The sequence below is a fragment of the Mustela nivalis genome (genome assembly GCF_964662115.1).
Source record: "Mustela nivalis genome assembly, chromosome: 6".
Lineage (NCBI taxonomy): Eukaryota > Metazoa > Chordata > Mammalia > Carnivora > Mustelidae > Mustela > Mustela nivalis.
Genome location: NC_139025.1, coordinates 139,893,705 through 139,965,793, shown reverse-complemented (window position 1 = coordinate 139,965,793; position 72,089 = coordinate 139,893,705). Strand labels below are relative to the sequence as shown.

Below are 72,089 nucleotides of genomic sequence, written 5' to 3'. Positions count from 1 at the left end.
AACAGCTAAAATGAAAGGGATAAAAACTGGTAATGGTGAATATTTAGAGCAGCTGAGCAGCTGGAACTTTCACACCCTGTTAGCAGAGCAAAAATTATAAATCAGTACCACCACTTTAGAAAACTATTGTTATTAAAGCTATCACAGGTATCTTCTCTGACTTAGCAACTGTACCCCTCGGCATATACCCAAGCATTCATAGGTACCAAAGACACACACGGGAGTATTCAAAATAGCACTCTTTATAATAGTCTCAAAGTAGAAAACAACCCAAAATTCTATTTACAGTAGAAAAAATAAGTGTACACATTGTGTTCTATCCACTCAATGGGATATCATACATCAATGAAAACATATATGAATATGTAGATTTATAAAATACATCTACATATATACCCACATGCAACACTAACATTAATTTCACAAACATAATGTTGCACAAACGAACACATGCTGTTCATATAAATTCAAAACCAGGGGTAATTAACCTATGTGTTAGAAAGTTCAGTTAATGATTTTCCTTCCCTGGGGCAGGGAGATAATGCCTGGGAGACAAGACAGAGAGTTTCAGGGGTGGTGCACTGGGATATACTGGTTACGTGGCCATGTACTTTTTGCAATAACTCTCTTAGCCACACTTAGGATTTGTGTGCTTTTCTTTTATGTTATACTTTAATACAAAATTTACTTTCTTTTTTTGTTTCCTAACATTTAACATTTTATTTATAGTTTAACTTTTTTTATATAATTTTTTATTTTTTATAAACATATATTTTTATCCCCAGGGTTACAGGTCTGTGAATCACCAGGTTGGAGACAAAATTTACTTTTTAAATAGAAACACATTATGCCAAGAAGGACCAACACAAGGTTTCACTAGAAGCTCCCAAATGGAAGTCAAGTGAAAGCTTCCAAGTAGAATTGAAGTGAGGTGAAGCAGCTCTTAAGTGCATGGTAGTGTCAACCCCAAGAGTTTTAACTCACTCTTCTAATGACTTGAAGTGTGATTTTTATCTTAGTAGCTCCAAAAATCCATCATTAAAAACTCTATTCGCTATTACCTCCTTCAGTACTGCTCGCTAAACAACCCCAGAGGTTGGTAGTTCCTTCCATAAACCCTCCCAGCACCTAAGCTTAGCATCTATCTGCCACATAGTTAAATTTCTTCTGTAGGCTATATGTTTTGAATGAGTCTCCAGTGCTTCACAGTCTCTCTCTGATATGGTAAATATTCAAATTTGGATGAACAAGTGACACATATTCTCTTCAGCACAGAAATCTTTTTCCCCCATTTTAATGCAAGAATAATGAAACTTTTAACTCAAAATCCACAAGTTAAAAATGACAAATTACGTCTGTGCCTAATCAAACCTGAAAACTAAATCATCTAACTACCTCCACAGTATGGTTTCTGCATTCTTTGCCAAAATCTCCTGAGAAGAAACTCAGACACCCTTACCCTTGCCCCATCTGGCAGCTTAGTAAGAAAATGACTTAGGTAAACTCAACATATTAATTATTAATTCAGGCTAATTCTAGTTGCTGTGTATAGTGGCAAGCTTCATCTTTTAATAATAACATTTCCTTAGCTTAAAAAGCTCCATTACACAGTCACTTACATATGCCTAGCTCCTTTTTCTCTCTAAAGATGGGACGTCTTTTTCATTGGTAGATCCAGTGTATCTATGCTGAATTTAAACATGACTCTCTATGGGATAATGAGAGTTCAGGGAATGTTACGTCCTTTGCCAGTTCTCTGCTTTTATGTTATTCCCCGAATAAACCCTATTTTACATTAATATTGCATGTGTTCATGAAGCAGGTCCCCCATGTTCCCTCTATGTGACATAGTCCTCAGATTTATGAAGGGACATTTACTTGCAAGCTTGCTTAGAATCATGATGGAATAGTTATTTTATCACTCTCCCGTTTTATCAACCTTCATAAAGAATCATACTGTGTAAGCCCTACATTTTATCAGAAGAATTTTCATGAGATGAAACAGGAGTTCTCTTCATTTAGGTCCAGTGACAACTCTAATCACTTCCACTAACTTCTCTATCAGCTATTCAGCTGAGTTTTGTCTCCAATTATATCCATATTACCAGATGAATTACTACTCAGACTCGGCAGATTTTATCTTTAGTGCTGTTCTGTTCCTGGTAAGCTTCCAGAAACCAGCTTTTCTGGAAACTTCTCCTGAGAGGTAAACTTTCCAGAGCAGAATCTACCCCTCCTGCATATGCTGTGAATACTAGATTATTTACAATATTCTATGAAACTATTTTTCCTTCTTTCCTGTAAACCAAGAGCATGGCAAACTTCTTAAAAGGCCAGGAGTAAAGATTTTAGGCCTATGGGCAACTACTCAATTATGCTGTTACAATGTGAAATCAGGCACAGACAATATGTAAACAAATGCACATGGCAGTTTTCTAACAATGATTTGTTTCTAAAATGAGCCAGCTTGCCCATGAACCACAGTTTGCCAATACCTGCTCTAAACTCTTACAATTTCTGTCTTCATATATCAGTACTATAATTATCTTGAACTTATAAGGGTTTATTGACATTGGTGCTAAAAATTAAGTTCAATATATTTTATCAATTAAAACTGAGATCAATATAATAACTGTTCTGGGAATATTTGTGATAATATGAGTCATAAAAAAATTCTCTTTATTTGTTGGTTAACCAGAAAATTTAAGTGACTAAAGCACATTCACTGATAACCATAGTTAACTTAGGTATTCCCTAATTATGAAAATAGAGGTGAGAATTTATAATAATAATTAACCTATTAAAAACAAACATAATCAAATGAACAAAAGACTAAGTATATTACAATAAATCTACACAATGGACAGTAACGGTGGGACTACAGTGATCTCTTCTTTTCCTCTATATTTTCCAGAACCAACATCCATGATTTTTGTAATAAGAAAAAGTTTCTTTAAAGCAAATGATGACAAGCTAAAAGTGTATAAATTTTTTATTTAGTTTGAAAACAAAAATACTTGCAATTAAATTTAAGAAAAACTCAACCATTCTATCCTATGCTCCTCTTTAAAAAAAATATATTTACCTGTATACTACTTACCCCTGCCTGTGAGCAACACCATTATTGAGCCCAAAGGGATCCTTCTTAGCCCATTCTTTGGTACACCCAAGTAGCCCTATGGTCTCGCAAGCTTGCCCAACAGAAAAGGAAAGCCCACATGACGCACACAGCCTCAAAGTAACTCACATCCCCAACCACTGTCCCCTCACACTGCTGCCCTGCTATTCCTGAATCACACCAGGCACTCCTCTGCCTTCCTGGAGCCTGGACACTTACTCTTCTCTCCTCTAGAGAAGCTCTTTCTCCAGGCACCGACAAACCTGAATTCCTTGCCTCCTCTAGGTCTTTGGGTAAATGCAACCAGGCCAGAAGAGGTCTTTTGGGACTTCTCTGTTCAAGCACTCCCAATCACCTTCTCTGCTTTGTTTTTCTCTATTACACCTGGCCCTCTCTGAACATATCTGTAGCCTGCCCCCATTGGGACCAGGATGAGATCTCCACGAGATAGTGGGTGTTTGTTCAGTTGACAGTTGTGTTCCTGGTGTCTACAGCAGCATCTGCACATAGTAGGCACTCAACAGAGGAGAAAGGAGGGAGGAAAGAAGAAGAAAGAGGCCAACCCCACAGAAGATCCTGGAACACGGCTGACGTGCCCGTCTCGTGGACACGGTGATGGTGAGGAATGATTCTGGAGATAAATCACTAACAGTACAGAACACATAACTGAAAGGTAGAGAAATTAATGTACCTGTTCAGTTGTGCCAGGTGTAAGCTAGTTCCTCTGTACTGCTTTGTCACTGTGCTTCCCTGTGGTCATGAAACTGAAGCTCTGTGGTTGGCTGGTAGTTTTTCTGGAAACCTCCCAATAAGGTAAGGTACTTCTCTAAACCACTAAACTCATCTGCATAAGCTAGCACCGACACTAGTTATTTAAAACCTCAACTGCCAAATGAAATGTCAGAAAATCCCCAGTGGGTGACTACATGGACATGTGGTGGTAGGAGGCAATAATCCTCTCATTCAGGATTATTAGTCGCTGAGCACAACAAGGCCATTCAACCACTATAATTATCCTCACCTTTAAAAGGGCACAGTGGACACACAAAAATAACTACCTTCCTTCGAGGGGCACCTGCGTGGCTCAGTCGACTGAGTGCCCACGCGGCTCTCAATTTTGGCTCAAGACATGATCTCAGGGTGCTGGAATCAAACCCCCCATTGGGGGTTCCGCACTCAGCATGGAGTCTCCTGGAGCTTCTCTTTCTCTCTCTCCATCTTCCCTTCCCCCTGCTTGTGTGAGCTCTCTCTCTAAAATAAATAAATCTTAAAAAAGAAAACTCTCCCTTTGACTACCAACTTTTTTAGATCAGCGGCTCTGAGTCATCTCATTTCCAAACTCCTGATGTACATAGAGTTTTGCACTTGGATTCAGACAGTCCTGGATTTAGCTCCTGGCTCTAACACCAGCTTGATGATGTTAGGTAAGTCATTAAACCTTCCGGGCCCTCATTTCATTCTGGGAAATGTAATGGTAGAAACCACTATAATAACTAATAAATACAAAGGTAATATGCAAACCATGTCAGGTGCTTGTGCCCTCAAGCTATTTGAGCTAAAAGCCTTTCATTTTTTTTGGCCTTAAAATTTTGCATGAAACTCAGCAACTTGGCTTATTCCCTGCCTGAGTTGGAGTGGATATGCCCTCCCTCTTCAGGCCCTTTCCTGACCACCTGCTACATGACTCCTCCCCATTCACCTTGCCCAGTGATCCAGCACGAATCAGGGGCCCGGACCACCTCAGATCTTCGTCATTGTCTTTGTGAAATCTGGGCCTATGCTCAACTCCACCACCATCAACACCAAGGAGGGGAACCAGTGGCAACTTTCTGTATTTTCTAAATACCTGACTTTATAAAGCAGAAGAGAGTATCTTATAAAATGAGTACCAGGGAAGGAAGTGAGAAGAACAAAGGCAAGGGGGGAAAAAAGGAAGAAAAAAGAAGCTACTCTACCCCTGGGTCTCCTTAACTGTATTTAACCTGACACTTAGGAATTCCTTTAGAGCCCACCCTCCTTCCCCCAGGCCTCCATGTATCACCACCTTCCCCAACCCAGCGGAAATTCATGCAGCCCCACAGTACCTAGCATGGCCTGTGGCTTGAAAATCAGCTGTGGAGAAACATGAGTCAATATATTTCACGTAAGGGCCTGTGGGTGGCTCAGTTCATTGAGTGTCCAGCTCTTGGTTTTAGCTCAGGTCATGATCTCAGAGTCCTGACACTGAACCCCACGCAGGGCTCCACGCTCAACATGCAGAATTGGCTTGAGATTCTTGCTCTCCCTCTCCTTCTTCCCACCACTTAAATGATTATTTTAAAATGTGTGTGTGTGTGTGTGTATATATATATATTTTTTTTCCACATAAATGAGATGTGCAGAAAGCTGGAATGGAAAGAAAAAAAGGTGTCTGTCCCTCAGGAGCTCCCAGTCTAATAAGAGATGCCAACTTCAAGGGGCGCCTGGGTGGCTCTGTGGGTTAAAGCTTCTGCCTTTGGCTCAGGTCATGATCCTAGGGTCCTGGGATCGAGTCCCACATCAGGCTCTCTGCTCAGCAAAGCCTACTTCCTCCTCTCTCTCTGCCTGCCTCTTTGCCTACTTGTGATCTCTGTATGTCAAATAAATTTTTAAAAAATCTTAAAAAAAAAAAGAAAGAGAGAGAGAGATGCCAACTTCTAAACAACCAATGAAACTGGTGGATGGGATTGGCAATAAAAAAGGTGCCCTTTGCCACCTCCTATCCCCAAGTTTTGGTGATGACAGCAAGCAGGATAAAACTGTAAGACCACCTTTCATCCATCAGAAGCCAGACATACAAAGTCATGTAAAGGAGAAAATCTGGTTGCCGGGCAACCATGTGAGGTTCTCATCCTGACTGAAAGTGATAATTACACAGCTAATCAAATAGTGTGTCAATCCAAAAGAGGACAAGGTCATGCAAGAAGACCTGGATAAAAGTTTGTACTTACTCCTGAACCCTATGGAGGGAAGAGAGAACCCAGCCCACAGGAGTCTAAGAACCTTGGCCTCATGGCCTAGGCAGGTTGGCATGTGGGCATCATGTCATTGGCCCAAGCCAACAAAATGTGAGTATGTCAAGTCCTCATTCGGAATTCAATCGCTATTGGGAGATGGATGGCTATCTACACCATTCTCTTCTCAGGCATTTGAGTCCACAAAACAGTCTCCTGATTCTATGTGACTTGTAAGGCAGGCTGACTTCAGGGAGCCAATACACCCAACAGGCTCTCCAAAGTATTTCTAGGCCCTGATATAATTATTGCTCACTCCACTTTAATGAAGTTGATGCTCATTATGATTTGACTTCCCAAATAACTTGACAATAATGACACAGTGAGCTGTTTATATCAAAATAAATAGGAGAGTCTACATAGTATTTCATTCTCATTGCATATGAGTCACCATTTGTAATTTCTAGCTCAGTCTCATGGGTTATCATGAGGTGGTACTCTGAGCCAGATGGCCAGTGGACAGTTAATACAGGTCTTGGAAGCTAATGATCTTCTCAGGGTCTTACTCAGTGACACCTTTGCCGACTACCCATTTGCCTTCCCTTCCCTACTCCCTCTATTTGCTCCAAACCCTTTCTCCCTCTACAGATTTCTAGAGAAAGCAGAATGAGGTTAGTGTTCCATGACAGCAAAAGTGACATGCTGTGTAAACAAAGGTAGGGGGAAGATACAGATTATATAGTCAGGAAACCCAGACAAGGAAAAGAAATTTTCAGCTGGGCTTTGAAGGATTGAGAGAATTTATGGGAGAGGAGAAGACAGATGTGAGATGGGTCTCTGAAGATTACAGAGACCATGAGAAGCAAGGAAAGGGGAACAGTCTAACATCATTTCATGTCATTTCACAGGTGCCACCTGGTGCATAATGGTGATGTTGCCAAGAAACAAATGTTTGTATCTGTGAGAGCACTTCAGAGAGACTGAATTCTGCCAGAACCAGTTGTGATCAGGTTTCTGTGGACTATCCAGTGTGGTATGAATCTGGGACCCAGGAGAAAAGTATGGAGACTCCTCTTCCAGCAAATGCATCCTTTATTCTAAAATGACTTTCTTCCACTTTGATCTTAGGGATGACTGAGCATGACAGTGAGACTGTTCCATACTTGACTATTTCAGACTTCCATGTGACGTCTCTACATTCTCACATTCATTTTTCCTCTTCCCTCTTAATTTTTTCCTTTGCTTTCTCATTCCATTTCCCCTAAATGTAAGCCCGCGCCTCACTTCATTGCTGACCCTGACAGGAGTGGGGAAAAAACTGGAAGACACTCAGCCAACATCATTATCTGGGGTGTTATCCCACTGCTGCAGGTTCAGCCTTGAAGTTGCCCTTGGACATAAAACATGGGAGACAAACATCAATGGATACTTGAACCACAGATGCTCCTTGCTTTACCCCTCCCCGCTCTGGAAAGCTACAAATAATATCAGCCACACCACAAATACTCAGCAAACATCTTATTGTCTTTGTGGTACCCCAATATGGTGGAAGGAGATAAAAGGGGGATAGGCAGAGCAATGCACTTGACCACATGTGATCCCATAGGCCTGACTATCTACAGCCCAGTCCACGCCAATCCTTTCTTCCCTCCTCATTGCTTCTCCCATTCCATGAGAGTGATAGTAACCTGTCCACTATTCATCAGGAAGAAAAGAGATGACCTGTATCCTAGATACAGATTCACCAACCCCCAAACTCACATGACATGGATTCACCAGAACTTCCATCTTCATTGAAAAAAAGACAGAGACAAACACATTTAGATTTAAGGCTAGTATCAGACTTGGGCTGAAAAGTCTACACCTGTCTAAATCTCTCTGTTTTCAGTGAAATCATATAGATAGAAATTTCATTTACAGTATGTTTCTTTCCAAAAAATCCTAAACAAATAAAGAAATTCTGACTTTAATGAAATTATAAACTGAAGAGAACTTACAACAAAGACACTGATAAAAACTGTATGAACCTGAATGGATTCATTACTATCGTTGATTTCCTCATATGTAAATAGTGATTGAGCACATGCTCTGTGTCAGGCACACAGCAAGGCCCCAAGAAAACAAAGACAAATTAGACATGACTCCTTTAGACCTACCCACAGACCAAATTACACAGCCTAGTGGGGAAGATAAGCAAGGGAGTGGTAACTTATATACCATCTAATAAATTTTAGATCCTCAGGTAGTGGGAGAAGCCCACTCAATATGGTGGAAGGGAGCTCAAAAGGGGGATAGACAGAGCAATGCACTTGACCACATGTGATCCCATAGGCCTGATTAGCTATAGCCCAGTCCCGCCATCCTCTGCAAACCAAGCAGATATGTAGCACTCAAGTGACCATGGGAGGATCAGTCTCAGTTTCTACTTTGCACGTCCTAGGACAGGAAAATAGAAGCAGAAGATTTGTATTCAAAAAAGAGGTTTAGAGAGACCTGGCTGACTCAGCTGATGAAGCACGTAACTCTTAATCTGAGGGTTGTGGGTTTGAACCTCAGATTCAGGGCACAGATGACTTCAAAATAAAATATTAAAAAAAGTTTGCTTTCTCTTCATGGGTGAGTTAAAAAGGAAAATTATTTAAAATAATTTTTTAAATTATTCCAAGAGTTTTGCATTTAGCCCAGAAAAGAGAAAGTAACCACTACCAACCATCCATTTACCATCCATAAACAGCCCCTCAACAAAGACGACCCTTCCTAGCACATATCACACCAGAAAGTTCCTCAAACACCTATGTCAGGGGCAGCAAAATGCTCACCACCTCCTAACCACCCCACTCACACTTCAGGTTGTGTCCACCATATTTCCTCACCTATCAAATCTACACAAACTTGCGCAAGCCCTCATGTCCTGTCACAATGCCTGTCTGTCCCAACACACTGATATCCTCCAACCACCAGGCTGCCAAGAGGCAAGGCTTAGATGTTTTGCACAGACAGTTCCAATATCTTCTTGCCTCTTATGCTTTCTTTAGAGCTACACAAAGCTGTCTCTTAATATCTCGTAACTTAAAGGCAGGGTCACTTTCCTATCCATCTCTATTTCTAGTCACGACCTTTATGGTGCCTGAGTTAAGAGTAGGTACTCGAATATTTATAGTCAGCCAAACAACTTCACGGCATTAACCTAAAAAAAATATAATTATTCTGGGGCCACCTGGGTGGCTCCGTTAAGTGTCTGTTTCTTGGTTTCTGCTCAGGGCCTGATCTCAGGGTTCTAGGATTGATCCCCCCGTCAGACTCCCCACTCAGCGGGAGTCTGCTAGTCCCTCTCCCCCCCCTCCTCCCTCCATGCTCCTGCTTTCTTTCTCTCTCGCCCATAAATAAAAATAAAATCTTTTTTAAAAAAGTAATCAGGGGCACCTGGGTGGCTCAGTGGGTTAAAGCCTCTGCCTTTGGCTCAGGTCATGATCTCAGGGTCCTGGGATCAAGCCCCGCATCAGCCTCTCTGCTCAGCAGGGAGCCTGCTTCCCCCTCTCTCTCTCTACCTGCCTCTCTGCCTACTTGTGATCTTTGTCTGTCAAATAAATAAATAAAATCTTTAAAAAAAAATAAACTTAAAAGAAGAATTCTAATCCGAGAGTGTTAGCCTATCAAGCCCAAAAAACCCACACATTTTCTTCTGATCGGTTAATAATGTAACAAGAAGATAAACTTCAGTATCCAATTCTACATTGGATATAATTACCTCCTTCACACCAAACTATGAATTATGAATTATGTTTAATAATTCACCTGATTTATATCTTGATTACTGGAAAAACATATTTCAAGTTTATAAACAATGGTAACAACTGTAACACAGTTACAAAAAGAATTTCATAAAACTAAGTGGTAAGGAAAAACATAGTTAAGTCACTGAATGGTTAATCGTGACTTATCATCAAGTTTCCAAAGGAATCTGGTCGCAATGTACTTACTCCAGATATCCAAGATCCATTTCATAATGACACCCAAATATATGACACAATTAAATATAAATATATGACACCCCAAAATATGACAGTCTTTGGTTAAATAAAAAAATTTGCTTGAATAACAAAAATCCCAGTTGAAGATCCAGGTTTGTATGCAATTATAACAGAAACCTAGAGTCTCCACACAAAAAAATTCACTTCTTCCCTCAAAGCTGCAACCTACTTTAGTAAAAATTGATGGGGAACTAAAAAAAAACAAAAAACAAACAAACAAAAAAAAAAAACTGATTAAACCAGTCACCATGATTTACTAATCTGGGGACTGAATTTATATTAAATGTGTTCTAGATATACAAGATTTTCTCATAATTGTATTTGGCTATTTTATCTCATCAAAATACTAAAGCATTAAAAAATCAATGAAACCATAAGAATTTGAATACTTCAGTTTTTTTTTTTTTTAAATGCAAGTGAAGCTGTCCACAGGCAAACATGCACACGTGTTCACAAGCACACACAAATGCACACACATACAAGTGAGACTGGAGCAAGTTCAAACCCTCTGACAGTCAAACGGAGACACACATTCATACATTTCTTAGGAAGATGAATATGCAGGGGTCCCTGGGTGGCTCAGTCAGTTAAGCGACTGCCTTCGTCTCAGGTCGTGATCCCAGGGTCCTGGGATCAGGTCCCATGTCAAGTTCCCTGCCCAGCAGGCGAGTCTGCTTCTCCCCCTCTCTCTGCTCATTCTCTCTCTATTTCAAATAAATAAATAAAATCTTTTTTTTTTAAACAAATCAGTTTATTCTCTGATAGTTTTTGAAGGCAGAAATCTGAAATAGGTCTCCATGAGCTAAAATCACTGTCTGCACAGAAGAGTTCATTCTGGAAGTCTGAGGAGACTATGTTTTCTTTTCTATCCTAGCCTTAGAGCCACCTGTACAAGATGGTTCATGTGTCCTTCATTTACCTTCAAAACCAGCAAGAGGACATCCAAAAATTGTACTTTGACTCCACGTCTTCAACCTCCCTCTTCCACATTTGGGGAACACTTTTCATCTATTTTATTTTTTTTTTTAAATTTTTATTTTTTTTTAATTTTTAAAATTTCTTTTCAGTGTTCCAGAATTCATTGTTTATGCACCACACCCAGTGCTCCATGCAATACGTGAACTTCATAATACCCACCACCAGGCTCACCTAACCTCCCGCCCCTCCAAGACCCTCAGATTGTTTTTCAGAGTCCACAGTCTTTCATGGTTCATCTTTTTTTTAAAGGAATATTAACATGCATTTTTGTCTACCATAACACTGAGCAGTGGTGGAGACACACACACACACACACACACACAAAGCAAAAAGTTCAAGGAAAATTTATGCTCTTAATTTCTTTGCCAGGAAAATGGGAAAAGGAAAACTCATCCAATAGGGCTTTTAATGCCTTAAAGTATCCCCGAGAGGTTATTTGTAATAGTTTTAAAATACATAGAGGTCAACCCTAAAACGAATGGGAACAGTGGGTGCAATCAATATTACCTGAATTTAAATTCTTATAAATGACATTCTCTCCATCCAAGCGAACCACAAAATTAACTCCAAACCAAATATTCCAAGGGCAAGGAGTACACATAGAAAGGAGAAAAACAGAAGAAGGAGCAGGAAAGTGCCCAGCCCTGGTCTCACCTCTGGCTCTTCCAGGGCCTCGTCTCCAGCCGGCATCTTCGGCAGCAGATCCAGGATGCCATTGCTAGAAGGCCTCCTGTCCTCGGCGGGAGAGGCATAGGCCTCCTCGGAGTCCGTTTCCACCACAGGGAGGTAGCCGGCTTCTTCCTGGCTCCAGTCCAATTCCTCCTCACACTGTTTCAAGGAGCTACTGCTGCTCTTGGGCAAGATCCCCGCCGTTGACAGGCTGCTGGGCACTGAGGTGTACGATGACTGGGGCCCAGAGTTAAGGCCTGCCCTCTGGGGCCAAGGCCTCAGCCTCCAAGAGGTCAGACAGAGAGGCTGAGGCGGCGGTCCAGGGAACGCCTTGCCCGTAGGTCTATGGGCTTGTTCGGGTTCTTTTTCACCCTCCTCTTGCTCAGGTTGATTAACAAAGGCCTGCTCCACTGTTTCAAAGAGCCCCAGGCAGACGGTTTATCCTCCATGGCTGCCTGAAGACCCAGGAAGTCACTCCATGAGAGAGCTCCTCTGTGTGGGAAACAACCGCAGCGGCTCCTAGAAAACACCATGTGAGGAGAGAGAACACAAATGAGCCTTCTCGGTAGTATCTAAGCACATCGAAGTGTAAGATGTGACTGGAAAATCTCACACGTTCCACTAAGGGACTGAGATGGAAACATTTGGTTGGTAATGTTTACAAATATTTTTAAAGCATTTTTTTAAAAGATTTTATTTATTTATTTGACAGAGAGAAATCACAAGTAGGCAAAGAGGCAGGCAGAGAGAAAGAGAGGAGGAAGCAGGCTCCCTGCTGAGCAGAGAGCCTGATGTGGGGCTTGATCCCAGGACCCTGAGATCATGACCTGAGCCGAAGGCAGCAGCTTAACCACTGAGCCAGCCAGGCGCCCCCCCTCAAAGCATTTTTAAGACATTGAATTTTTAACATTTTTGTCAGAGGAGCCATAGAAAAATTCTAGTCATGAATGGAACTGTGAGGTTGATGTGAAAAGAATGTTTCATAAGAAGACTGCTTTCTCTGACTTAGTTCACTGCATTTAATGTCCTCCCTCCCGGTTCAGCCATGTTGTTGAAAGTGACAGGATTTCCTTCTCTCCAGATGCCTAACTCATATCTCAATGTGTCTCACATTTTTTTATCCATTCACCCCTCAATAACCACTTAGATTGTTTTCCTCATCTTGGCAACTGTGAATAATGCTAAGGTGAACAAGGGAGTTAGGAAATGCTGATTTTAGTTTGGGAGGATATATATACCCAGAGTCATATAATACTTCTAGTTTCAGTTTATTGAGGAACCTCCATATTGTTCTCCATGTGTCTGTATCAGTTTACCTTCCGACAGCAGTGCACAAGAGCTCTCTGTCTTCCACATCCTCACCAAAACTTGTGATCTCATATCGTTTTTTTTTTAATAATGCCATGTAGAATTGAAGTTTGCTAAGAGAATACATCTTCTGTGATCTCACCACACATACACAAAAGTTCTAAATATGTGAGGTGAAATTTACAAATTAACAAGTTAATATGTTAATTAACTTGATTGTGGTACTCATTTCACAATACATGTAATTAACTCATGTTGTCTACCCTAAACACACACACACACACATAATTTCTACACATAAAATATTTGTTTCATAACTAAAAGACTACTTTCTTATGTTGCCCCAGGGGAAAGCAGAGCCAAAATTTGCCACCACAATAACAGCATCTTTAATCAATATTATCAAATAACCAGTACCTTTTAGTGTTTGAACCAGGGTAGACAAAGATTCTCTGTATGAAATCAGTCAGTAAATATTTAAGACTTTATAGGACACATGGTGTATCACGATTACTCAGTTCTGCTGTTTGGCACCCAAGGAGACATGGACAACACCTAAATGAGTGTGGCTGCGTTCCAATAAAACTTTATTGACGTAAATTCAGCAGAGTGTAGTTGGCCAATCCCTGCTTTAAAGTTACCATCTTCCCTTCCACCAAGATAGGTGCATTTTGAAGTATACACACATACTCATGTTGACAAAAATTCCACCTGATAATCTTAAAACTTTATAGTAAAAATAAGGTTGACTAAAGAGAAAAGCATTTATAGAAGTAAGAGGCCTGTTCTTGTTCCAATGTACCAAGTCAGAAAAATTGACAAAACTATAAGGGAAATCTCAAGAAATGCAAGCTTCAGAGCTTTAGCTTCAGAATATATGATTGAAAGGATTTCCCACAAAAAGTTAGGTGTGAATTACAGGAATGCTTCACAAATAACATGTAATTATACAGAGTGGTAAATACTATGCAGGAAAAGGGGTGACTTGACATATTACAGGTTGGATTCATTAGGGATCAAGTCAAAGTCAAATCTTGATGAAAAAGAATGAAATTGACCACTTTCTTCACCATCCACAAAAATAAGCTCAAAATGGATTAAAGACCTGAATGTGAGACCTGAAACCATAAAAACCCTGAAGAGAACACAGGCAGTAATCTTTTTGACATTGGACATAGCATCATTTTTCTAGCTATATCACCTGAGGCAAGGGAAGTAAAACAAAAAATAACCTATTGGTACTATGTCAAAATAAAAATCTTCTGCACAGTGAAGGAAACAATCAACAAAATGAAAAGGCAACCTGCTCAATGGGGGAAGATATTTGAAAATGACATATCTGATAAAGGGTTAGAATCCAAAATATATAAAGAATTTATATAAATCATCACCCAGAAAACATATAATCCAATTAAAAATGGGCAGAAGACGTAAACAGCCACTTCTCCAAAGATACCCAGATGGCCAACAGACACATGAAAAGATGCTCAATACCACTTATCAGCAGAGAAATGCAAATCAAAACCACAAGGATATATTACCTCACACCTGTCAGAATGGCTAAAATCAAAAACACAAGAAAATACAAATATTCGCAAAGATGTGGAGAAAAAAAAGAACCCTCATGTACTATTGGTAGGGATGCAAATTGATGCAGCCACTTTGGAAAATAGCATGAAAGCTTCTAAAAAATTAAAATAGTTCTACCCTTTGATCCAGGAATTGCACTACTGTGTATTTACCTCAAGAATAAAAAAATACTAACTCAAAAGTATTACATGCACCCCATGTTTATTGCAGCATTATTTATAATAGCCAAACTCTATGGAAGCAGCCTAAACATTCATCAAGAGATGAATGGATAAAGATACACACACACACACACACACACACACACAAATTAACTACTCAGCCATAAAGAGGGAAATCTTGCCATTTGCAACAACATGGGTAGAGTTAAAAAGAAAAATGCTAATTGAAATATGTCAGAAAAAGACAAATACCATATGACCTCATTCATATGTGCAATTTGAGAAATAAATGATCAAAGGAACGAGAGGGAGATAGAAACCAAGAGAACAAACTGATAGTTATTGGGGGTTGCAGATGGGGTAAATAGGGGATAGGGATTAAAGAGTACATTTATCATAATGAAAACTAATAAATTAAAAAAAGAGAAAATTATCTGAAGGTCTTAGAAGTTTAATCCAAAAAAAAATCAACTTTGGAGAAATAAACCTTATTCTATGTGTCAAGTAGCTCATAATAAATCCTTTCAGTATGAAAAAGAACAGCAGAGTCAGGTAATTCTGATCTGGCCTGTATTTACATTGCCATGTTTGGCTGAGGATAAAATAGGCCAAGAGCCACAAGAAAATACATTTTCGAATATCAAAGACAAGTGTTTGTACCCAGCCCTATCTTACTCTAGGCAGGATAGTTAGTCATTGGGAAGTCACTGCCTTTGGAAGAGCAGGACTATGAGAATCTATAGCTTTTGCTGGATCACTGGATGACCACCAGGACAGGCAACAGCTTCTTCCAGGATGAAATGGGCATCTTCAGAAGGTAATGCAGGGATAAAGAACTTGGGTTCCAGAGACAAACTCCAAGATTTGGAATTTTGCTGTGTCACATTTTACTTAGATGTACCATTAGCGGCAAGTCATCATAGTGTGCAAACCAGTTGAGACAAGGTTTAAGGCCCAGTGTCAAATGCAGAAAAAGTATTTAGTCAAGAAAAGCTTTTTAAATTACTGATACTGTTGTTATAATTTCCAATTTTGACATCTTAATTTATTAAAGAGCTCTCTTTCTCATTGTTATTTGTATACGTAACTACCTCGATGGCCTCTTGTGAGGACTGAATGAATTCGTCTATATAAAGAGAAGAACGGTGCTTGGCACAGAGTAAATACTTAAGATAATGTTAGCTAGTTTTTAAATTATTATATCACTTATTTCACGCTGAGCCACTCTAGCTTTGAAAATATTTCACCACTTCTTCCTGCTTTGTAAAATGCTGTTCTAAACATAAACTTGTAGTTCACATTAGCAAGACACAACTACATTATTTAATTCACCTCTCATAGCTTAACTTGCAAATATGCTAAAAAGAATTTCTTCTATATTCATTTAGAAATATTTTAGTCAATTAGCGTTTAGTGGAGAGTTATATAAATGTTTATTAGATCTAGTTTGTGAATGGTTCAATTATTCTATACTCTTGGTGATTTTCTTTCTACTAGTATTACCTAGAGAGGAATGCTGAGTCTCTCAATCATAAGTGTGAATTTGTATATTTCTCCTTTAGTTCTGTCAGGTTTTACTTCTGTATTTTGAAGTTTTGTTATTTGTATACATGTTTACAACTGTTAATATCATCTTGCTGTTTAAATCCATTTTGAAAGACTCTTATTTGGTTTGTATAGACCATTTAAATTTAACATAATAATTTATATGTTTGTATTATATGAAGGTTTCCCAATGTAACTGTTTCCACTGTTTTTTATTCTTCTGTTTCCGTTTCCTGTTTTTCCTTCCTTCATTTTTTTTAGTGTTCATTTTAATTCACCAATTGTGATTTTGACTTTATAAAATTCCTGTCAGACAAGGTTTTACTTTGATTTCATTCACAAACCATATTTTAACTAATTCAGGAAGAGATCAGCTTATTATATTTACTATTTCCGCCACTCTTAATATTCCAAATTTCTCATATCAATTCCCATAGCCTAAGACATTTCTTTAACCTGCTATTTTACAGCAGGTCTGTTGACTCCAAATTCTCTCGATTTTACCTGAAATGAGAAGATCCTCATTTCACATTCAAGGATATTTTCACTGAATTCTGGGCTCTGCACTTTTATTTATTTCAGCACTTTAAAAATGGTAAGACATTTCCTCTGGGCTCCATGATTTCTGCTGAGAAATTTTTCATTTGAATCTCTGTCTTCTATAGATAAGGTGTCACTTTTTCTCTGATTGCTTTCAAGATTTTGTCCTCAGTTTTAAGCAGTTATGATATGCCTGGGTATGTATTTCTTTGGGTTTATCTTGTTTGGGGTAGCTTAGCTTCTTGAATCTGTAAAGTTATAACTTTTGTCAAACTTGGAAAGTTTCCAGCCCTTATTTCTTGGAATACTTATTACTCACATTCTTTTTCCTTTCCTTCTGGGGCTCCAATAATATAAACAAAATGCCTTCTGTAATCGCCCAACAGTCCAAGGGTCTCTGTTCAGTATTTTTCAATCATTCTCCTCTCCTTTGCTCAATGAGGGATTTCTCCCTTCTCTCTGTACTTTAGGGCTTCTCTTTTCTATTCCTTGGGCCAGAACTAGAGGGTGTCTCTTGGTTCTTTCTCAGTCTGCTTCCAATACGAACTCCTATATTTTGTTTTCGTAGTTCATGGTATAATATTCTGTTGTGAGAAGATGCTATAATTTAATTATTAATTTTCCTGCAGCTGGATTCTGAAGGTACTCCATTTCACTACTAAAAACAGAGGTAAGCAGACTTTATAAAAACTATTCTTCGACTTTCTTCTGGTGCTAATGTTAGTTTTTCCCTAGAGTTTTTTTCCATCATCTCTGGACTGTCCCACTAAAAGTGGTTAGAAACATGCAAGGAATGGTTGTTTTAATGACCAAAGCTGGGGGCATAACTTATACACAGTGGGAGCAAATCAGAGTTACGAAAGGTATCTTACAAGAGACACGTGTCCTGCCCAAATTAACAATAAGACCTCATTGAGAAACACCCTATCTCGGAGTTGAATTGTTGACTTGTAAGTTACGTGTGTCCTAAACTTGACTAGCTAGGTATTGCCAAACTGTTTTCCAAAATAGATATATTAATTAATATATTTAACATCAGCCAATAAGTTCTGTTGTGCAATCTCTTTGCCTGTAACTACTATTGCAAGATTTTTTTTTTTTTAATATTTGCCAATCTGAAATTGTGAAAGTGGACCCATTTTTCTATTGGTTGATCACTTTGTTTTCTCTTATCTGAAATAGTACTTTCAAAATTTTGATAATGCTTCCTTGGTACTTTCAGCTGAAAAACTCTCCACCCTATGTATAGCTTTTTTAAAAAATTAGGTGTCAAGATCCACATCTGAAAAAATTTGATGACTTCAATTTACCAGTATTTTTTTTTCTTTGCATGTTATGTTCGTGTGTGTGGCATGTATATGGTGGGTACAATTTAAAAATCCTCAGGATCACTAATATATTTTCATTTATTTTCTTGGTAAAGCTCTGAAGTTTTGCATTTCACAGTTATTTGTTCTATCCTAAATTGTTTATGTGTGGTTTTGTGGGGGCGGGGTGAGATTTTGGTTTTCCATCTGTGTACATAATTGAATTTCAAATAAAACCTACCCTACCTCCCAGTGATATATTAGGCCATCTTAACTAGATATATAATTTCCATATATAAGGTCCATACCTAGTTATTGATACTTGTGCCAATATCACATAGTTAATCACTACAGGTTTGATATCCAGCTGCCTAAGGTCCCATCTTCTTGTGGTTCTTCTGATTGGTTTCCTTTTTCTCTGCTCTTCCATATAAATTTTAGATCTGTGTATATTTGTCTAATACTGCCACCCCAAATAAAAGTAGTAAATATTTTAGTTGGCAGTTGCTTTACAAATTAATCTGAGGACAGCTTCAAGATACTGTTATCTTCCTAGCCATGAATATGGTTATTTTCTATGTCTTTTTTTGGTAATAGACTTTTTTATTTTTAGAGCAATATTAGATATATACAATAATTGCACAAAAGTAACTATGTTCCCATATATCTCTTCTTCTGCCCAAAAACATTTCTCCAATGATTGCCATCTGTCATTAATGGGATATATTTGTTAGAACTGATGAAGTATTACTGATATATTATAATTAACTGAAGTTCATAATGTACCTGAGGGTTCGCTCTTTGTAGTATACGTTTCTGAGTTTGGACATGTGTATAATGTCATGAATCCACCGTTACAGTATCATACAGAATAGTTTCTACTCCCTTAAAAATTTCCTCTGCTTGACCTATACATTCCTCCTCCCCTCCCCCAACCCCTGGCAACCACTGATCTTTTTACTATCTCTATAGTTTTTGCTTTTTCCAGAATGTCATATAGTTGGAAACACACATTACACAGACTTTTCACACTGGCTTCCTGCACTTAATAATATTTATTTACATTTCCTTCATACTTTTTTGTGGCCTGATAGATAGCTCACGTATTTTTGTTGCTGAATAATATTCCATTGTATGGATTTGCCACAGTTTGTTTATCCATTCAGCTGTTGAAGGATATTTTGGTTGCTTCAATAAATTTGAATGGTAATTATGAATAAAGTTGTTATAAATTTTTGTGCACAAATTTTTGTGGAAACATAAGTTTTCAGCTGATTTGGGTAAAGATCAAGTAGCACGATCACTAAATTATATGGTATATAACTCTTAACAGTCTTTAAATGATCATCAGTTACATATGTATACATTTTCATAATAGGCAACTTGCACATATTTTGTCAAATTAATTTCTAGGTACTTCATGGTTTTACAGTTATTGATATTTGTATTATATTTTCATTTTCAGTAGCTACTACAGAGGAAAACAATTGACTTTTATACATGGATTCTAATTCCTAACATCTTGTTGAGGTCATTTATTAATTCTAATAATTTCTCTGTAAATTATAACTTTACTTTTCAATGTAGACCACTAAATTATTTTCAAATGATAACAATTTTGTTTCATCTTTTCTAAAATACCTATGCTTTTTCCTTTCTGCACTGAATGGGGCTTCCAATTCAATAAGTAACAGAATATTGGTAATATTTTCTATATTGTTTTTCCTGATCAGGCTCTCAAAGGCTTTATTAGTTTATTAACTTTTCTAAAGCTAACTTTCCTTTGTTGATTTTATGTATTGATTCCTGATGTGGGGTTTGATCCCATGACCTAAGCCAAAACAAAGAGTTGGACACTCAAATGACTAAGCCACACAGGTGTCCCCATCATTCCAATTTTTAATATGTTTTAAAATTAGTTTTGGTAGACACAAGCCATGAGTGTGTGTGAATGTGGACTCTAGAATTTCTACATGGGGAAGGACTGAAGGCTGTAATTCACCTGGAAGTGGTATCTTAGGGGAAGAATCTTAAAGTTGTACTTGCCTAGAAAACTACTGGTGTGTAGATTGTATATTTATTTGGTGTGGTTCTGGGTAATAGAAACTGATCAAGATGAGGGGAAACATATATTACACAGACTTTTCAAACTGGCTTCTTGCACTTGGTAATATTTATTTACATTTCCTTCATACCTTTTTGTGGCTTGATAGTACATTAATTTTTGTTGCTGAGTAATATTCCAAACAGCTTTCTGAAGACAAGCTGCCACTGTGAGTGTAAGTTTACAAATCTACATTCATGGTAATAAAGGGATTGGACAGAAAAAAAAAAAAAAACTCATTCATTCTTTCTGTACCCTTTGTGTTTGATTTGCCATTTTTTGTTGCCTTTTTTTTTAATTCTTAAAATAGAAAATTAGATACTGATTTTTGGACTCTACTAGTCTCTTATTTATCCATTTAATGCTACAAATTTCCCTCTAAGCACTACATGAGCTGCATCAAACAAGTTTTGGCGTGTCATGTTTTCATTACCACATAACTCAAAATATGTCCTAATTTCCATTTTAAGTTCTTCTATAGGAGAGTTTTTGTTGGTGGTGGTTTTGTTTGTTTGATTTTTTTAGAGGTATAGTGCTTAAATCTAAAACAAAAATGGGATTACCCAGTTATCTTCATGTTATTGACTTCTAGCTTAATTCCTAAGAATTGAGTCAGAATGGAAAATCCATATGTTTTCATTCCTCTGCAAATGGAGGCTTTCTTTATGATCCACCTTATGGCCTATCTGCAATTCTTGGGTTCTATGTATGTCAACTATTTGAAGCCAATTGTGTTGCTTAGACCTATGTTCTTCTGATTCTGCTCTTTTATTGTTTAATCAGTAAAGAAGGGAGGTACTGAACAACAGTAATGATATTGCGTTAACAGGACTCAATAAAAGGAATGAGAAAGAGGAGGATGTCAGGATTGAGCTGAGCCCAATTAAAAAATACTAGAGCTATTCACTCACTGATTGTGGGATCAGTCTTGGTTTCTCTGTATTTCAGAAGTTCAGCTGAAGAAGCCATTTGGGTAGCTGAGTACATGACTATAGAGCTGACAGATCAGGTCTAGAAAAAAGAGTTTGGAGAGATTGGCGTTCAGATTACGGTCACTGTAGGCATAATAATGGATGACCTTGCCAAGAAGAGTATGAAATGGAAAGATGGCATGAGCCTCAAGGACCTCCAGCACTGAGCAGTCTGTTAGAGCAGGATAAATTTGCAAAAGACATTAAGATGATATAGCCAGAGGATGAAAAAAAGTGTGGTGTCACCTTATGACAACTAGAAACCAAAACAGAGATAACAAGGGAAGGGCACTGTATAGAGGAAGTGGTCAAGAGCTTCAAGACCTGCTTGTAGATAACACCAGTCCTGAGAGCTCCCACTGGTGCAATGGAGCTTCTTGGTAATCTGCGTATGACTTGTTGTGGGGGCAGAAACAGGAAAAAAAAAACCTGACTGGGGTAAATTTTGAAGGGTGTGGGAAAGGAAAAACTGAAGACAAAAGATAAAATTAGGCTGAATGGGAAGGATGTAGGTCAAGCTGAGAACACTTGATCATGGTAAGAGGTAGACAGACGTAATATCTTGCTAAAGGTATATGTTTTTCTGGCTACAGTGTTCAATGAATGATTATCTCTTGACAAAATTGCTCCCCACCACTTGCAGTGCATATATGCATGTGCACAGACACACACGTACGCGCGCGCACACACACACACACACACACACCCATAAACACACAGACACTCAATTTTCTTGATTCCTTATTGGAATATTTCTTATCTGTCATGGAACTACAGACCTAAATTTTGAAAATCAAGCACTGTCCAATAAACAAATGCACACCCCTAACAATACATATCAAGTGTAATAGAAAGTAATTTACTTCTTCGCACACTTGAGTTTAATGGCCTCCTATTAAACCACACACACTGACCTCTAAACCAGTGTCTACATTGCAGAACAACTGCCAAACCTCAAATGTCCTGCTGAACATGATTATCACATTTAAAGACACTTCTTCTAGGAAACTACCTGCAGAAGCAGAACACTTGAAGTATGTTTAGAACCTTACTGGCAGAGGGATGGAATTAGGGAAAGATGATAATTTCCACTAAAAATCGTATCCCTCTTGAGTAAATGGCATGTTATAGAAGCCATCTTAGGATATAAAAGTGTGACTAAAAGGTAAGCCCAAAGACAGACATTAATTTAGAACAAAAGAATCCTTAGACACATCTTCCTACGCCCTTTCTGGTGTGAAACAGAACGATTTAAACAAACTGTGCATACCCATCAGTTACCAAATCAATATAAGTATTTCAGAATACAAAGCAAAATCTTTCAGAAATATGGCTCTGCCTATCAAAAACAAAAAGAAACTTTTACACACAAATACCTACCTTTCAAATAAGCATCACACATAGTTTATCATTGCCCTACTTTCAAAACCCCAAGCCAGTGGTTTCTTTTACAACAGAATCTTCCAAAGCACTCCCCAAGCCCAAGTGAAGCCTATGTCAACGAAAGCAGCAAACACTAATTGTCTCTCTGAAGAATGATTATGCTTCCTCAAAGAAGACAGGACAACTCAATAATTCTAATATGCTATGAACAATTTCATTGATGACTTCTCCACATTTGCAACCAATTTAAAAACATATACTCAAAGAAAATCACATCTTCCTACCCATAAGGCCATCTGACATAAAAATAATATTTTCATGCTTTCCTCAATTAAAAGTGATGGAGGAGTCATTTCACTCAGCATAATCTCCTCCAGCCCCATCCATGTTGATATAAAACTTGGGTATTCCTCCTTTCTGATGGAGGCATAATATTCATTGCATATATGGACCATATCTTCTTTATCCATTCATCTGTTGAAGGGCATCTTGGCTCTTCCCACAGTTTGGTGACTGTGGCCATTGCTGCTATGAACACTGGGGTACAGATGGCCCTTCTTTTCACTACATCTGTATCTTTGGGGTAAATACCCAGTAGTGCAATGGCAGGGTCATAGGGAAGTTCTATTTTTAATTTCTTAAGGAATCTCCACACTGTTTTCCAAAACGGCTGCACCAACTTGCATTCCCACCAACAGTCTAAGAGGGTCCCATCTCCACATCCTCTCCAACACTTGTTGTTTCCTGTCTCATTAATTTTGGCCATTCTAACTGGTGTAAGGTGATAGATATCCCAGTATGGTTTTGATTTGAATCTCCCTGATGGCTAGTGATGAAGAACATTTTTTCATGTGTCTGTTAGCCATTTGTATGTCTTCTTTGGAGAAGTCTGTTCATGTCTTCTGCCCATTTTTTGACGTGATTATCTGTTTTGTGTATGTTGAGTTTGAGGAGTTCCTTGTAGATCTTGGGTATCAGCCCGTTGTAGTGTCATTTGCGAATATCTTCTCCCATTCCATGTGTTGCCTCTTTGTTTTGCTGTTTCCTTCGCTGTGCAGAAGCTTTTGATCTTGATGAAGTCCCAAAAATTCATTTTCACTTTTGTTTCCTTTGTTTTTGGCGACATGTCTTGAAAGAAGTTGCTGGAGATTATGCTGAGTCAAATAAGTCAAGCAGAGAGAGTTGATTATCACATGGTTTCATTTACTTGTGGAGCACAAGGAGTAACACGGAGGACATTGGGAGCTGGAGAGGACAAGTTGAGTTGGGGGAAATCAAGGGGGAGATGAACATGAGAGACTGTGGACTCTGAGAAACTAACTGAGGGTTTTGGAGGATAGAAACAATGAGGGTTGGGTAAGTCTGCTGATGGGTATTATGGAGGACATGTATTACATAAAGCACTAGGTGTGGTGCATAAACAATGAATTATGGAACACTGAAAAAAAAAAGTGATGGAGGAGAACAGAGAAATCCAATTCTTAGACAACCAGGCAGGCACTCTCTCTTGGAACATCTGTCAAAATTGTTTAGATAGGGAGATTCTAGTAAACAATTCCATCATCTGGTGTAAAAATGACAGAACTAGCAGAAAGTATAACTTTATGATATACACAAACAGCCTCTGTTTACACCGAACATTGTCAACCACAACACAACCTTTTCCTTTGCTGTTTTTAGTCATTCATTGATTCAATAAATATTTGCTGGTATCTAGGCTCTATGGCATTACAGCCACTGGGGATACATCAGTGAACAACACAGAGTCCTTCCTTTCATCCAACTTATGTTCTACTTGGAAGAGATAGACAACAAGCAAACATACATTGACTATGTTGGTCACGTGATGGCAAAAGGAGTGAGAGCTGAGGGGAAGGGGTGGCTGCAGGCAGACAGCCAGGCAGCCATCTTTACATCATGAGTCAGGAAAGCCCCCTCAGATAAGATGAGCAGAGAACGAAAGCAGTGAGGGAGACAGCCAAGTGGATGCTTGAAAGGGAAGCACCTCCCACACAGAAAACAGACAAGGAAGTGCGCAGGTCCAGAGCAGGGCAGAGCTATCTGGAAGACTGACAAACAGGAAGGAGGCCGGGCCTGGAGCAGAGCCAGGGGAGGAACTGGGAGAAAGTGTGTTCAGAGGGGAGCAGGGATCAGATCAGGCAGGTCCTTGTGTGCCAGTGTGAGGACGCTGTGTTTTACTTGACTGGGTTGAGAAGCCACTGGAGGGTGAAAAATGATGCCAATGATTCTTTACTAGTTCCTACTACATATCTGGTCCTGTGTTCACTGTCAGCAATGCTCAGAATGATCTTTTAAGTACATATTTTCACTCAAAATTCACCGATGAGGAAAATGCAACTTTTTCAGGTTTATAGCTGGAAATTGAAACCCAGGCTTATCTCAGAATTGCTCAACAGGAACCACTACTGGCATTTAGAATAGGATCATTCTTTGTTGTATGGGACTGTCTTACACACTATAGGAGGAGAGTCACCAACCCCAACCTCAATCTCCCATACACTAGCAATGCCCCTTGTCACCGCCACCCTCAAAAACATACACATTTTCAAAGGTAACCCCAGAGGGACACTACTTCCACTAGCTAGACCCGCTGTGCCATCCCTGCCCACTCCACCACCCTGCTCTCTCTCCTGTGTTTTATCCTGCTAGCTGAAAATGGGCGATTGAAACAAAATTCATAAGATGGGTGGGTGCATTAACATTTTTTTAAAAAAGAAAGACAGATGGATGGATGGATGGATGGATGGATGGATGAGTGAAACGCTCTTTAAAGTTGACTATTTTCTCCACAGAAACCATTTGTTGTAGACCTCCTCCCTTGTTTCAAGTTCTAAAACAGTATCACTGTCAAATATCACCGTTGGAACACAGCCAGGCCAGAGAACATAATATTCTTCAGGTTCAGAGTTGAGCCTTGAGAGACCTTGGAGTAATAAAACAATGGCTTGTAGACCTGAGGATATAATGGGCTCGGAGCAAAATACTCAGGTGAGAAGATTTTCTTTGGAATGCTAGGTCTATTAAAATGTGCTTGAGGAAAAACTGACAAGAACTACTAGGAAAAAGCTGTCCACAGTGATGTATAATCATATGCATGTGAGTCTGATCCATTCTGTCCTTCCAAACTATTATATCCCATGAGACTGCTTATATAAACACTGAAAATTAATACTGAGACATCAGTTTTTAATACGCCTTTATAAGGCAGTCATTGACAAAGATATGACTCAATATTCTCAGTGTTGTAAGCATCAATCTGTATTATTATCTGCCTAAGATATCAATTATGCCTGCAAATGAATTTGATCAGAGCTTGAAAATTAGCAGAATTGGAAACCAAGCCTAAATCCTCATAATGCAATCTGTGAAAAGATGTGACTCAAGATAACCAAAGTTTCAGGGACAAATCTATATTATTATGTGTCTAAAACATTAATTATGCTTACAGCTGAAAAACAGAGCTTCAAAATTGGCAGAATTTGAACCCAAGCCCAACCAAGCCTAATTGCTGCAATAAAAGACATTTCAATGGGTGCTTTACAAATAGCACTTGATTCTACGTGAAGAAGACAGAGTAATGTAGCTAGAATAATTAAAAAGTCCTTATATTATTAGCTTAAACAATAATGTTAATGACAGTGTTCCACCATTTGATCCTCAATTCAGGACTGGAAACCTGGCAAACATGCTTTTCTTAAGTCCTAAAAAATCTACCAATAACATCTTAAAACAAAAGGTATAAAAATAAGAGGTTTGGTTTTTGTTTTTGTTTTTAATAATGGTTTTTTCAGGGGTGCCTGAGTAGCTCAGTGTGTTAAAGCCTCTGTCTTCGGCTCAGGTCATGATCCTGGGGTCCTGGGATCGAGCCTCACATCTCTGCTCGACGGGGAGCCTACTTCTCCCTCTGTCTCTGCCTGCCTCTCTGCCTACTTGTTCTCTCTCTTTGTCAAATAAATAAATAAATAATCTTAAAAAAAATAGTTGTATTTTCTGGGTTGATTCTATGTATTCTTACCCCCAGAAAATCAATATAGAAGGGCTTCATGAGGAGTGCCTGGGTGGCTCTGTCAGTTAAGTGTCTGCCTTCAGTTCAGGTGATGATCTCAGGGTCCTGGGATCCAGCGCTGTGTCGGGCTCCCTGCTCAGCAGTCTGCTTCCCTCTCCCTCTGCCCCTACCTCTCCTCTCATAAATTGCTGGCAGGAATGCAAAGTGGCACAGACACTCGGGAAAACCATTCGATGGCTTTCATACAATTACAATTGCAATGACCACACAGCTCAGAAATCCCACTTAGCAGTATTTACTCAAGAGAAATTCAAACGGATTTGCATATGAAGACCTGCACATATATGTTTATGGAAACTTTGTTCAAAATCATCAAAACGTAAATCATCCCACTTCCCACTAACTATTAAGGAATGGATTTGAAAGACATGGCACATGTGCATACAATGGCATACCGCTCGGAAATAAAAAGGAATGAAATAATATATGAAATTTCATGGAAGAATATAAACAGTATGTTCCTGCAAGAAGTCAAAAGCAGAAAGCTAAATACTGTAATAACATTTTGGAGAAGGGAAAACTAGAAGGACAGAAATAAGATCAATGGTTGTTAGGGACAGCCAATGGGATACAGAAAGGACAGGAGAACTTCAGAGGAGTGACAGAAACCTTTTATATCATGATAATGGTCCCATATCTCTGTCTCAAGTTTGGACAACTATTTCCTAAACAAGGAAACTCTAGTATGTAAATTGTATCTCAGGAAATCAGATCTTGGGGAAAAAAAAAAACTGGATTTCAATCAAGTTACAAAGCAGTTCCACAAAACAAACTGAAAAGATACAATTCACCCGAGTACTTCCTGGTTCTTGCCAGTCCTGCCAATGTGGAAAAGTCCTGTGTCACAATGTCACCCTTCGAATTTTACAAATCCCTCAAACATCACCAGCAGCTGCCTTTTGCACAGTCTTTCCAAAATCCCTTACACTGTTTTGGAAAGGTATTACATTTACCTGTTCTGTTTTCTGATTAGATTCTTTCTGTCCTTTCCGTTTGTAAGGGGAGCGTGGTAAGGTGGGTCTGTCCCACAGATCAGATGCTCAAAGAGGGAATCTGGTCTCTCCATGAAACACATGCTCTGTCACCTTGCCTCCATACTCTCCAACTCCCTCTACACCGTTCACATTCCGCTCACTGACAGGCAGTGGTCTCCAGAGTGAATACCTCTGTGTAGGCAGGAACTTAATAATAGAACTTCTACATATATTGACCTTCACCTCAAAACTGAGTAAAAATCAGTGTCGCTAAAATTTAGGACACAGATTGATTTGCTTGTTGGACAGTATTTATCGAGCCAAGAATTTGTGCCAAGAATCAGTCAATGCTCTGGGCCCACTGGGAGCTGCTCTGGGGGGAAAATGCAGGTTTCACGGTACAGAGAAGCTGCCAGGATCCTCCTGTGTGAGGCATCTGGATAGACTCTAATGTGTGTGTGTGTGTGTGTGTGTGTGTGTGCACGCGTGCAACAATGACCACCTGCACACCTGACCAAAGAGATTGACAGAGACTACCTAGTCACTGAGAAAGCTTCTTGCTGAGAAACAGTGAGCTGAAGAAAATGCTAATAACATAGCACAGGCAAGGGGCACCTGGTTGTATCAGTGGGTTAAGCCTCTGCCTTCGGTTCAGGTCATGATCTCAGGGTCCTGGGATCGAGCCCCACCATTGGGCTCTCTGCTCAGCGGGGAGCCTGCTTCCCCCTCCCCCTCTGCCTGCCTCTCTGCCTACTTGGGATCTCTCCCTCTATCAAATAAATAAATAAAATCTTAAAGATAAAACATAGCACAGGCAAAAGTATTAAAGAGCAGTAACTATACTCCGAGAATGAGCTTTTCGTAAAAATCAAATTAAGTGATTAAAAGTATTAAGCTTGGCATGTCTGATCCTAAAATGTGGATCTGTTAATACATTGGGTGAGAGCAATAGCTTTTTCATACTTATGAAAGGTTCTACATGTTTACACCCTTCTAATTTCAACTTGGTGTCATCCTTTCTTTTAAGTTACTTCAAAGGCATAATTTATATACAATAAAATTTACCTGTTTTATCTGTGTTACTCAGTAATATTTAGTCACCCTCCTGAGTTAGGCAGCTATCACCACCATCTACTTTTAGGACAATCATCCTTCCTTTTCAATATCTCCTTAAATGCAAATTACAATGTACGTGTTACAGTAGTTCCAAACTAAGTATGTAGAATCTACAGGTAAATAAATGCATACACGTGACCTATGTATCTCAGACTATTTGCTAAAAGACAGGCATGGTCCAAAAGCATGGAGACTGTGGCTTTAGGGTCCCCATCACAATGTCCCCCAAGTCCATATAACCATTAAACCCCTTTGCACAAGCCACACTGCACTTGGTTCCTTTATCAGACTCTCCAATGCCTTTGCTATGTTGACACAACACTCAGTACCTTTCTCCACACTTAGTTGTGTCTCTGGGATCCATGATAACATTGGAAGAAGAACAAACAAGTGTTCTGGCCATCATTTTACAAGGGGGTAATCCTTAGCAGAATCAGTGTCTGGACCCTAGGCCTGAAGGCCTCAAGTTCGATGAGTTAACATTCAAACTCCAAGACTCCAGGGTGAAAGAGAGACACGTACACACACACACATACACATACACACACACATAAGTGACAAATCAGTATAACAGACATCTGAATAGCAAGGTGCTCCAAGAAGAACCAAGAGAAAAACTGCTCCCTTCTAAAATTAGCTGTGTATTTCCTAAACAATTGCTCTTATCCAAAACCCGGTTAGACTTGTCTTTCTTTTTTGAAACTGGTCAGAACACAAGGCCAATGTGAGAGTTTCTCTCTCCCTAATAGCTTTTTCTAAATCATCTCTGCTTCATCTTTTCATACTTGAGTATCTTTCACCTTAATTCTTTTCCTTAATTTTTATTTTATTTACTTAGGTTGAGAGAGAAAGAGAGTATGTGTGAGCAAGGAGAGAGGCAGAGGGAGAAGGACAGGGAATCCCAAGCAGACTCCACACTGACTGTGGAGCCCTATGTGGGGCTCAATCCCACAACCATGACATCATGAGATCATGACGCCAGCCAAAATCCGGAGTCCAACATTTAACCTACTGAGCCACCAAGATGCCCTTCTTTTCCTCAATTTTATTTTTGGTTTTGGTTTTGTTGGTGATGCATAATCAAATCCTTAAGAAAAACAGAAAGGAACATTGAGATGGATAACTGAGTAGATTAAGAGCTCATATTTGAGGGCTAACGTGCTACCTGTCTTAAACGTCTGCCATACCTGAAATGCGTATTTTCTCATCAGTCACTAACACGACACAACAGGCAATGTTGTGACAGCCTTTGGATAGATGAGAAAGCAATGTACAGGCGTTTGAACAGCATGCCCAAGGGCAGGCAGCTACTAAGCAGCAGAGGCAAGATTTGAACCCAGGCCAACTGAACCCACAGGCTGCTTTCTTGTAATGTCTCCCGACTCAGAGTATGGGACAGGCTAGCAAAGCTAACTGGAGGGTCACAGAGAGGTGGCCTAAGTGACATCCTTATGCAAGCAGAAGGAGGGACAGTGACCTAAAAGAGGTCTCAAGTGTTAGCACGAGGGAAGAGGACTGCACCTTTCTAGGTAGGAGATCTGCGACCTACCAGTCACTTCTCCCGGCTTCAGCTCTTGGAAAGGAATAGTGTAACTGGTCCGCTGGTAACGCGAGGCATACATGGCCTCAGAATCACTTTCTTCTAAGTGTAGCCAATCCTCCTTGTTCACATAACCCACGTGTGTGAATCTGCCTATTCAAAAATGTATGATGTACATTTGTACATATGTATGATGTACATTTGTACATATGTATGTACATACAAAAGTGTATGTATGTATGCAACCCCAGCAGCACTTTCCCAGTCATTCACAAACACGTGCGAAGTGGCAACAAATCTGAGTGGCCCTGCAGACACCGTCCTAACGTCGGCTGAGGAGAGCAAGGCTCAGCTTCCTTGTTTCAGCGCTTACACTGTAACCAAGCGTCCTTCTGGAGATCTAATGCCACTTGCTTGCAGTTTCTTTGCTATTTCTCATGAATTTTGCTGTTTATAATGGCCCACACACACAGCGCTAAAGTGCTATCTGGTGTTCTAGATACAAGAAGGCTGTGACGTGTGTTATGAAGAAAATATGCATGTTCAATCAACTTTGCTCAGGTGTGAGTTACGGTGCTGTTGGTTGTGAGTTCCATGTTAATGAACCAGCTATATACATGAAATAAAGGTGACTTTAAACAGAAATGCACATAAAACAAGGTTATTTATTAATAGGGTGACAAAAAGATGACCAGAGTTTCACAAGAACCTAACTCTGTATTTCCTTTAGAAGTACTCATTCAAAGTTCCTGGTGACTTTGGGAATCATAACTACTGTGAATAACAACAGGCAATTCTGTATTTCTTTGGATAGACATTTTGTCTGGTCAGAATTCAGCCAGAAATCCAAGGGCATCATAGGTCCTTTCCTGCTTAAGAAACAGGTTTATGACCTCACACCAATCAGAATGGCTAAAATTAACAAGTCAGGAAATGACAGATGCTGGCCAGGATGCGGAGAAAGGGGAACCCTCCTACACTGTCAGTGGGAATGCAAGCTGGTGCAGCCACTCTGGAAAACAGCATGGAGGTTGCTCAGAAAGTTGAAAATAGAGCTACCCGATGACCCAGTAATTGCACTACTGGGTTTTTACCCTAAAGATACAAATATAGTGATCCGAAGGGGCACGTACACCCGAATGTTTACAGCAACGATATCCACAATAGCCAAATTATGGAAAGAACCTAGCTGTCTATCAACAGATGAATGGATAAAGATGTGGTGTGTGTGTATATATATATATACACACACACACACATATACATACAATGGAATACTATGCAGCCATAAAAAGAAATGAAATCTTGCCATTTGCAATGACGTGGATGGAAATAGAGGGTATTATGCTTAGCGAGATAAGTCAGTCGAAGAAAAGACAACTATCATATGATCTCCCTGATATGAAGAAGTGGAGATGCAATGTGGGGGGTTTTGGGGGTAGGAAAAGAATAAATGGAATAAGATGGGATCGGGAGGGAGACAAACCATAACAGACTCTTAATCTCACAGAACAAACTGAGGGTTGCTGGGGGGAGGGGGGAAGGAAGAGGGTGGTGGGGTTATGGACATTGGGGAGGGTATGTGCTACGGTGAGTGCTGTGAAGTGTGTAAACCTGGCAATTCACAAACCTGTACCCCTGGGGCTAATAATACATTATATGTTTATAAAAATTTTTTAAAAATTAAAAAAGTAATAAAATGATTAAAAAAAACCAGTGGTCACAAAGATTTATGTCAAGAGTCTATTTTGCACTATAAAGATGAAATAACAACCTAGAAATTGTTTTTCATAATGTAAATTTATGCCCAATTCATTTTACAACTAAAATAATAATATGTGGAACACCTGGGTGGTTCAGTTGGTTAAGCATCTGACTCCGGATTTTGGCTCAGGTCAAGATCTCAGGGTGCTGAGATCCAGCTCCCCACTGGACTCCACGCTCGATAGGGAGTCTGCTTGAGAATCCCTCTCCCTCTCCACCTCCCGCTTGTGAGTATGCACACTCTCTCTCAAATAAATAAATAAAATCTTTAAAAATAAATAAAATAATAATGTGCTTTGAGGAACAATAAACATTTTAAATGCATGCTAAACTGAGTACATAAACACTGCAGCTATGACTCCCATAAATCTTGCAGTCATTCCCATTCACAAGTAAAGTCCAAATAAAGAGTAAGTTTAGAGGCCATTGATCTTAATAAGTGACGCTAGGCCAATATGTTTCCATCAGTTTCCTAGGGATCACGCAAAAGAACAGTTCATGTTACTAGGAGTGGAAAGACAGATTAGGAAACACACACACATGCACACACACACAAAAGTCACGCTAATTAAAACTACGTCATTCCAACAATTCTTTTCAAATGAGCCTCACTTAATATATATATATGAAAAGGTACACTGCAGTAACATATTTAATGATAATTGTACAATACAAATATTACAATTTCATTTCCTTACCTTATTTAGGTGATGGCAACTAAAAACCTTTTAAGCATAGTTTATTTTTTAACTTTTAAAATAAGCAACATTACCTGAATAAAAGAATACAGTGGATTATATTATTGGAATAAAATGCATAATGACAATAATTAGAGGGGAAGGAAACAAAGCATTGACTTAGAAGTTTCCCAAAAGTAATTAAGTTGCTGCCTTATTAGATTCACTGCTATATACAGGAAATGTATATAACATAACATCATTATAATGTTTTTCGAAAGTCCTGAAATAAAAATAGTCTCTAATAAACACAATCTCACATTGACCACACTGATTTAACTAGAATGTTCCATCCAAAGTTGCATATAATGGGAAACAAACTTAACACTAGTTTTACACCATGGCACGAATTCATTCTGGAAGGACAGAAACACTAGTCACGCAGGGATTTTAGCCTCGAATACCGTTAGGAAAACTTTTTCTTTTATTAACACAATCCACCCAAAATGATCTACCTCCCTTAACAGAGGCACTATTTGCAATACTGTCAGAATCGCCTTCATACACCTTGGGTGTCACAAAGCCGGACCTCAGCACAAATATCTCATGGCAGGGGTGATAGAAAACAGTGAATAAAATTCACTGAGCATGTACTATGTCCCTCATACTGAGTTACAGGTCAGAAATTTGATTTATATAATACTCTTAAAGTCCTGCAGGGATGATGACATTAAAAAAAAAAAATCTCTACAGATGAAGGAACTAAGTGAACTTAGCCTTAGGTCACCAGCTTGGTTTTGGTAGCAGAGCTGTCATGAAAAGTCACAGTTGTCTAGCTGAGGACCTTTGAGCTTTCCACTCTGCCAGACTCTCTGCTCCACTATTCAAATGGTAACATCGTCAATCAAATTACCATTTAGAAACTGGAATGAGATATTAATTCCAAGGGCAGCTGAGAGCTGACTCCTTGAAGCCTTTTGAATCTCCTCTCAACCTTCTCCCCTGGCAATCTCCCTTCCACACCACCAGAGCAAGGGCATTGACAAGGCAGGGATGCGATCCCCTTGAATGGTTCCTGTATTGTCTGCAGGAAAGGACTGAAAGTCCTTTATGCATTTGAAACCCCACTGACTATCTAGCCACCACCTACAGGTCCCGCCATTCCATCTGTGATGAGAGGTGGAAGGTCAGGAGGAAAAAGGCTTGGAGCTGTCACTCTGGACAGCAAGCCAGCTTGTCCTTAAAGGAGGTGCCCTCTGACCAAGAGATGGTGCCCACTGCTGAACAGCAGGCATGCTGCGTGGGCCTGGTCTCAGGGGGTGGACAAGGGAGATATGGAAAAGAAACAGGAGAGCATTCTGGAATTGAATACACCACACTGGAGGAGGTCTTGTTCGATTCGGGGCTGGAGAGGAATTTTGCACAGATTTAATCTCTCCATGGAGATGCTCAGGGGCCAGAATCCCCAGGAGGAAGATGTCAATGTTCTGTGAGTAGAACAAACAGAGATGATTGGTATGGAAGCTGGACTCTCAGAAGAACAGAGTTGGAAGTGGAGGTAGAATCTTTTCATAATAGTCTTGGGTTTAAAGCAAATGACCTAGCTGGTGACTGGCCAAAGGGGGAAGAGCAGGGGTTTTAGTAAGATAAAGAACAGGGAGATTAGACAGCAACTCATCAAATACACGGAATGTGGAAAGAGCAATTATGTAGCAGTGAGGAGGGCATTATGGTGCATGAGGGTTAGACTAGAATCATCCATGGTTCCACCCAATCACAAAGTATAAAATGGAAATACTGGTACAAGGGACCAAATCAGGCCAGATAGACTTTTGTAGAGCAGAGACCCAAGTAAGCCCTTATAAATCATCACGACCTTCCAGAAGCCACACCCTTTACAAAATCATCTTCCAGCAAGAGTTTCAACCACAGAGCAATCCAGGCTTCGAAGGAAAAGTTAGAGCACAATGATGCCATCCCTTCTGTGAAAATCTTGGGCCAGGTTTCTTTGTTGGAATTCTGAATTGGAGATTTTGGAGAGCACGCATTGTATGTTACATAACCACCTAACCAGTGCTGGCGTCACACCCCCATAACGAAACATACCAAGGCTTGCTCGGAAGGGGATAGACAAAATAGCTTCCGAAGTGTTTCTACATCAGCTTCTGCTTCCCAACCCCACTGCCCTCCTGAGTTCTCTCTGAAGATGGAGAATTAAGAGTTCAGTGAGCTTATTTCAGAACCTTCAGCAAATGATGCTCCTTCCAGGCTCTCTATGCAGATTTTGGACATCTTTTCATGCTGCATTTCTACCGAGATCCGGCAAACCCCGTGAAGTGCTCTAGGCTGTGGTGGTGGGGAGGGCAGGCTGCCAGAAGCATGCCTTAGGGAGTGTCCAGGACAACCCCGGCACAGGCAAAGAAAATACTGGAACTGTCATTCAGACGGGTCTAATGTGTCCATTTAATTTCTATTTTGCTGAGTGTTTAATAATACATCTAATATCAGTACACAGTACATGTACATGTACATAATTTATAAGCAAATATATAAACTTAGATTGGGTGTGGCTACTCAAAAACTATCTCCTCATAGGCTTATGATCAAAAGAACACAACATTTTTAGAGCACCTGAACAATTAAATCCTTTAATCTGCTGAAAAACAAAAAACAAAAACAAAAACAAAACCGTACAATACTAAGAAAAGAATTTGCTTTTCCCCTTCAGGCAAAAACTATTTTTGGAACTGTGTTTCTTCTTTGTGAAAAAAAGATCAGGTAACCAACATAAAACAAACCAGACAAGGTTAAATACACAAGATGCTTGTTTAAAAAAAAAAAAAAAAAGTAAGTGTGATACAAATAGGGTTTTCAGAAAATAGGTAAATGCTGCTGTCACCTCTGTTAACGGAGTTTCTCTAGGGAAATCCACCGAGCACTAATTTCAACAAATGATCTCATTTGTCTCAAGTTTACTCTAACATTACAAACTACATTATGCACTGTTTCCTTTTGCTTCCTCCAAAGCATTCATATCATTTGCAATTTCAGAAGTAGACGCAGGTGCCTTTCTGTGGACCCAGGTGATGGGGCAGAGGTAGGAAAAAAAGATTTGCATCTCCTCTGAGAGAGAAGTCACTCATAATTAGAGCAGAAAATTAAAGTCACAACATTAAAATAAATCCATTAACCATAGTGTAAGCTTAGAGAAATCCGGTCACTGGAAGCCTTGCTTTAACTGTGATTTACACACAGGGAAACCCTCATGGCCCTGGAGCACAAGGAAAGGCCAATATGCAGAGAAGACTGTAAGTATCCTTTCCATGGTGCTGTTCTCAAAAACAAAATCACCTTCGTTTGGAATGCTTCCAGGTCATTGTAGTTAATATACACCGCTGTTACAGAAGCAAAGTGTATGGGAGATGACGTTGAATTTGGTCTGATGTATCACAAATTCTGAAAGTTCCTCTTTTGAATTAACGCCCAGGCTCAGCTTTCCATGTGTGACTTGACCACTTATTTACAGCTCAGTTCAGTGGCCAGATCGGACAGAACACCCGCTCGCTCCCTTGAAGCTCATGTTCCTGTTGGGGTATGTATGTCTGGAAAGGCAAATAAAGTCATTTCACAGAGGAAGCGGTAACACAGGAGTGGATGCCTAAGTGACAAGGAAAAACCTGGCTACTTAGGGAAGAGGATTCTAGACAGAGGGAAGAGTCCATGCAAAGCCCCACAGCCAGGAGCATGATCCCTGTGTCCTAGGAATAGCAAGGGTCTGTATACCCAGACTACATGATCTAGCAGGCAGTAGGAAGAGATGACATCAGAGAGGGACCTGGGACCAGCAAAGACTTTAGATTTTTTTTTTATTTAAGATCTGTTTATTTTGAAAGGGAGGTGGGGAGGGGCAGACAGAGAGGGAAAGAAGCATATTCCCCACTGAGCACAGAACCTGATGCAGGACTCCATCCCAGGACTTGAGCCGCAATCAAGAGTCAGGTGTTTAACCACCTGAGCCACCCAGGCACCCCAAGACCTAGGGTAGGGAGGTCTTGGAGAGGTGAGGCTTGGTCACAAGAAGGATCTGACTTGTTGTATGCTTCTAAGGGATCACAACAGCTGCTGTGGAGAACCTGTCCCAATCAGAACAACAGCTGAAGGAGACCACGTAGAAGTAAAGGATCAAAGGTTCTTTCATTTGCTATTTGCTTTTTCTCTTTTTAGCTTTCTGGCTATCCAGATGTCAATAATAGTGGATCCGCAACACTGCTGGAAAGGCCAGTTCTATACCACATTTTACGTCACACTGCCTGTTGCATTCATTCAGGAAAGAAGAAAACTGAAGGTTATGCTTCCTTTCAAAGAGGGCATTTACTTCGCTGTGAATCACACTCTCAGAAAAGTCACTCATCCCTGAGACAGGCTGCCTTCCTAACACTCACCAGTGACATCATCACAGCCTCCCAACCTAAACAACGCCATGCAAACTTCTGCATGTATTTACTGGGATTTCCATTTCTGCCTCAAAGGAACCCCATATTGTGTAGAGGAACAGCTTCAGGGCAGTCCTGTGTGTCGTCAGTAGGAGCTGTTACTCATTCCACAGACATGGGGTGGTAGGGGAGGACAGTGTTTATTTTATTCCTACCATATGTCCGTAAATGTTTTGGACACAGCAGTGTAGCTCGGGAGAAAGAAAGTAAAGACTTCTCGGGACATCTGAGAAAATAAAAGTCATCCTAACCAAAAATAGTGGGACCACTAACATACACAGTGAAGCCCAGTTGCACATCAGCAGAAAGCATTTTCTCCCGAAATCATGTTGGGGTTTCCCAACAACTACTTTTGAGCAATGATTTCTTTCAGACCAGTTCTTCCCAAAACCACTGTATTCTTCCTGCCTCCTGAACACAGATGACTGGGATACACAAGAGGTGCTTCAGAACAGCACCCAGTACAGAGGTGGTCCCAGCTTTGCCTGGTCCTTACTTAAACCTATCGTGCAAGGAGCGCCTGGGTGGCTCAGTGGGTTAAGCATTTGCCTTCAGCTCAGATCGTGATTACAGGGTCCTGGGATTGAGCCCTCCATTAAGCTCCTTGCTCAGCAAGGAGTCTGCTTCTCCCTCCCTCTCTGCCCCTCCTCCCTGTTCGTGCTTGCTCAGTCTGTCTGTCTGTCTCTCTCTCAAATATATAAAATCATAAAAAAAAAAAAAAAATACTATCCTCCATTATCCCAGAGCCCTTCTCCACTCCTTCCTCCCAATGTACTCCAGGATTCCCCATGGGGAGCACTTTCCATTCTTAACGGTGTTTGTCCAAATGGGATTTCTCACTATTTGGCAAAAACAGGTACAAATAAAATAATCAATTATTAAAATATTTACTGTCTCAGATGATGAGATGTGCCTTGGCAAAAACAAAATTGCTAAAAAAAGTTTAACTTTTTAGCCCTCTTCACCTAAACTAAACTAAATTAAAAGGATGCTGATACCAAAGATCTCTGTTGTAGAGATGAATGCCAGCTCTCTACTAAATACAGTAACAATTCTAAAGAGATCTTCCTTTTTTTACTCCTAGGTCTCCAAAGCACAGGCCTGACCAAACTTCATACTTAGCCATCTTCCCTAAACATATATTTGATTAATTTCTGTCAACAGTCCTGACTAGATTATCTCACCAAGAAAATGAGTGCGTAGCTGCAAGATCAAAGCGTTAGGAACTAGTTGTGAAAGTCCTGATCAATATAATCTACTGAATATTGTCTTTAGGGAAAAAAAGGAACCATGTGTCTGATGTCCCAAAGAGAGACTTCTAAAAAGTTGTATGTCCATAAATCCCTGTTTGGCCAAGCCTGGAACCATATTCACTGGCCATTCCCAGATGGTTGGGAATTTTTTAAAGATTTTTTTATTTTTTATTTGACAGAGAGAGACCACAAGTAGGCAGAGAGGCAGGCAGAGAGAGAGAGAGGGAAGCAGGCTCCCTGCTGAGCAGAGAGCCCAATGCAGTGCTCGATCCCAGGACCCCGGGACCATGACCTGAGCTGAAGGCAGAGGCTTTAACCCACTGAGCCACCCAGGTGCCCCCATAACACATTTTTTTAATAAAAATGTCAAATTAAGCTCTTCTGAAAACTACAAGCCTTAGAGAAATAATTCAGTGACATTATTGAAGTTACAAGCAATGCAACAGAGTTGGAAATTCTCTCTGGCAGAGTCATTCATTTCTAAATAAAGAATCATTAATCATTTAAGGCTGTGATTAATGGCAAAATAAAGCTTACTCTCATAAGGGCAAGCAAGACAGTTTAAATTCATTTGTTCACCCAATAAATATATCTGTAACTTAGTATTTATCAGAATATAAAATCTGTGTTTTCTTAATATTTATATAGTTGAGGGGCACCTGGGTGGCTCAGTCATTCAGCATCTGCCTTCGGCTCAGGTCATGATCCCAGGGTCCTGGGATTTAGCCCCGCACTGGGCTCCCTGCTCAGCGGGAAGCCTGCTTTTCCCTCTCCCACTCCCCCTGCTTGTGTTCTCTCTCTCACTGTGTCTTTCTGGTAAATTAATAAATTTTAAAAAAATGTATATAGTTGAGTTGTGTTAACCTCAATTTTACCCACATACAAAATCATTAAGAAATCACACATGGGGCCCCTGGGTGGCTCAGTGGGTTAAGCCACTGGCTTCGGCTCAGGTCATGACCTCGGGGTCCTGGGATTGAGTCCCGCATTGGGCTCTCTGCTCAGCAGGGAGCCTGCTTCCTCCTCTCTCTCTGCCTGCCTCTCTGCCTACTTGTGATCTCTCTCTGTCAAATAAATAAATAAAATCTTAAAAAAAAAAAAAGAAATCACACATGGGGAGTGCCTGGGTGGCTTAGATGGTTGGGCATCTGCCTTCCGATCAGGCTATGATCCCAGGGTCCTGAGATCAAGCCCCGCATCAGGTACCCTGCTCAGCAGGCAGTCCACTTCTCTCTCTCTCTCCTCATTCTGCACCCTGCTTGTGCTCTCTCACTCTCTCTGTCAAATAAATAAATAAAATCTTTAAAGAGAGAGAGAGAGAAGGAAATCACACAGGACACATTTGTTACATTTCCCAAATCAAGTGGGTAATTTGGTAATTTGGCTTGTGACCCTTTGTTGTGTAGTGACTATGGGTAAGCACTGCATTGAACTCTTTGTCTATGAATTTTCTGTCTTCCCATCCCTCCCATTGCCCCCCCAAAAAACCAAATGAACATGAGAAGAAATCAAAGATTATAAATATTAAGCATCTTGTCTGCTAATATGTGGCAGTGTGAAGATTTGAACAGTTTCTCTCTAAAATCACAAAATCTGTGCTTAGTCCTATAGATTGCATTGTCATCCCTAAATGGGGCTCATCAAATCTCTTCTCTGGGTAAGTCAGTCATAATTCTAAATTAAGAATTAAAAAACCCAAAGAGATACCACGGATATTATAATTATTGGTGCATTACAGTGGGAAACAGTACAGAAAATTACAAAGGCTAGTTAAAAAAGGATAGGATTTAACTATCCTATGAAATAAGTAGCTATAATAAATGGAAGCAATTTAAAAAAAGCATTAAAAGAAGACCCAAACCCTATGAAGAAAACACTAATCCAAGAAAAAAGAAGAAGAAGACACTAATCCATCATCGAGGTATTCAAAGTTTTCTACATGTCACCCAGCTCCAACCTCCTGTCCACACACGTGCAACCTTGATTCATACAGTTTAAAATCCAAGTCACTGAAGGGGAAAGTAAACGGTTTGCTCCAGAGCATAAAAAAAAAGAGTTAAAAGCAGATGTTGGTTTCAGTCCACCACTGAATTAGAATACTACCAAATTTTTTTTAAGCTGGTGAGAAAACGTTCTTTTTCCATCTTTGGACTTTACTGGTTATAATTACATGAATAGTACAATAGAATAAGAACTGTAACATGAAAAGGCAAGGGACTATAAACTGCTCCTATTTTTTATGAGTTAAAAAAAAAAAAAAAGATGGAGTGCAATGGGAATGAAGGGATGTGTTTTCTCCTCCTAGGCTCAAGGAGCAAAATGCACACTATTCATTCTCCCAAGGCACTTGGAGTTCAGTAGGAGAGGCAGATAACAAAACAACCCCAATACAAGCTGGTATGACCTATGAGGTGTTAAGAATGAGAAGCTAATGGAACACACGGGAGATGCATCCACCTAGCACAGCAAGAACTTGGACCAAGGAAAGAGTAATTACGATGAAGTTTAGGGGACTGATGGAGAAGGTGAATTATGTAATCCATTATCATATGTGTTGGGAGGGTAGGGATGAGGCCAAGGCAAATGTCTAAGGCTTCTTGGGCAGCAAGGAATCCAATGGAACTAGCAATTAACACAGGGAAATAAGAGCAAGAGTTATTTACAAAAGGCAAGATAACCTCCATGTTGAATGTGTTCAGCTCAAAAACTGATAAATTAACAAAGTCAAGGCTAACTGTAGCCCAACTGGATATTCAGGTTTAAAGTTTAAGAACAAGGTGTGGGATAGAACTGAAGAAGACAGAACCACCACCCCCTCCCCAAGCAAGGGGGTAAAGTGAAAAGAAAATAAGATAAGGACAGAACGATAGGGATCACAGACTTAGTGGAAGCACAGAGAAAAGGAAAGTCTTTTTTCTTTTTTTGAAGATTTTATTTATTTATTTGACAGGAAGAGAGATCACAAGTAGGCAGAGAGGCAGGCAGAGAGAGAGAGAGAGAGAGGAGAAGCAGGGTCCCTGCTGAGCAGAGAGCCTGATGCAGGGCTCGATCCCAGGACCCTGGGATCATGACCTGAACCGAAGGCAGAAGCTTTAACCCACTGAGCCATCCAGGAGCCCCAAAAGGGAAGTCTTCATGAAAACTAAGGACTCGCCAGGGGGACCTCCGTTTCCTCAGGGAGGAAAAGGAATGAGGACCAAGGAAGCTGAAAGCAGAAGTTTCAATGAGGGAGTAAGCAACCATCTCAACACTTCAAAGAAGTGGGCTGAGGAAGGCAGAGGTCATCCACAGCTTTAGGCTACTGGGAAGGCTGCAGAGACTTTGGAGATACAGGATCTGGAAGGCAGAAAATTGGGAAGGCAAGAAGCAAAGATATGACAAGAGACACCCTTTCAGGAGGCTCTGCTGTGAGGAGGAAAGAGATACTCTCTACGCGTACACCAGTGAAGATACAATAAATGAACAGTGTCACTTCATTAAGATAGGCTAAGTTTTAAAAATTAAAGTCCTAAAGGAAGACATGTAAAAGCAAACTGAGTACACACTATAAATAGGCAAAACTCCGGTTTTAATCATAGATAGCCCCTTCAAAAAATTCACAATTGGCTTTTCCCTCTAAGTTACAATTTTCATGTATTATTTGGATGGCAGAAGTCTAAATAACATTTGTTAAATAGAACTGAAGTTCAAATGTCTAATTAGGGTAGAGCTATGGCTAAAACCCAGATCTTTTGACTTGCCAGGTAATTTTCTTTCAATGACAAGGCAAAATGTTATGTCCTTACACTTCCAGTAAACTTTTTAAAAAGAAGGCATATGCAATATCATTAATCATTAGGGAAATGCAGATCAAAACCACAATAAAATACCACCTCATACCCATTGGGGTGGCTAACATTAAGAAAAACAGGGGGGTCCTGGGTGGCTCAGTTGGGTTAATGATCCAACTCTTGATTTCAACTCAGGTCATGAACTCAGCATCATGAGATCTAGCCCCACGTTGGGCTCCATGCTCAGTGAAGAGTCTCTTTGAGATTCTCTCTCTCCCTCTGCCGCTCCCCCCATGCATTCTTTCTCAAATAATAAATAAAATCTTAAGAAAATCAGAAAATAGAAAGTGTTGGTGAGGATCTAGAGAAACTGGAATTCTTATGCACTGTTAGTGGGAATGTAAGGTGCAGCCTCTGGGAAAACAGGATAACGGCACCTCAAAAATTAAACATAGGATCATGCTATATTGCAGTAATTCTTCTTCTGGGTATATACCCAAAAGAAGTGAAAGAAGAGACTTGAAGAGCTATTTATACACCCATATTCATAGTAGCATTATTCACATTCAGCCAAAGATGAAAGCCATACTGGTGTCCATCGCCGGATGAATGGATAAGCCAAATGTGGTACATACATATAAAAGAATATTACTCTACCTTATAAGGAAACTGACACATGCTAGAGCATGGATGGACCTTGATAATATCACGGTAAGTGAAATAAGGCTGTCACAAAAGGACCAACGCTATAGGACTTTACTACATGAGAGTAGTCAAATTCATGGGGACAGAGAATAGAATGGTGGTCTCCAGGGGCTGGGGGTAGGGAAAGAGGAGAAATGGTTGTTTTGGGTACAGAGTTTCAGTTCTGCAAGATGAGAACAGCTCTGGAGATGGTTGGCGGTGATACTTGCACAACAACGTGAATGGACTTCACCACCATTGAACTTCACTCTCAGAAAACGGTTAAGATGGTAAATTCTAGGTGTATTTTACCAATGTTTAAAATAAAATGTACATAAGTTAGAAAACCAATTTTTAAGCCAAGCTGGAGTGAATAGATAGATTTATAAAGTGGTACCTTGAAGAGGTCATATGAGAAGTACCTGGTACCTGGGTGACTCAGGCAGTTAACAGTCCGGCTTTTGGTTCTGGCTCAGGTCATGATCTCAAGGTCATGAGATCGAGCCCCACATCAGGCTCCGTGCTCAGTGTGGAGCCTGCTTAAGATTCTCTCTCCCTCTGTCACGAACCCCTCCCCCAATAAAATAAATAACTCTTCAAAAAAAAAAAAAAGAGATTGTATTAGGTAAAATTGTTTAAAAAGAAGCCTGTTTTTAAACAATTTTACCTAATACAACCTCTTTTTTAATTTATTTATTAGGTAAAATAATAAGATATATGTTACTATAGCTGGGTCAAAACCTCAGGTGATCACATGTGCCAGGAAAGGAACAAGAAGACCTAGGCAGGCTGAGCTGTGGTGGGGGCTGAGGCACGAGGGAGAAGGCACAGGGCTGGAGCTCTGCTGGTTTTTCAAGAGATACATCCAGCCTAAACACGTATGTGAAATTTCCACCGTTTTATACCCTGGCAGTCGGAGTATCACTACTTTCAAATCATTTTCCATAGGCATCCTTTCATGTCATTACATAAATATCAACATATGGCTTTTCATTTGGATAAAATGTTTGCTAAAACTTGACTATGAGAACATTTTTCTGCTGCTTCTCACTCTATAAACACTCAAGGGCAATTCACATTTAATAACACAACAGAGACAGCTTTTTTCCCCAGAATGGATCATTTTTGTACCAGCGTTGTCGGGCTCTGCTGTCGGTTGTGCTCTCTTCGTCCCTCTGCACTGAATTCAATAAATAAGCATAAAAGTCAAAATGTATTATTTGAGGCCATTTTTCCCTTAACTTTAGGGCTGTTCTCTGAGTGATTTCCCCCTGTGGATGTCATGGCAATTAAACAACCGAGATACAAAGACCCTTACTGAGTTAATAAAAGGAAAAATATACAACTCCCCGCTCCCCCATTGTGAGGTATAAATTCACTTAGGTGCTTAGATAAACTTGTTTTCAAGGTTATTCTATGGTGTTAGTTCCTTGGAGAGCCCAGTGATTTACCTTAATGTGTTTTTAGACTTTGAATATATTAAGGAAAATCCACACCAAAACACATGATTCATAGGCTTTTATACTAACTCCCAGTACAACGCCATCATGTGAAATTTTAAATTAGTCCATGATCACAGCTGAAGAACAGGCAGTTTCTGCACAGTTGTACAAGATGACAGTTGGGTTAATGTAAAATGTAAACATACTACAAGCCCAGAATATCTAGCACAGAATGCATACTATCCCAGAGATATATTTGTAGAGATACACACATTGTGGACAGAATGAACCACAAATCTTCATTAACTCAGCCATGAAAATTTGTTTCTCTGATGCCAGTACCTGCCTGGAAAATGATTTATAATTTTAAGTGCAAGACACGCAAATTATAAAAATGGTACCTAAACTATGCTTACGGCACTGCATAATGATGTATAAGTATGAACTGATGGGAACGACTGGTTTTTTCAAAGCAGAGACTATTGGCTTTCTTTCTAATTCTAAAAATGTTATGCCCTTTAGTATTGACATGGCACTTTGTCCAAAGAATACATATGAAAACAAAAGTTGATGTGTGTGTTGGTATTTATTTATTTATTTGTTTGTTAGAGAGAGAGAGAGAGGGAGAGAGAGCAAACACAGGTAGAGAGAGTGGCAGGCAGAGGCAGAGGAAGAAGCAGGCTCCCTGCTGAGCAAGGGGCCCGATGTGGGACTCGATCCCAGGAAGCTGAGATCACGACCTGAGCCAAAGGCAGCTGCTTAACCAACTGAGCCACCCAGGTGTCCCTGTGCATTGGTATTTTATATATGTATGTCTTTGTGTGCTTTCCTCCAACAGAAAGGAAAAGTTCAATCCAAAATCATCTTGGATGACAAGTACATTTCTGAGGATCCAGTGTGATAAAGGGAAGATAGATGCCTGGAGAGAGATTACTGCAAATGATTCTGAGGCTCAGTGGGAAACCTGATGTTATCAGCCTGAAAATCTGCCCCAGGCTTCACAAAAGGGAGCAGTGGCTCCAGACCAGTCAGAGGCTATCTCTGTTCAGCTCCTAATATCAGAAACACATATCCTGTCTGAGGACCTAATGTATTCTATGATTTTCCATAGAATAATCAACTCAAGAGGCCTCTACAATTCAAAAAACACGACATAACTAATTTCGTTCTGATCTGACAGCCAAAGGGGAAAAGTCCAGGTATGGGGTTTTTTATTAATTAATTAATATTCCAGAAATAAATTCTTAAAACTCAATGCAGTCACTTCATTCGCCTGGAGCAAAAGTGTCAGAGGATTACAACAGCCATTTATTTAATCGGATTTGTTATTCGGTTGGTAGAATTGTTATTTATTTGCAGTGAAAAGTTTTCACACTTACTGTCTCCATACAGAACAGAAACTTCCGGAGGGAAAACAACCTGTATAAATATCTACACAAATGTTCAAAGAGCATCTAGGTTTGGGTTTAATAATGTCATTTAGTAAATTTCTGCTTTCCTATAAAGTAGTAGTGATGTAATACAATTATTTTCTATTCTAAGGACCAAATTATACTATTCTATACTTAGGCAACAAATCCAAAAAACCAAGTCAACCCATGATGACCCAGTCTACACTGCAGAGTGAGTTTCCAGTGAGGGAGCATAAAGTGGTTTTGAGTCAGAAACTTGCACCTTTGCAAAGCCTCACTGGCTGCTTTGATTCATTTTCTATAAATACTCAATATTCAAGCTTCATAATTGACAGAAAAAGGCTAAAAATAATCCATAGTTGAAAAGAGTCAGACTTAAAGGAAGAGGAAGCTCTTAGTTCCAGCAGGTGTCTTGACACAAATGAACAGAATCTTGACAAAGTGAGAAGAGGACAGTGTGTCCTTTGCAGAAAGCTAAAAGCATCACACAGGTTTACATATGTTTTAACCATGAAAGGGAAGTTAAAGCAAGCCTAGCCACAACTCTGGGCTCATCTGACCAGCCAGTATCATCAACAAGTGAAAAGAGAAGCTATTGCCAGATGCAAAGTTCGGTCAACTTGGGTTGTGTACAAGGGGGAAGGCTCACTGAACCCACAGCGAAGACCTCAGCCTGAAGCGGCCCTCCTTTCCTTGATGTTCAGTGCTACCAGGTCTGACAGTAAATTCTGCATGAAGGAGAAAGGAGCACCCCCTCCCCCACCGAGGGGAAAAGTGGGTGCAGCAAACTTTTGGAGGGAAGACCTAGGGATTTTGTTTTATTGGTTCAGGCTGTTAACAATAGAATCTGTTCTCCATACAGATCAAACACCTAGCTCTCTCACCTCAGGTTTAGACCAAGCATCACCTCCTTAGGGAGCCTTACCTTTTCTTTTCTTTTCTTTTCTTTTCTTTTCTTTTCTTTTCTTTTCTTTTCTTCTTGAGGGAGAGGAGAGCCTGAATGCGGGGCTGGGCAGGCACAGAATTAAAGGGAGATGGAGAATCTTAAGAAGGCTCCACACCCAGCACAGAGCCCAACATGGGGCTTGATCTCAAGACCCTGTGATCATGACCTGAGCCAAAATCAAGAGTTGGATGCTTAAACGACTGAGCCAACCAGGCACCCCAAGAGCCTTAACCTTAACCCTCACCCTGACCTTGACCCTTTAGTATGAAAGCACATGTTTGCACCATAATCTCTCACACCTGACATTCAGCATGGCCTTCATGATCAAAACTGTCCCATGAGTTGGTTTATTTGGACTCTCCTCTCCACTCCCATCCCCCCACAATAATTAAGTCCTCTAAGGAGAGGAGATGGTATTTGCCCAGTTCACCCCTGCACTTCAGCACCCAGAACAGTACCTGGCACACAGCGGTTGAGTTTGGATTGAATGAATGAATGAACTCATTCAGAGGGCAATTCAGTCTACTACAATCCTGACTGAATACTCATCAGAACTCTGAGCCTGCATAGAGACCAGCACCTCCCAACAACCTAAAAAGTTTCACAATTGGTGAGCTTTCCCATAAATGCTTCATCATTGAATAACTATTGATGGGCAATCTACGGATTGCTCTCTTTTAAGGTGTGGGAGCAGCTTCGTGCACTGGGTCCAGCACATCACATCAATAATGATGACACAGCCTTACTAGAGGTCTGGGTGTAACCTGCTGTGGACAGAACTCATTTCTCTGCCCACGCCTCCCATCTGGATTTCCCCAAAACATTTCATCAGTAGAATGATCTACTTTTCTTATCACCTTTATAAAATCACGGTCAACAAGTTGACAGAGAAGTCCTTGCACTCCAGCATAGAAGAAGGCCACCGAACTGGGGGGTCTCTGAAACTATCCACCAAGGGCCGAGGGGTCCTCGACCCGGGCATGACTGCAAGCCTATGAGGCCAGCCACGCTTCCCTCCTCCCATCAACATTTGGATTTCAATAAGCTGAGATCCTTTTCCAGTCTTGAGACAGCAGGTGTCCCAACAGGAGAAAAGGCAACAGGTGAGGTCTCCAAGGCACACACCTGAGGAACGGAAGGACACGTGCTCAGTCACCTCCAAAAGAATCCAAACATCTGAAGCAAACGTGGAAAACTGCCACGGGTGAACCAAAACGAGTCAGAGACATGCACAGCCAAGACTTTCCTCGTCTATGATTGAAGGAAGATTTTTAAAATGCAGATGAAAGGGTATTTCCTACGGTCATGTGAAGGACGGTTTATTTGAAGACTGTACCTCTCAGCCTGTTAGTGATGCATTAGAGTGACATCTGTCCAGATCATTGAACTTTCTGTGTCTATACCTGAAGGGGTGACTAACTATCGCAAGGCAGTCAGCACGCCCTAGCATTTATGTGGTGTTCCGTTACAAATGAAATCAAATGGAAAGGTAAAGAACACTATTATCAATATTAAAACCATCTATCTTTTTAAAAGGTTATATCGATCCCCCCCCCCTGCTTCTCAGATTCCATCAATGCCAGTGCCAGCTCCGTGAAGTGGACACGATCCTATGACAGCTTCAGTTGGTAATTCCCAAATGAACTTCCCCAATGTTCTACAGTCTCGCAGGGCATGCACTCTGCAACTCATGTCATAGACTGTCAGCTACAAAAAGGCTGGGAGCGATCCCAAAACCTCCAAAACAAATCTCCCCACTGAGCTAAAATGCTGCAAATGAGGTTTTAAATAGGATGGAATCGTTAGGTTCTGTTAGGACCAGTGAACGTGACACATGGTAGTTCTTCAAAGCTAATACGAGCCTCTCACCATCAAAGCCTCATTTTACTGATGGAAAAACAGAGGCACAGAAGGCTTAAGTTACTTGCCCAACGTCACACACTGAAAATGCTGCAGAGCCACCTGTGAGCCTAGCGGCCCAGCTGTATGTCCTTGTTCTTTGTGACACTTTGTCCCTCTGTCTTTTTCACCTAACTCCTGCTCAGCGTCAACATTCCTGAAAGGGCCAGCACTGTGAAGAAACTATCACAAAAACTGCACAAGGTCATGCAGTATGAGAGGAACATAGAGTGCCAATCTTGGGCACCTGGGTGGCTCAGTGGGTTAAGCGTCCAACTCTCTGTTTCAGCTCAGGTCATGGTCCTGGGTCATGGGATGGAGACCCCATGGGGCTCTGCACTGAGGGCAGAGTCTGCTGAGCTCCTTCCACTACTCTAGTTTGCAAGCTTTCTCTAAAAAATGAAAACTTTGGGAAAAAAAAAATCCCGATGACTCCCGGTGACCTCTACAAGACATTGAGGGTCACTTACTCACCAGCCTTCCAGATTGAAGTCACATTTTCCCTCCACTTCTCGGTCCAAACAGAACTCGCCTATCTTTACAATCCTCTCTGCTCCCAAGAGGGTTCCTCTAATCATCTTTTTAGGAAGATCTATCTTGACTCTCCAAGGAGATGTGCATTTTGAAATCAGAAACTGCTTCTGTTTTCCCTGTTGTTCCATTTAAACATGAAATCCTTAGCTAATCAATACTTTTTTTTTCCCTTCTCTTTTTCAGCCATCAGAAATGTAGGCTGTGAACCCAATGAAACCATTTGGTGTCACCTTCCAAAGTCAAACTTCCAAGGTATTAATTCGTCCACATATATTTAGGAAATACTGTCTGGTTTCCCTGAGGAGTGGCTGGGCTTTCATCAAATTATACTATAATCACCAAGAAAATGCTAAATTCAGCACACGATCAATGTGTGCATGTCCAGTATCAGCTTTCTAATGTCAAGACTTACTTAAAAATGCAAAAGGGAAAAAATACCTTAAACGTGAAAGGAAAAAAACTAAAGGAAAAAAAGGAAGAGATAGTGTCTCAACTCAAAAGATAAGAACCTCCACTGGGGTAAAATGGACTGAATTTAGATAATTTTTATTGCTCCCTCAAATGTGTCTCAAAAAAGAAAAAAATCTGTCTCCAGTTAATTTTTGAACTGAAATTATGCAATTTAGTATCAGGTCCTACTCCTGCTTTCTGCCCTCTCTCTTCTCATTCTTCTGGTTAAAAGGCAACATAGAGCCAAACAACAACAGTGAAGAGGCGTCTGATCCCTGGAGAAAAGCTGCCTTAACATGGTTGGCACTCAGTTCTCCAAAGTGTGGATACGGCGAAGGAGCCAGACTCCCTCTTTTCCTGGAATAACAGGCATTTATAAAGTACGTGTTACACACAAAGCACTCTGCAGGGATTACCACTAATATTCACAGCACGCCCAGGTAAATAGTCGCAAACTCTGTTTTACAAACAAGAAACCAGAATTTTGGAGCCACTGAAGTCTTACAAGGGCAGAACTGATATTTGAGCCCAAGGTTTGTCAAGACTTGGCGCTCTTCCCAGTAACTCAGTCATGGTGAGACAAGGAAGCCACAGTGTGAGGCTCCATCAATGCCCTACTGGAGAAGAAGTGTCTTCTCTGGTCCCACTCCCTGCCCACCCCATCTGCAGTGACCTCCAGAAATGCTTACTGAGTAGACAGAAATACTCAGGACACTTTCCTCCCTGTAATCATTTCAAGCAGCACGCACTGGAGGACTGGTTCTCCTGATTGCAAATGGAGATGTTTGGCTGATAAAATCTGGAAATAAATACCAAGACTTTTTTAGGAGCTTTAACAAGTTAAACAAATGCAGAGTTTCTTTTTAAGAGTCTCATGTCTGAGGAGGAGTTTGTTTAAGTGACATTTAAAGACTACAGAAAAAGGCCTGTTATCCCAGCATCAAATTGGCCCTGGCAATGTTTTGTCAAGGTATGCCTTTAGGAAATTGTAATTGTCCAGAGAGGCACGCAGTGAGAAGTGACTCAGCCCAGACTAGAGGTCTCCATAAGGGAACCACTAGTATATTTCTAGTGCTTATTAATAGAAAACAAATGTACTGATGCAGCAGCACATAGTGTGAATATATGCGTGTGTGTAAAGAGGTCCTGCTCTACACTATTCCATTCGTGCTTTCTATGTAATCTTAAAAGCAGCTGTAAGGGTGAGTGGCTCAGTCAGTTAAGCAGCTGCCTTCGGCTCAGGTCATGATCCCAGTGTCCTAGGATCGAGTCCCATCAGGCTCCTTGCTTAGGGGGGAGCCTGCTTCTCCCTCTGTCTCTGCCTGTCTGTGCTTGCTCAATCTCTCTCTCTGTCAAATAAATAAATAAAATCTTAAAAAAAAAAGCAGCTGTAAAATCAATGATTTTTAAGCACTAAGACAGCTCTCAACCAGAGCCACTAGAGAAAAAATAATAAAACAACAAAAAAAATCTCATAGCAAGGGCTGGTTTTCAATCCGGCTAGACCGAGGCTATTACTACAAACCAGAGACACTACCAAAATTATACCAACAAGACAGCCAGAACTGCTCAGCAAAATTTCCATTAAAAATAGTTTAACAACAACAAACTCATCATTCATTGCATATCATGAAAGAACCGACTTCCTTTTTTTTTTTTAAAGATGTATTTATTTGGGGGGGTTGTGAATGGGGTATGGGGCAAAAGGGGAGAATCTCAAACCAACTTCCCTCTGAGTGGGGAGCCCCAACATGGGGCTCGATCTCATGACGCTAAGATCATGACCTGAGCTGAAACCACAAGTCAGACACTTAACTGACTGAGCTATCCAGGCGCCCCTGAAAGAAACTGACTTCTAATTGGAATGGATAGAGACAACACTGATGAGGGCTTTATTCAAAGGCGCATGAAGTTATGATGGGTAGGACATGAGGACAGATGCTGGGCCATTTTGGTCATATCCTGCTGCTTCCCATAGACACCACATCAGCCTCAACAGAAAGGTAAAATGCAGTCCTAAAGGAAGTGTAATGAATAGAGCTTGAAATATGTATTCTCAATTTCCTTCTGTGTTCTCAGTGAACAGACTATCTAGATTAAAGAAAGGTTCCCAAGAGGTACCTCAGAAGTTCCCATGGGGATATGCAGAACATTCAGCAGAAGTTAACTCTTAGCTTCTCCAAGATCACATCAACCAGAATACCAACCCCATCTGTACACTGTGGACCCTTAAAAGATCTCATTTGGTCTTGATATTTGTAAATGAATGAACAGCAAAAGAGCACTCAGATACAATCAACAGCACCACAAGAATTTCATCTGGATTTTAAAATGTCAACATCTGTATCTCTTTAAAAGCTGACATCAGTTTAAAAAACAAAAAAAAACACACAGTTAAGTTGTTCTCTTGGGGTTGTTCTCATGTGGAACGAGCCATGAGTTTTACAATTACTGACTGCTTGCTTTGCTACACAAATTTATTATAACAATTTCGTGTTTTAAATCCTCGCTTGGGTCATATAGGAAAGAGAGACCTTCTCAGAGCATCTAGTTTCATGTATTCACAAGCTTCTGGCAGAAAATTGTTCTAACGTGATGTGTTTATCAAGATCCTGCCAAATCCATCTCCAGAATAGGGGTTAGCAGGAATCCAAAGCTTTATCGTAAAGCTTTTAAAGTAGCCTCTGCGGTGAAGGGTTTCAACTCTGCATTCAGCCTGGGAATGCACAGAACAGCTGCTTCCAAATCCATGAGCCAATGAAATACCCGGCATTTTAGCTGTCATGAGTCTTGGAGACTCCCTAGTTTGGGGGCTAAACCACATCACCAGAAAATAAGTCAGAACGGAGTTGTTAAAATAGCCCAGGCTTAGGATGGAATAGTGGGGGGTGGGGGTTGGAAGTAAAATTCCATCCAATGGGCTGACCCTGTACAACTCACATGGCTTCTCTGGGTCTCAGTGCTCTCTTCTATAAAATGGGTATGACTCCTATCCAGCACGGTTCCTGAGAATAAGAGGATGCTGCTACCTAGCAGAACCTCCATAATCCCAGGAGTGGGCACGTGACATGAAATATATGCCAGCTGAGTCCACATGCCCTATAAACCAGGGAAAACAAAAAGCTTCTTCCACCAAAAGAAAAAAACATCCATGAAAAGGCACATATTGGCAAGGAACACAAAAACTAAGCACTCAATAATTGATTTATAATCTTGAGCTCACGGTGACAAAGGCAGAAGTGGACACAAAGCCGGAAGTTGGAAAGGAAGTTGTTAACAAAGCAAGTAAATGCCAATCGGTTATTAATGAGCAGGGCGGCACCAACCTGTTCAAACTTTTTCTTTTTAATCACATAAAGAGTTTATGATGTTTAGAAACAATGTATCATGTACCTTCTCAGGTCTGCCATGTCTTCTGGTTCAAATATTAACAGAGTTTGAAACTTCCTGAGAACCTTCTTTCTCATCCCTTGCTGAAGCCAAACGTTTCTGTGCCAGCGCAAATCAAATAGATTTAAGAGAAAGAAAGAAACATCAGAGAAATTCTGCCTGTTTAGGCAGGTCTAAAACACTGAAAGCGACTTCCGCCAAAGATTCTTATAATATCCAAAACACTCGACTATGTAACAAAGTGCGTGACAACCACAGCAGAGAGGAAGTTAAGTTAGAAGGGTGACACCAGGGGTGCCTGGGTGGCTCAGTCGGTTCAGCGTCTGCCTTCGTCTCAGGTCATGATCCCAGGGTCCCAGGATCGAGCCCCGTGTCAGGCTCCCTGCTCAGCAAGGCATCTGTTTCTCCCTTTCTCTCTGCTCTTTCCCCTGCTCATGCCTGGGTTCCTTCTCTGTCTCTCACACTGTCAAATCAATAAATAAAATCTTTAAAAGAGGGTGACACAAAGACTGGGAGAAGATGGAGACAGTTCGTTAACAGACAAGAATTCTCACTCAAGTGAGACACATTGCCAGAGGACAAACGGCGACAGACTCATTCACCAGACAGACTGACCAGGGGAAGGTAAGCAAGCCTGCGGCACCACTGGACCCCACCTTCAGGAAAGAGCAACAGGAGGTGGAAGCACTGACCCCCAAGGCCATTTTCAGACTAGAAACCTATATATGTAATAATTATGTGATGTTTTACACTTGGTAAGACTGTTATCATAATGATATTGGTTATATACAATTACACTATATACATTATACACATTATATATATTATATATATACATTATAATGTATATATATTATATGACATTACATAATAATATAGTATCCTTTTCTAAGAAGTTCTCAAACTAAACACCAACATCTTTCCCAATAGCCCCCTCCCCACTACCACCCAAAACACAAATTATCATACAATCATCACAATCATTATTTTTACTTGTTTCTGGTCTGAGTGGGGTTTGCTTCATTTTTGTACCATCCCCTCAGTCACCTCTTGGCTCTGAACGTGGGGACAGTCATGCAGATAAGTTTAGTACTTTCTTTTCTAGGTTTCCTGACCAGATCACAACCTCTCGTGAATATGTCTTTTGTATGTATGTATGTATGTATGTATTTATTTATTTGTCGGGGAGAGACAGAGCACAAGGAGGCAGAATGGTAGGCAGGTGCAGAGAAAGAAGTAGGCCCCCTGCTGAGCAAGGAGCTGGATGCAGGACTCAATTCCAGACCCTGAGATCATGACCTGAGCTGAAGGCAGTGGCTTAACCCACTGAACCACGCAGGCGCCCCCCTATGTCTGACTTTTAATGGACAAAGTTGATCATAAACTTTCAGTTCCTCAAAAGCATCCGTCCAGCAAATTCTGAAAACCTGTTTGTTCTTTCCAAATGTTGCTTCATGCTACAGAGGGATCCCTGCCCACCGCTGGCTCACTCCAGCTGCCCAGTCCTACTAAGTGCAAGCAGCCCAGCCCCTCACCGCTTGGATCCCATGGCACCTTGCCCCTTATCCTTAGCAAACAGCACACTTTCTTGCAGGTATCTGTAAACTGTCCGACTTCCCATCTTGGCTGTAAGCTCTCAGGGGACAGGGAGATGATTCACAGCTAAAACTCCGTATAATGCATGCTCAATTAATAGTTTTTTGGACAAAGGAACGTGTATTTATTTATTTCAGCCACTTTCTTTTTTTTTCCAGTTTTTTTTTTAAATAAAAATATAATATATTTTTATCCCCAGGGGTACAGGTCTGTGAATTGCCAGGTTTACACACTTCACAGCACTCACCATAGCACATACCCTTCCCTATGTCCATAACCCCACCCCCCTCTCCCAATCCCCCTCCCCCCAGCAACCCTCAGTTTGTTTTGTAAGATTAAGTGTCCCTTATGGTTTGTCTCCCTCCCAATCCCATCTTGTTTCATTTATTCAGCCACTTTCTAACACAATTTTTAAACAAGCCTTCGACTCAACTCTGAGCACCTACGGAAACCTAACATTCTACACAAAAATTAATTTTGTAGTATTCATATCAGCAGTGCCTACAAAACAGCACTGGCTGATCTGTATGAGCTACAAAATGATAAAGATAGTTAATTTATAATAAATATGATATACAATAAATATGATATATCAAATATGATATATAAATATCTATCATAAATACAAATATTTATGATAGATATTTATAGTATTTTTTTAAAGATTTTTATTTATTTATTTGACAGACACAGATCACAAGGAGGCAGAGAGGCAGGCAGGGGGGAGGGTGGTTGTGGAAGCAGGCCCCCTGCCAAGCAGAGAGCCCAATACGGGGCTCGATCCCAGGACCCTGGGATCATGACAAGAGCCGAAGGCAGAAGCCTCAAGCCACTGAGCCAGGCACCTGTACTTTTAACAAGAGAAAATAACCCATTAAGAGGACAGATGGCGGGCGCCTGAGTGACTCAGTGGGTTAAACCGCTGCCTTCAGCTCAGGTCATGATCTCAGGGTCCTGGGATCGAGTCCTGCATCGGGCTCTCTGCTCAGCAGGAAGCCTGCTTCCCTCTCTCTCTGCCTGCCTCTCCATCTACTTGTGATCTCTCTCTGTCAAATAAATAAATAAAATCTTTAAAAAAAAAAAAAAAAGAGGACAGATGGCAAGCATTTTACCTTACGACAATTATATGAGCTGAAACGCTGCAAATGAGCTTTCAATGAGCCCCTTGCCCCTCTGCTCCGGCCAGCCCTTGTTTGCTGTTCCACATTGCCACCCTCCTCCCACGGGCCAGATCGCAGGCTATCAACCATGCAAAAGGGCCAGAGAATTTATCTCCACCCTCTCAAGAACAAGTGGAAGTAGACTCTTTTCACCTTTTCCATCAAAGGACTTGGAATCTGTGCCTACCCTGCCAATGCCAGGGGAAATGCCCGCGTTTCCTTTGTGAACTGCTTCTCGCTTCCACCCTCTCCTTGGGAGATGGCATCATTCATTTGTTGATATTACTCAACCTGCTGAATTATTCAGTTGGGTTCTCTGCTGCATTATTCAATGTACCCAAACCTCTACCTTGGAGTCATGCGGACATTTCAAACTCACAATGTCCACAAAACTCATTTTTATTTGTTCAAAACAACTCCATCCTGACTTGTGGTCCTAGCACCAACCCAGGGGCCCAAGGCACAAACCCTGACCCACAACCTCCTACAACCCCCTATCACCTACGCAATCTCCCAGATCATCTCTTAAACCCTCACACACCTCTGCTTCCCAGTTGCCTTAAGCCAAGCCCTACAGCCTCTCTCCTGAACTAAGATAAGTTCTTAACTCCTTTCCAGATGACTCACTGCAGGAAGTAGGGCATCTGGCTCCATTCAGCCATAGCACAGCGGGTAAGTTTGTCCTCAGGACTCTGTACGGATCACATCTGTCCAGCCACCACTCTATCTTCTTCCGGTGCCTGACATTAAGACTCAGCACAACCAGGCAGGCGACAAATGACTATGTGAATGCATGAAGGCATGGCTGAGATAGCCAGCACTCCCAGAATTAAGTTCTGCTGCCTGCCCTGCACTCAAATTAACATTTGTCTCAACATGGGCGTGCGGAGAAGCAAAGGCTCAGTAACCTGAGGTCCACACCCAAAGGCAAACCACCATTTGGCACACTCACACATGTCCTCACATCTATACCTGTGTTCTTTTTTTTTTTTAAAGATCTTATTTATTTATTTGACAGACAAAGATCACAAGTAGGCAGAGAAGCAGAGAGAGAGGAGGAAGCAGGCTCCCAGTTGAGCAGAAAGCCCGATGTGGGGCTCGATCCCAGGACCCTGGGATGGTGACCTGAGCTGAAGGCAGGGCTTTAACCCACTGAGCTACCCAGGTACCCCACCTGTGTTCTATTTCATGCCTCCTGAAATGATGGAGGTATTCCATGACAAAATATAGAGAGTTGTGGAAAACAATCGTTTTCAGAAAGAAAAAAAATGTGAAAATGCAAAGCATAGCTCTGTACCTTCCAGGACCTCATAGACAAACACACCATCATCTTCAAGATATCTGTGTCCTGGACAGGGAGCTGGGCTTTAGAAGAAAGTCCCCATGCCCATACCCAGAAGAAACCCACATTACAAAACAAGGCTACCTTCTACCCATGGAGGGAATGCACATGAGCCCATCACCATACCAGGGAAGGAGGAAACATCCATGTTGCTCAATTACGTATATGCACTTGTGTCCATTTGCTTTCAAAACTTTAGAAATTCCCCCCAAGGACGGAATGACAAAATGGTACCTATCTCATCTGGCGATTTGTCTCTAAAGAAAAAGCTGTTAAACCCACATGGTCAGCAAATGACAATGATTGTTAAAAAGGGCCAGTCCACGTAGTCTCAAGTCTCCCTTCCAGCCTCCCCTACAAGATCCACACGCAACAAAGACACAGATGAAAACTATCCCAGGCAGAAGAGAGGGAAAGTGCCGGAATCCTGGCTGAAATGCTTTCCAGCTGTGTGCCGGGGGACACTCCCCTTGTCTCCTTGGGCTGCAGTTTTCTCACATTCAATGTAAGTGACAACAGCCCTGCTTTGTGGGGTTATGTTCATGATTAAAAGAGTTCCTATTTCTTAGCACAACGCCTGAGTACAGTCCAGGTACTCCAAAAATGCCAGTGACCGTAACATAAATGATACTCATATCACAGTCACAGCTATTAGCATTGGCATGAATCCCACTCCCCACTTACCATCTCCACAGGGGAGTCTATGCCCAACCAGTTCCGTGAAATACCAAGAGCACTGGGTCTCAAACTTTAGCACGCACCGCAGTCATCAGGAGGGCTTCTCAAAATGCAGATCGCTATGCCCCAGACACAGAGTTTCCAATGCTGGGTCTGGGATGGGGGCTGAGAACATGCATCTCTAGTAAGTTAAAACCAGTTCTGTGGGTGCAGCTGGTCTGAAAGGACATGAGGAGAACCCCTGACCAAAGGGGCCTCACTGCATCCATGGAGGAGAGTACGGTGGTCCGAACCTCTGGCTGTCTCCAGCCCTCCACCCACCTAGAATGCCCTCCCTGGACTCTTCCATCTTGGTAACTCCACCAACAATTCCAAATTCAGCTCAAGCCATCAGGAGCCCCCCAGGCTCCAGGCCAGCCCCTAGGACCCTGTGCTGTCAGAGTGAAATCAGCTCCATGAGGGTAGGAGCTCCCTGGTAAATAGGACCTTGCCATAGTCCGTGCCTGGGACATAGAGAAGCCTCCATTAACAATGAGTGGTAGAATGAGCACTGAGAGAGCCAATAGCCAAAGGCCTCCCTGGAGAGCCAAGCAAAGTAGGTCCTAAAAGTCAGCTCTGAGCCTTACCTCCGGGCTGTTTACTAGATATGAAATGCCCTGAGTCCCCAATAAGCTGAGTATCCCTCCCACCCCAGCGACCAGCCTTCATCCTGCTCAGTGAACCATGAATCCTTTGCCTACAACCACAGTTGGCCCTCTTATTTTTTTTTTTTTAAGATTTTATTTATTTATTTGTCAGAGAGAGAGCGAGAGCGAGCACAGGCAGACAGAGTGGAAGGCAGAGTCAGAGGGAGAGGGAGAAGCAGGCTCCCTGCGGAGCAAGGAGCCCGATGTGGGACTCGATCCCAGGACGCTGGGATCATGACCTGAGCCGAAGGCAGCTGCTTAACCAACTGAGCCACCCAGGCGTCCCAGCCCTCTTACTTTTTGATGGTAATGGCGCTTCAGCTTCCGGCCTCTCGCTGGCAGAGGTCCCTATGAGGGCTACAGGCTGCTAGGAGATGCTCAGTGTTCTCAGGGAGACAGGGCTGCCATCAGGAAGCATTTTTATGTAAGCATTTCTGGTAAATTGCCCAAAGTTCTCAGCTGAAAGAGAAAGAAACTTCCAGCAAATGGTGATCATATCTTTTTCCATTCTAAATAAGCATTCACTTTCATAACTAATTTTACATTATTTTTTTAAAGATCCCCACGTCATTTGCCTTTCAGGTGTCACAAAATCTAGATCTGCCCACTTCACATCTAATGCATACTCTGCTCCTTGGCCCTTTTGGTCTTCTGGAAAGTTCTCTAATTCATCACTCTTGGCCCCTCCATTAGAGAATCTTAACCAAGCCAAGCACACATCTACAAACACATTCTAGTCAGGATTTCAAATATTCCTAGAGAGGAGTTCAAGGTGCGTTGTTGATTTCACTGTCAAATGAAAACAAAAATAAAAATTGTGCCAAGCACAACTTGGGCAGAATATAACCTACGTGATCCTCCCAACACAGGCAAAGACTCTCTTCCCCACCTCACCCCCCAAAAAGACACTTATTTTCAATACCTTAAGATAACTTAATTACAAAACCCCTCAATATCTCTGTATAATTACTAACAATGATAAGGAAGAGTTTAAGAAAGCAAGTGCTCTCCGTGTCGGGAATATTATTTAAAATTCTAAGGACTAGGGATAACTGGGTGGCTCAGTCGGTTAAGCGGCTGCCTTCAGCTCAGATCGTGATCCCAGGGTCATGAGATCGAGTCTGGCATCAGGCTCCTTGCTCGGCAGGGCACCTGCTTCTCTCTCTGCCTGCCATTCTGCCTGCTGTGCTCTCTCTCTCTCTGACAAACAAATAAATAAAAACTTCTAAAAAATTTTTTTAAAAGTCTAAGGACTATTTTCATTCTCATCTACAGCCTAGTAACTGCAGTTTGAAAATCACTTTCGTGGTTTACATTTACATTATTAAATGTAAATGTATTAAATTTTATTTATTATAATGTATTAAAATTATTACATTATTTTCATTCTCATCTACAGCCTAATAATTGCAGTTTGAAAATCACTTTCGTGGTTGACAGGAATTTGAAGAAATTACCAGTTGTAATGGATCATTCACTCAAAGGCTAAACTGGGAATATTAGGATTCCTTCCCACATAAGTGCACGGCAGTACTCTCTACACTTCTAGAGATAAATTTAAGGAAAAACAGATACACCTTTTAAAATAAATGTTACATATATTCATATATGATTATAGATTTAAACACACACACACACACACACACACAAAGTCCTCTCTAGGTGAAAACAGTGATTTCTATTCTTCTGAAAGATATGGAATCAAGCTGACCTGTGTTAAAGGATATGAATAATAAGAAAATTAACTGTTACTTCAATGTGTAATCCACAAGGAATACCTACAAAGTTTTACCATATTTGTCCCTCTTGGACATATTTGGTCCTTAAAAATATGTTAACAAAGACGCATAATAAACTTTGTATTTTAAAAACTGCCGTTCATCTTCTTGGCCCAGACTGGTTATAGTTTAACCACACAAAGAGACTGAAAGCAATACTCATGTATTCATAACGGTCACTGCAACTGACGGATTGTTTTAGGAAAATAAATTTGAATTATTTTCCATTAAATCTGTCAGATTTACACTAAATATCCGAGAACCATGGAATAGTGAAAAAGCATGGGTTTTGCATTCAGAAATATCCCCCTTGGCTCTCAGGTCCACTAATTACTTTCAACAAACTGCTAGATTCCTCCTTGCCTGGGTTTCTCACCTGAAAAGGGGGAATAATATCTACCTTGTGTATTTTACACAACAAGATAAAGTGCCCAATAACCTTATTTTGAGGATGGTTTTTCATAATCCTTGTCAGCTGGGATGTCAGACTTCTTCAAAGATTTGCATTCTCCCTGCATTTAAACGCTTAGTACCAGAGATTAAAGAAATGCGGGCCCAAGCCCCTGCTCTTTTTGAGCACCCAGCTGCGCAGAATGAGGGCCCTAAATGGCCCCTGTGTATCAACACCTGTGCTACCAAAGGGCACGCCAACCTGGCTCTCACAAAGGTTCCTCCTTAAAAGACATACAACAAATACGTGCTGAATTAAATGCTGCTGACCCAAGCGAAAATGGATGCTAATAGGAATCATAACCCGTAGACGTGTTTGCCACTCAGTGCGTTGGGAAGCAGGTTTTTGTAAAGTTCCAAGGTTCACCTGGAAGCTGCTTGGTAACTCTTAAGTCACTCCTGTCAATGTCACTTCCAGTCCGCACTTGGTAAGTACCTACCTACACGCCGCTGAAACCTTCAGACACCGCACAGAATTTCCTTCAGACGTTAGAACCCGTTTATGGAAACCCAACCACGACTAAAAGCCTTCGGCGCCCCATTTGCTTGACAGATGGACCGCGCGCTGAGGAACTCACTGCGGAAGCAATCGCCTCTCAAGTTCACCACCACCATCACCGTATTGGGTTTTTTGGTTTGCTGGTATTTTTGTTCTTAATGCGCAAGACTCGAACCCCCACACAATTATCCTAAGGCTTTCTTCTCCTGGGCAGCTGCGCCAATGCCTGCGCTGGCAACCAGAGTTGAACCTCCGGGTCTCCACGAAGGGAGCGCAGGAAATCCCACACAAACGAGGGGCTAACCTCCGCAGAAAGAGCCCAGGCGGTGGCGGTGACTAACTCCACTGCGCCCCGAGGGGACAAACGGTGTGTCCTTTAAAAAGCCACGAATTCCTGGGGCAAGCCGCCTGCCCTTCGTGCGCTCTCCGGGACTGCCCCCCTCGGATTTCTGCCTCCCTCCTTCGCACACCTTATTCCGGAAGCCGCGGCTCCCGGGAAGGAGCTCCGCTGAATTCCCAGCCCGAACCCTCAGGGTCCCCAACGCCTCACCTCGGTGGCGAGCAGGCGCCCGCCCCGGAAGAGAGCCGGCGGCTGCCCCCGCGTCCCCGCCGGGCGCGCTGCCAGGTAAGCCCGACCCCGCCCTCACCTGTCCGAGGCCGCGTCCCGGGGGCTGCCCAGGAGCCGGCGCGCCCCTCACCTGCCGGGACCCGCCGCCGCCGCCGCTCGCACGCGCAGAAACGGCCAGGACGCGCCGGGGGCGGGGGCACGTCTCGCGCCCTCCGACTTCCTAGACCCCCGCCCGCCAGCCCCGCCTCCAGGGGGCGGAGGCGGCCGCGCGTCACCTTGGAGCGACCGTCCCCCCAAGCGCGGTCGCGCGGCGGCCGGGGGCTCCGCCGGCGGCTGCCCCTGGGCCCCGGCGGGCCGCCGGTGGAGCGAAGAGGAAGAGATCGCTCTTAACGCACTGGTCCGGCTTCGCTCGCCAAAAAAGGAAATGCGCCCCAGCAGTCTGTGTTCAAAGTGAGGAAAGAGGAAAGAGAACAAGTGTGACTTGCAAACTTGTAATGGCTGAGGAACGTGTCTCCGCGGATACTCAGAGGAGTGCTTGGGGCCGTCGCTCCCGAAGGGATCAGTGGGGAGAGCAAGCTGCGTTTTTACCACCCTGACCCGGGCAGGAGGTACCAGGACCAGGCACCCCATTAAGCCCCTGCCATGTTTGCAAGACGGCGGCTCCAAGTTCAGCCACCCAGATGCGCTAAGCTCTTTATTTGCTGAGCCTTGGCTCCTGGTCTGGAGAGATTAGGCTGATTTCCGTGCCCAGCGCGCTGAGTACTCCTACTCAGAGACCCTTAGAGATCCTTGGGTCCCATGACTGGCCCTAAAGCGTTCAGCAAATATTTGCCCTTGGTTCCTTTCCCATGAACTTTCTTCCTCCTTCCTCTCCTTTTCCTGCTGTGCTCTTCTTGCACTTTTATTTCCTCTTGATCTCCGCCTGGCGGTTTCTTTTCCCCTCCACCAAGAAGCCCGTGTCTTCTGTGTTCTGAGTCGACCTTGCAAGACACTCGGTGGTTAGGGAGGAAACGGGCCAGATCCCTGCCTCCAGGAGGTCAGAACTTCACACCCGGCCACCCCTTTGGAAGAGCAGGAATTAGATATAAAAGAGTGTGTGGGACAGACCTGGCGTTCTATAAGTGATGGGAGTGGGTGGCCTGTCAACTGGAGAATTTAATTGTTATAATTGGTGGTTAAGAGCCTGGGCTCCGAGTCAGAAAGACCTCACCAAGTCCTGCCTTGGCAACTGATGGTATAAACCCAAGAGTTCACTTAATGCCTCTGAATTCCCACTTTGTCTTTAATAAATGGGGATTCAAATAACAGCTATTGTATAGATTCTGAGAAATACTTAAGTGTTTTAGGTAAAGTAGTTAACCGCAGTGTCCTGGCCCACGGATCCACGCTTATGAAGCATTGGCTAATTAGAATAACAGCATGGTAAGAACTGTTGTGGGCCAGGAGGGAGAACATTTAGAACACAAGAGAACTTGGAAGCAGAGGTGTAGTCTTCACGAAAAGAAGGCATTCAGTAGTGGCTCCCAGTGAATGAACAGAAGGGCTCACCACTCTCCGATTTGGGGGCTCTGCCTACAATACGCGATCCTATTTAATTTTCACAAACCTGTGAAACAGTTCATAATTTCCCTGGTTGAAGATGAGGAAAATTAGCCTCAGAGCCATGAAATCATCAGCCTTGAAGGTATGAAACATGTTTGTAGCAGGCAGAGCAGAGTCACCTGAGCCTAGGGGAATCTGGCTTTTCCCATGGTGGCCCTGCAGGCTGGGAAGGGAGGGAAGGTAATGGGGGGAAAAGGGGGACATAAAGGACACGGGAAGAAGGGAAAGAACAGTAAATAGGGAAAGTAACCATAGCCTTGAAGGCCACTAATAATACAAGAGAAATTAAAATAGTAAGTGAACCCACACAAAAAGCTTTTTGCTTCCAACCCCTGCCACAATGGGGTTCCTGTTCTGTGGTTCCTGTAGCTCAACCACAGGCTGAAAATGACTAACAGCATTTTTCAATCATTAAATGCTGCAGAAAGTGAAACATCTGAAGAGACAGAAATCGAAGGTCATACCTCCTCATCTCTCACCACAATATACTCTTCTGTCAAGCTTCCTTGAAGTTTTTTTTTGTTGTTGCTTTTTCTTTCTTTTTTTTTTTTTTTTCACTTGTTCAAATATATTGCCTGCCTCTTTCTAGTATGTTCCATCCAGGAAATTATATCATTGCTTTAACCAACTTGACTTCATTCTGTAACCACAAGAAGCACTTAGAACAGCTGCTAGACTCACATATGTGGCAGATAAATTCAAAATACACTGTTGTGACATTGAATTTCTTGACATAAGCAAGTCTGAACCAAGTTTTATAGGCACTGTCCATGATGCCGTAATGGTGACTTTTCTGAAAAAATAAAATAGAATATCTTTTCTACTCAGTCTTGCCTTCGTAATTCACATGAACATCAAGATATGTAGCCTTTGAAGAAAGAACTCTATTGAGAATATGACCTTTGAGGCAGGGATTTCTCACTGTCCACATTTAGATTAGACTCTTGCCAGATACAATTGCTCTTCGATGCTAGACAACATATGCTGGGTTGCATGGTGACGTAATAATTTCACCTGTTCTTTTCCATTTGGAATGGCGGATGTGTCTTCTACAGATCCCACGTGCTCCTTTGCCACCGCAGCTGATGTCGCCTGTCATGTATCAGAAGTGCCGCGTGGAGGTATGTTAGCAATGTCCCAATGCCTGTCTGAGTTGCAAGAGTAATTTAAATAGGACAAGTTCGGTGGCTGTAGTCACCTAGGCTCTCTGCCCGTGGAGTTAAAGGAGGTTTTCCTGTCTATAAGTGCAGAGAATCAATCCAGTCCAGCTCCGATCAGAGGACTCAGAGATCATCTTGGGAGGACGAACCCCTTGGGTGCCCCAGAAAAAAATTTGTGAGCTCTGCTAACAGGGACATAAAAGCTTGATACCTAGCATCGCTCACATTTGCCTTCATCGGTGCTTCTTGTTATTACTGGGGCAAAAAAAGCTGAAGTAGGAAAACAATTGAGATATAAATACAGAGATCTAGACCTTTCAGGAGGTGAAATCCATGTCGTGGTTAAGGCAAAATTTAATCCACTATCCAAGTGGCCAATGTTTAGTGTGTGCCATAAGGAAGCATATGGACTTTGCTACGTGGCCTTGAGAAAACGGTATTCTTTGTATTGTTCACACGATCCATCTTTGTTATTATATTTGCTCAGTTTGGTTTCTTCCTGCCATATAATTGTCCTGAGAGTTTATAGAAATCATATCCCCTTTTGTTGGTGTAGAGAGACCACACTTAGTGACTCACTCCTAATTCTGTCATTTAACTAACTACATGCTTTCCTGCAGTTGGTCAGAAAAAAAAATTTAAAAAGCAGTGGTTGCTAGGGTTTCAGTTTCTTGAACAAAGGGAGTGGCCCTAACAGAAAAGGAGTCTTCCTTTCTAATTGCTCATAAGTAAGAGTTGTTATAAAATCTTTCTTTGGAAACCAACACCAACAGTTAGTTGTGTTATTAATAATAAGCCTATGTAACAAATTATTTCAAATATCCAGTCATGTATTTAACACAAGCTAATTAATTGGAAGTGTTCACAGGTAGTAAGTTGCTCAAAGTTACATTTTCATAGACATTATAGTTTTCAAGGGTGAAAATTTTTATGCCCAAGATGAACATCTGGTAATAGTTGCTTTTAGAAAGTTAAAATTATACTCTGGTTTCTCTTCAGATTGCATAAATCTTTTGCCTTTTAAAAAAAGTTAAAATTATTGAAGATGTGGTAGGGTAAATCTTAGAACCTTGGTCCCCCATTTATCAGATAATTAAAGCAGACCCAAACTTACTTTTTCAGGTAAAGCTTAACCTTTCTCAAGAATACTTCATCATCATCAATATTTTATGTCTGGTTTTGAATTCCATCTGGTGAGCTCATGCTTAAGCTTTTCCCCCAGATTAAACCAGAGCAAGAGAGCATTTCAAACAGTACAGCATCACTGTGGCCCCACACAGAATCACTTTGTAGGGTTGTTCTCTTGTGTGCTGTCGTTGCCCTAGTTTAAAGCATCTTGGAATTGGTCTTGAGAAATGGATTGTTGAATCTGCACCTGGAATATTGGCCAGGATTATTGTTCTTAAAATCCTGGTGCTTGTTTTAAGATGATCCAATGTAGAAATTGTTGGTCCTCTCCAGAATGCAAACCTAGGCTCTTCTACACAATGGGTTTGTTTGCATCCCCTGAATTCTGCAAACAGCACAACTGAATTGGTTTTCCTTTCTGATTTGATTACTAGAATGCTCAGAGAGGCCCACCTCAACAGTGCTTTTTGGTACATTGTTTAACACATTTTTAGTTTTCTACCTTTACTGTTTTAAGTCTGAGATGAAACTAAAGGAATTTCCAGAACCAAACTATTGGAATAATAATTTTCTGTGCAATTAGATGTACATTTGTTGACACATTCGCTCACAAAACAATAACATATATTGAGTAGCTCAAGGAGGACCACAGACTAGGATGATCAGGGGCCAGGCTGATGAAATGTATGTGTGACTGTCCACAAAAAAAAAAAAAAAAAAAAAAAATAGAGACTCCCACACACTGGCCACCTAAAGGCATTCGAATTCATTTATTAACTCTGTTCTGGCCAGACAAGGCAGGTGGCTAGACATCGGGTGGCTGTTCCCGTTCCCTGACCAACAATGTGTCAAGCTCTGAGTAAACATGGTGGGTATACATAAATAAGATTGCTTCTGCCCCCCAGGGGCTCACAGTTTGTTGAAGGGGCAAACCATGGAAACAAATAAGCACAACAGCATGTCAGAAGGATGAGACTAGTTGCAGCACCTGCAGGGTCCAGAAAGTTAAGTACAGAGTCAGGTGCTGGAGCCCAGGCAGGAAATATACAAGGGAATTAGCAAACACAGTGACTCTGCACAGCCCCAAGGGCTGAGAGAAGAGATGCTCATGACTGAGTCACTGCAAGGAACACGGGCTCAACCAGCAAGAGATCAAGTCAGGAAATGAAGCCAGACCCATCTGGCAATATTTCCAGTTACTCGATTATTATTACTCAAGTATTATTACTAGAGTAATCAGAAAATTAAAATATAGATACATGGAAAGAAATAATAACACTTTTAGTTGAGGGCATCAACAAATTTGGGACTGGTAGTCTCCAGCCTGTATTTCTGAGTGCTGGGACATATAATTTGAATAAGTTTTCACTCATTGAGCCTCCAATTACTGGCTGTAATGATACCCTACAAAGAAAATACAGAATCACTAATTAATGGATTGAAAAGTAGTCAGGAAATACATGGGGCTTTATTAAGTGCATAGTAATATTTTCAAGCTGACTTGGTAAACACCAGCTTTACTGATTTTTTTAGGTTTATATTTATAATGACTATTGTATCTTCCTGAGAAAATCTGGGCCCAAAATAGAGAATAAAATAGTAAGAAGTACGACCTTAATGCTAAATGAATTTCTTAATTCCCCGTATATATGTGCTCAACCATTTTTTCTTATTAGGGAACTCCTTATATTGAACTATATTCTCAAAATTTTTACATTCTGCTAAGAGATTATTCTTAAAAAAAAAAAATAGCTTGGCTTGGTAGTTTGAACTTCCTGCTAGGCTGATTTGAAAATGAAGAATGGGAGGGATAAAAATCTTTTCAGTGAAATGCAAAATATACTTTAGATTATAAAGAAAAGAGAATTTCTCAGCTGATTCAATGACAGACAAATTTGGTTATAGTTTGAACCTTTTAAATGATCTTTGCACCCACCCTCGAAATGAGTTTATGACTTTTCTCCTCCTTCCTGATGGGTTTTGTGAAACTAGTCCCTACTTGATGAATTTGTAAAATGGAGTTCCACTTCAGTAACTCTCATTCAAAAACCCAAGCCTTGTATATCAAACTGGGTATGGTTTACCACACACACTCAGTGGTAAAACATGATCAGGAATTCCTAAACCTAAGGCAGGAGTTCAAGCTCTATGACCATAGAAGTGATTAAAACACCATGGGCCTTTGTTAAGTTTTGTGTCATTTCTTACAGTCTTACATTTGCTTCATTTCTTACAGGCTCTATATTTCTTCCCCAGAAATAAAAACTAATCACTTTTCTGATTCTCTAAGCAAATCCTAACATGTTATTTCACCTGAACAAACCGTATTTTGGTATATACCATAAATGTCAATTTTGTTAAATTAAAGAGAGCTGCAAATCGAGTCAGAAGGAGTGGCCTCAGAGAACGAGCGTTGTTTTGTTTGTTTGTTTGTTTGTTTTAAGATTTCATTTATTTATTTGATGGAGAGAGACACAGTGAGAGAGGGGACACAAGCAGGGGAAGTGGGAGAGGGAGAAGCAGGCTTCCCGCCAAGTAGGGAGCCTGACTTGTGGCTGGATCCCAGGTCCCTGGGATCATGACCTGAGCTAAAGGCAGACACTACCTTTAGCCACCCAGGTGCCTTGTATTTCAAATGCGTGTCAGGGAGTAGGGGATGTGGGAGTGGAGTAGTTAAGCATCTGACTCTTGGTTTTGGCTCAGGTCATGATCTCAGGATTCAGAGAGCAAGCCCCAAGTCAGGATCCCTGCTCAGCACAATCTGCTTGAGATTCTCTCTCTCCCTCTGCCCCTCCCCCTGCTTATGTGCTCTCTCTCTTTTTCTCTCTCTCAAATAAATAAATAAAATATTTAAAATGCATATAAGATCATTGTGCTGTTTCCTGCTCATGTTTTATACAGCTCTGAAGTATACATTTTAGCAAGGTATGCTCGAGGAAGCTTGTGTCCCCAACAAGCTGGAAACTTCCATGGTCACTTAATGATGAAACATGATTGGAGAATAAAGGACAGCATTAGCAGCACCATATGAAGTGGGACTGGACTCTAAAGGGCAGAAATTAAAAATGAGAAATTGAGTGATCAATGAACAATATAGAGAAGCAAGCTAAAATTTAAATTGGCAAGGGAAAACTACTATGAACCATCAGGGCAAGAAAATCAAAGTGTGAAGATAAATAATATAGACAATAAGTAAAAGGTGCTCCGTAAAATCAAAGTTCATACTAGGTATAGGAGTAATGTTAGTCAGACAGGAAAATGGATTTTTCTTCCTTGTGATCACATTTATCTTGAGGTGTACCTGTCACTACAACTTTTTGAAATGCAGACACACTCTAATGAAGAGATTACTAGCCTAATATTGTGCCTTATCTATTATTCTCTAAAAATAAGAAAGCTCATTAGGTCCTGCCTAGAACTTCAACTCAGGAAGATACCATATGTTCAATGTGACTAAGGAAAGTATAATGATAAGAGAGTTATTTGCAAAAATCAATGCTTTATGTTAATATGCAATATCTCCATAACATGAGTTCAAAACAAAAGTTACAAAGATCTGTCTGTAAGAGTAGCATTTTTTCCCTCGGTATCTTTTCTCTTGTTTTCTCATGTTACATCCTGCTCATGGTTTCCTCTATGTACCTCTTGGTTTCCCATCAGTCCTGACTGATTCTTTCACTCCAAGTGCCTAGATTCATTGTCAGCAAAATGTAGTCAAATTCTATTCCCTCAAGGTCCCAAATACTGTCTCCTCCTAAAAGAATCCCCTCTTTTCTCAAACAGGAGAAGTCCCTCCTCCCAAGAACTCTCATATCAATATCCTTGCCAATCTTATAAAGATTTAATCAAGAACAATTGCTTTCGCCTTTATGAAACCATTTCTGGGGTACCTGTCTTGTCTTTCATGCATTCATTTGTTTTGCAAATGTTTCTGGAAAACCTTGATTCAAGCATAAACTAGAATATAAGATTTTTTGTTTGAAATTCATGCATATACCCAATGAGTTATTTACTTACTCTTGATACGTAACAAATTAGTTAAAAACTGAATGGCTCAAAGCAGCAAGCATTTATGTTGTCAGAGTTTCTTTTCTTTTTTTTTTTTAAGATTTTATTTATTTATTTGACAGAGATCACAAGTAGGCAGAGAGGCAGGCAGAGAGAGAGGAGGAAGGAGGCTCCCTGAAGAGCAGAGAGCCCAATGAGGGGCTCCATCCCAGGACCCTGGGATCATGACCTGAGCCAAAGGCAGAGGCTTTAACCCACTGAGCCACCCAGGTGCCCTAATGTCAGAATTTCTGTGGAGCAGGAGTCCTGGTGTGGCTAGGATGGATGTATCTGGCTCAGCATCTCACGTGAGGTCTCAGTCATCTCAAGGTTCCACTGGGGCTGGAGAATCTGCTTCAAAACTCACTCAAATGGTTGTTGGGAGACCATAATTCCTCACCATATGAGCTCCTCCATAGGTGGCCCATGCACTCCCATGTTATGGCCACGGTGATCAAAGAGAGAGTGGAAGAGACCCAGATAGAGCCACCATTGTTTTTGTAACTTCATCTTAGAAATGAGATCTTACCACTTCTGCCACATTCTACTTATTAGATGCAAACCAATAAATTCATCACATATGCAGGGAGAGAGGATTACACAAGAACATGAACACCAGGAGGCCAGGGTTATAAATCTAGAGACCTCCTAGCATGCCTAATTACCACACACAGTAAGTGTGTGATGAAGAAAATGTTGAGGGTTCTTGAACCTGTGAGTTTGTGGTTTACATTGAATTTGATTAAAATTTGATTAAAATTTTCAAACATACTTTCTTCATATATTTTATGACCCTGTTTTTTTCAGTTTGAGAACTATATGTATATACAATTAATATAATCATGTATAATACACATATATAGTATTACACACACATATATATGTGAGGCCACTTAAAGTTGTCCCCAGAGTTCACAAATGCTCTGCTCATTTTTTCCCCTTCTTTAGGCTTCTATTTTCCGTGTTTTTCATTCTATGTGGTCAAGTTAATTAATTTCTCCCTCCAATATCTTACCTGCTATTAATCCTATTGAATGGTTTTTTTCAACAGACATTTAATTTTCCAATTTGAAAATTTTGATTTTGGTTCTTTGTGTATCTTTTATTTTTCCTTTCTGCTCATCCTCTCTTCCACTTTGTTAAATATAGGGAATTTATTGATATACTGCTTATCTTCCTTGTCTACTAATTCTTGTCATTTGTTTTGCTTCTAGGTTTTTTTTTTTTTCTATTCACTCATTATTCCCTACTTGCCATGGGTCATTTTTCCTGCTTCCCTGCCTGCCTTGTCAACCTTGATAAAATGTTATGCAATATAAACTTTATGTTGCTGGGTGCTGAATTTTTTAAATGATTATTCCTTTAAACTTTTGGGATCTTTTTTTCTGAAATGCAGATTAAGTTTGCTTGGAAATAGTTTGCTTCTCTTGAGGGTTGTTTTTAAGCTTTGTTGGGTAGATATGGAACAATCTCTCATCTGGGGTTAAACTCTCTAAGGATCTTAACCCTTGTATTAGGAAATCTTGCCTTACTGTCTTATGGAAACTTGAACTATTTATGGCCCGGCATGAACTTGAGGGACTGTTTCACCTGCATCTTCCAGTGATTCTTTCCTGATCTTGGTGGTTTCCTTGTACACGTGAGCTAATTAGCATTCAGCTCAACACCTGAGGGGAATCCTTTGTAGATTTCTGTATCTCTCCTCTCTTCCTGTCTCTCTGTATGTAGATCTTTCCTCTGTATACTGCTCCCTCAATGCACACAAATTATGGCTACTTTGGTCTCCCTACTCTTTCCTCAACTAAGAAAAGCCACCGGGCTCTGCTTGGTCTCCCCATCCCCAGGCTGTGGACTGGAAATTCTCCAGAGAGTAAGTTAGGGCAATCACCGACCTTACCTCATTTTTGTCCCTTTTCTCTGGGATTGCAGTACTGTGCTATCGGTTTTCTAATGCCTGAAAACCATTGGCACATATATATTGGTTGTATTTTTTCTCTTTTAGCTGTGGGAGGGTAAAACTAGTTTATTTTATTTCATCATGGCCAGAAGCTGAGTTCACATGCCGTAAATATTTGGATCTCAAACATATAGCCTCTCAGTGACTTGCATAGCATATATTCTCTATGACAAAAGAAACATACTATTATATTTTAATTATAGTAAACTATACAAGGACTCAGGATATCTGAGTTCATAACTTAGTTCTTCATTCATCAGATTATAGTGTCATTTTTCAGGCAGTCAATTTTCTGAAGACTGATTGAACCAGAACAAAGGTTCTTAGTAT

At 41.0% G+C, this 72,089-nt stretch overlaps 1 protein-coding gene across 1 annotated transcript; it reads right to left on the bottom strand.

Annotated features, from left to right (window-relative positions):
- Positions 1 to 23,021: 23,021 nt before the first annotated feature.
- LOC309866668 (uncharacterized protein) lies at positions 23,022 to 62,495 on the bottom strand (the record flags this gene model as incomplete). Its single annotated transcript, XM_082734454.1, has 2 exons — positions 23,022 to 23,831; positions 61,996 to 62,495. 2 exons carry the CDS (start codon positions 62,493 to 62,495, stop codon positions 23,600 to 23,602), a joined length of 732 nt encoding a protein of 243 aa, XP_082590580.1. The 3' UTR covers positions 23,022 to 23,599.
- Positions 62,496 to 72,089: the final 9,594 nt, after the last annotated feature.